Below are 71,471 nucleotides of genomic sequence, written 5' to 3' on the forward strand. Positions count from 1 at the left end.
GTAACTTTCCATTAAAAAAAAAAAAAAGGAGAAATATTAAGTGTTGAAAATGACACAATGCTAGAATCTGAACCTGATTTGCAGGTGACAGATGTTGAACCCTCACTCAGCTGTTATTCTTTTTTACTTGAATACTCTTCAAAGGCTGAAAAATAGATGCTTCAGTCCAGCAGAAATGAAACATGAACTTCTGCACTTGGAATGAGAAGTGTTGCCTTTTCCAGTCTTGGGATACACTGGATTATTCAACTGCATTTTTGATTATAAAGATGCTTAAAGCACCATATATAAGGAAGATAATTATCAAGGATCTGTGAGAGCACACAGAAAGATGCTTAGATTTAGTTTGAAAGGGACCTGAAAGACCATGTAGTTCCAACTCCCATGCCATGTTCAGGGACACCTCCTACTAAGCCAGGTGGTTCAAGGCTCCATCTTACCTACCCTTGAGCACTTCCAGGCTTGGAGTTTCTATAACTTCTCTGGGCAACCTTTCCAGCCTCTCACCACCATCACAAGGAAGAATTTCTTCCTGATGTCTCATCTGAATCAGGGTGAGCTCACAAGGCAAACACTGCAGACACCATACTGATGGTCAGGGAGACTTTGGGTTGTAATTTCCCTCTCCAAAGAAGTTAAGCACTGATGTGTTAATCCTTTTTCATTACACTGGTTCTGATGAGATTCCTAAGTGATGCCCAGAGTAGTGAAAGGTGACTCAAGAACCATAAGAAAGTCTGAATCAGAGAATTGTAGAGTCATAGAATCACAGAATCATAGAATCTTAGAATCAATGAATATCAGAATCATAGAATCATAGTCATAGAATCACAGAATCACAGAACCACAGAATCATAGAATCAGAGAATCAGAGAATCTTACAATCAATGAATATCAGAATCATAGAATCATAGAGTCATAGAATCACAGAACCACAGAATCAGAGAATCAGAGAATCTTAGAATCAATGAATATCAGAATAATAGAATCACAGAATCACAGAATCACAGAATCACAGAATCACAGAACCACAGAATCAGAGAATCAGAGAATCTTAGAATCAATGAATATCAGAATCATAGAATCATAGAGTCATAGAATCACAGAACCACAGAATCGTAGAATCAGAATCACAGAATCACAGAAACAGAATCACAGAATCATACAATCTTAGAATCTGTGACTCACAGAATCACAGAATCTTAGAATCATAGAATCACAGAATCACAGAATGGTCTGAGTTGGAAGGGATCTCCAAAGGTCATCCAGTCCAACCCCCTCTGCAGTCAGCAGGGACATCCGCAACTAGATCAGGTTGCCCAGAGCCCTGTTGAGTCTGGGCTCGAGTCTGGAAAATGTATGCTTCATCTCACAAGGACACTCAGCCTCCTCAATTCTTAACCCTCTGCTTCTCTTCTCTTCGGCCAGTGGTTGCTGCTGATGTATTAGTGAGAAGAATCTTGCTTTTATCAGTGCCTCAGAGTGTGCTAATTACCTCATTTCTAAGAAATGCTGTGTTATGCCTGGCACAGCTCTTCAGCATCCACTCTACTCAGCAGTAATTTCTTGGCCAAGCAGAGTTCTTGCTACATGTAATTAGCATTTCCTCCCATTATAAATAATTGTTCCTCATTTTCTATTAATTCTTTTCTAGGGCTCTTGATATCTTTCCAGGAACAATAGACAAACCTGAGCAAATTGTTTCAGGAGCCTTCCATTGGCCAATTTTGTTATTGTTGCAACCCAATCCTGTGCCATTGGCTCCACAGGGTATTAAGAACATTAATGCTTGTGCTTGATGGAAGTTGGGAAATTCAAGGCAAATGTTTAATGCTGAGAGTAAGGTTATCCATACTGCATTTGTTCTCTCTTCTTTGTTTAAAGGCTTCAGTTTCTGGGTGGGATTTGTATATGTAAGATATGTTGATCTATGGGAGAGGAGCCAGTTTGAGATGAAGGCACTGAAAGAAGTGTGTGCCTGGAAGCTGAGAGCTCAAGGCCCCAGGGTAGTCAGCAAAGATAGGGTCAAGACATAGGCTGGAAGAGTTGTTCAAGCAACCTGCCAAGGTGAGTGTCTGATGCAACTTGAGAGGTCCTCATCTGGTCACCTCCTGTACTTCAAAAAGGCACAGATCTCCTTAAGTTCTGTGTCATATGATAGAGTCCTAGAGGAGTGGTTTAGGCTGGAAGGGACCTTTCAAGGCCATCTAGTCCAACCCCCCTGCAGCCAGAAGGGACATCTGCAACTAGAGGAGGTTGCTCACAGCCCCAAACAACCTGATCTGGAATGGTTCCAGGGATGGGGCATCTACCACCTCTCTGGGCAACCTGGGCCAGGGCCTCACCACCTCAATGTAAACTATTTCTTCCTTCTCTCTAGTCTGAACCTCCCTCTTTTAATTCAAACCTTCATCTCTTCTCCTGTCACAACAGGCCCTGCTAAAAGAGTCTGTCCCCAGCTTTCTGATCTACCCCTTTAAGCCACCAGAAGGTCTTCCTGGAGCCTTCTCTTCTTGCAGGCTGAACAACCCCAACTCAGTCCCTCCTCACAGCAGAGGGCTTCCAGTCTTCCTATCATTGCTGTGGCCTCCTCTGGCTCCACTCCAACAGGTCCATGTCCTTCTTGTGCTGAGGTCTCCAATATTAAATCTCAAGGCTTAAATTTAGCCTTTTTTTCTTTTTCCCTCTGAAAACTGTTGTGATGCACTAGTTCTATATCTGTGAACAGACACCTCAAATGTCTGAGCATCTCAAGTGAAAGTAGAAGTCTGTGTCTGGGCAACAGAAAATCTCTTCTGGTAAGCTGAAATAATTTCTAGGCTTCACTGTTCCTCAGCTGCCATTAGAGAAGGGGCATGAGGATGGTCAGAGGGCTGGAGCTCCTCTGCTATGGAGACAGACGGAGAGTTGGGGTTGTTCAGTCTGGAGAAGGCTCCCAGGAGACCTTCTTGTGGCCTTCCAGTATCTGCAGGAGGCTCCAAGAAAGCTGGGGAGGGACTTTTGAGGGTGTCAGGGAGTGATAGGACTGGGGGAATGGAGCAAAACTAGAAGTGGGTAGATTCAGATTGGATGTTAGGAAGAAGTTCTTCCCCACGAGGGTGGTGAGACACTGGCAGAGGTTGCCCAGGGAGGCAGTGGAAGCCTCATGCCTGGAGGTTTTTGCAGCCAGGCTGGATGTGGCTGTGAGCAACCTGCTGTAGTGTGAGGTGTCCCTGCCCATGTCAGGGCTGAGCCTTAAGGTCCCTTCCAACCCTGACAATTCTGTGATTCTATGATTATTTTTCAAGAGTTAAGATAACTCCTTGCACATTCAGAATCTTACACTGAAGACTCCCACTCTAAGCCCCAGTGGCTGATTTCAGATTTCACCTATGACACTGCTGACACTTCTGTCATCATCCTGCCAGAAGGAGGTAAATATTGCCTAAGACCTCCTCAATGAAGAAGCTGTTTCTTATTCTCAATTCTCTTCCTTTTCTTTTTTTGTCCTTAAGGTACAGTTGGAAACCTGTCTTCTTTCCCAGTATGATGCAGGGGTAGAAGTTGATCCATAGTCTAGGACCTGGTACAGCTTAGATCAGGATAATGCTTGCTGCATGATTCTTGAGTAACTATAGGTATGATACTTAGCTTCTCAGTGCTTCATTGTCTCTGTATGATGGCTATCAACGTGATGAAGCATCAAAAATAAAAGGAAAAAATTGGAATGTGTGCAACTTTTTGATCTTTACCGTGTCTGGAGATATAGAACAGGAGAAAAAAAAAAAAAAAACAATAAAAGCACTTTGGGTTCTATTTTATGAATTAATTCTATGGCTTGAAGTCATAATATCAACTGTATCTGGAATCTCAGGTATTTGCTCTGCTCTGGTGAGTTCTCACCTGGAGTAGTGTGTCCAGGTCTGGAGCCTTCAATACAGGAAGGACATAGAGCTGATAGAGAGGGTCCAGAGGAGGGCCATGAAAATGATCAGGGGGTTGGAGAAGCTATGCTACAAGGACAGACTGAGGGAGCTGGGAGTGTTCAGCCGGAGAAGAGAAGGGTCTGGAGAGACCTAATAGCATCCTGCCAGGACCTGAAGGAAGCTACAAGAAGGATGGAGAGAGACTGTTTGCAAAGGCCTGCAGGGAGAGGATGAAGGGCAATGGCTTCAAACTAGAGCAAAGCAGATTTAGATTGGATATGAGGAACAGGTTCTGCACCATGAGGGTAGTGGAACACTGGAGCAGGTTGCCCAGGGAGGCGGTTGGGGCCCGTTCCCTGGAAATATTCAAGGTGAGGCTCAACAGGGCTCTGGACAACCTGATCTAGTTGAGGATGTCCCTGCTGACTGCAGAGGGGGTTGGACTGGATGACCTTTGGAGATCCCTTCCAACCCTGACCATTCTATGATTCTATGATTCTATAATTCTAGATTCTAAGATTTTAAGATTCCTTGATTCTATTTCTAAATGTTTCAAGCTTAGTTGTTAAATGTTAGCAACCAGCAAAAAAATCTGATTTGGTGTAAGTGCACTGTCCTGAAATGTTGGCAATTCAGCTCCTGCACAGTCATAATTCATTTACTGAAATAAAGGTCAGTCAAAATGATGAAGCTCCTGCTACTGTGTTGAGTAATGGATGATTAGAAGATCAGAATTGGTATTGTTAATCCAAGGAATACACTGCAGAAGAACTCTGCAGTGCTGTGAGTCACCACTTCTATTGTGCAATGAAGACAAAGTTGGTGTATCTCATAAACTGCTATCCTGTTCTCTTTCACCCATGCCTCTGTACAGCCTGTCTTCCAGATCAGATCTAGATCTTATGCTAATACATTGGCTTGCCATTTCTGCTCTTTTTTTGTCTTTTTTTGGTGGCTGTTGTTTTTCCCTCTGTTTGAACACCATTTCTGTGAAAAAGTAAGCATTTCCTGGTCAGCCTGAAAAATCCACTCCATTTCCTAGAACTCAGAGAGGCTTTCAAAAGATAAACTGAGTTATTTTTCTTTCTTAGTTTCTTCTGCATTCTTTCTCCTTCTTGACTGTATACATTTCTTCGTTGCTAACATTTGCCAAGGTTAAGTACAAGAATTATTGCTCTTTTTTTTTTTTTCTTTCCCCTCAGGCTGCTTAGTAACCATGTGGTGGCTGTCTTGGCTGGCACGTTGCATTCTTAATTGGGTTTGCAGATATTTTGCCTCACCAGCATCTATCTCTTTGTCTTTTCTGAGTGGGCTGAAAAGTCAGGCAATAGTTCTTTATGGGTAGGTTGCAGATGGCTCCATCCACTTCTCATTTTCCTCCTCACAAGACTGCAGACACCTGTGATGCTTCTCTTCTTTATTATTCTTCAGTTTATCTATTTCTCTCCTTGATATGGACCTTCCTGAGGACTTCAGTGTGGCTTCCCTGGTCTTGCTTGCTAATTTTCACTGCACTGACTCATTTCTTTCAGAAGAAAACTGAATGTACACACTCCTGTGGCTGTCTTGGGTATCTTGGTTGTCAAGCTTGAGAGTTTCTACTGCTCTTTCACTCTTTGCCACTGAACTTAGTAGTAAACAGGTTTGGGGCAAGGAACCCCCACAGCCTAAAGACTTCCATGTTCACCACAGGCTTTTTGCTACTGTGCTTGGTGCTGTCGCTCAGAACCTCTTTTTCTATGTTGAGATGAGAGGTTAATGCTGAGTGCCAGTGAGACATGGAAAGAAATAATTAGGCAATGACCACAAGCTATGGAAACAGAAGCAGTCTCACAAGCTGGCCCATTCTGAGGGAAGCACAGCTCAGTTTTGCAGCTGGGAATGTTGTATTTTACAACATTCTCTTGCACATCCTAACTGTTCTGCGTAGGGCTCTGTGTCATAACAGCCTCCAGCTCCTGCCACAGGCTGAGTATGAGGAAACAATTACAGAAATCTACCTTCTGAACTTCCTGGGGTGTTACCCTGCTGCCTTCTTCCCTGGGATAACTTATTGCCGTTCAGATGAAATCAAAGACTCTGCAGCAGCTCGAAGGAGATGAGAATCCTCCCCATTGTGTTCAGACAATGGGAGGACAGCTCTTGCCATTAACATAAACAATTATGCACTTCATTTCAGGAGAGAGAAAACTGGGGAGGATACAAATCGTCCAACACCTAGTCCAGCAAGAGCAAACGACGTGTTAAAGTTTCCTCTACCATCATGCAAAGGGATACCTGCAGCTTCATGGTGAGCAGCAGTTTGGGACAGGCTGGGCAGTACACTTCCCAACAGAGCTAAGTGATGATACTTTGTGCCTACTTACCACCTCTCATCACAACCTACACTATCAAACCCCTCGTTGTTGCAGCCCTTATAACACGTCTGCAGAAGACAATTACACCATTGTAGAGATTGCACAGGGAGATTAAACGGCTTGGGTTAGGCCACACAGCGAGTGAGCAGCAGAGCCAAAAGGAGAGCGTGAGTGTTGGCTTCCAGCCCCCTGCTCTAACTACCGGACTTAGCTGCCTTAACACTTAATTCCCATATTGCTTCTCTAATGCAGCTACTGGAAACATTGGAGAGCCCTCGATAGGTTTTGGTGTAATACCAAACCAGTTGTGCTTCTCTCTCCCAGCTCCTTTAAGATGTCACAAAACACTGCAATGACTTTTTTTCCTTTTCTTTTTTTTTTCTTTCTTTTTTTTTTTTCTCAAGGGCCTCATTTTATGGGTTGCCTCAGGTTGCCTAGCCCCGGTAGGGGATCAGCATGACATTGTGCTGCTCCCATCCCCTGGCCCCAGAACACAATTGCTGGCTGCTGCTGCCTCTCTCTGCTAAGCTTTCGTCATGGCCTCAGCCTTATGCCCTCAACTCTGCTGTCTGAGGAGCTGGACCGGTCTGTGCTCAGAGCGTTCCAGCTATATGCTGCTTAACGGGAACCAGATGTCTCCCAGTCACCGGCCAGAGCTTTCTGTCCTGTCGCTCCCTTAGCTTCTCCCGGGCAGACCTTCAGGTACCCCAGACCGGCCAGCCACAGCCTGCCCGGAGTTTCCTGCGGGGTGCTCCGGGGGTGAGCAGGCGGAGGGAGGAGGAGAAGGGGAATCGAAGCGGGCTGCGGGACGGCGAGGAGGGAGGAGCAGCAGCCCGCCCTGCTCGGCGATGGATGGATGCCACTCGCCTGCCCTCCCGCTGCCAGCAGGGCTCCGGGGGACACCTCCCGCCTCGCCGGGGCCCGCGCCCCACGGCGCAACACAGCGCGGGACGAACCGGGTCGAGGAAAGGTGGCAGGAGGGACGGCGCTGCATGGGTTCCGTTTACTGCGATTGCAAACTTTCTGCGCTTCGCGCAGCTCCTGGGCTGCTCCGAGAGCTGCCTACCTTTGCCAAGCCAGAGTAATGCTCGTGAAATGAGGTGGAGGGGAGGAGAAGGACTGTGGCGGAAAACAAAGGTCGGATGTAGCGGATAGAGTCTCGCCGGTCGCCTCTTTGTAGTAGAGAACCTGGAGGTGTGACTGAAGAGCCAAACCACCTACACCCCAGGGATGCCACCCAATCGCTGCCTGTGTGCTGTGCAGAACTCCTCCCCTCTGGCTTGGCTGAGCAGAGACCTTCAGAGAAGCTGCCTGCTCCGGCTTCTACAGACTGCAACATATAAAAGCTGTTAGCAGCTCCCGTGGCCAGAAGCTTCAAAAGCAGCAGAGATTTGTTCTTGCTGAGGGGTTGTAATAAGAGACACTCCTTCACAAAGGTCCATGCCATCACATAGGAGAGTGCTGTAGATACTGGGAGAACAATAGGCTGTGGTTTTTTTCTTATTTCTCTTGCTATTATCCAGAGGTAAGCCGTTCAGCTCACTCAGTTTGCTTTGCATGCAGCTTTAGCACTGCTCCTCACATGTGGTTGAAGCTAAGATTTGAATGCTGTCTCTCTAAGATGTCCTGCTGTCATGCTTTCTCTCTTGCCTTTTGCCTCCTGGTTTATCCGTGCCACGCTGTGTCACAAGGATCCATGCCTGGGGGGCAGGCAGAGCCTAGGATGGATTTTTTGCTTTTCAGGGGCAAAACGTGCTGGGAGGTTTCTTGCAGCCTCCCCAGTCCAGGCTCAGAGTGTGGTTTATGGAGTGATCTGGTGTGACAGCACTGTAGCTATTTCAGGAGCACCATCTCTGACCATGTAACTGATGGTGTGAGGATGCTGCTCGGTTCGGTGTGCTTGCAGCAAGGACACCTTCTCACTCCCTGGGATTACTGAAGGTTGCTCAGTAACACATGCCCTGGTTGGATTGCTTTTATGGCTGAGCTGACAGGCAGAATCCTTTTTCTGATCCCAGCCTGCCAACGAGCTGTGCCTTGCCACCCAGGTGCACAGAGTCACATGTTTGACATCTTCTCTTCTACAGATCTGGTGCCTCCTGCCCTGGCTTGGCACAGGGTACCTCTGTGGCCTGCCTTTCTCCCTTGGTCCAAAATGACAGCGATCGCTGTGGTCAGCTGTGCTTTCTTCTTTTCCCTTCTCTGTGAAACAAGTGCATTCGTGGTGCCCAATTCCACTGACCTGCCGCTGGCAGACAAGAATTTCACTGAGGTGGAGGTGGCTTTGGCAGCTCCCCTGGACTCTGCCAGTGTGCCCAAGGCCAGGCGGAAGCGCTACATCTCGCAGAGCGACATGATTGCCATCCTCGATTATCACAACCAGGTCAGAGGCAAAGTCTTCCCACCTGCGTCCAACATGGAATACATGGTAAGTGAACTTTCTTTATTCACCAGCAAGATAAGCTGTGAGCCTCTGGTTCCATTTTTCTCCAGCACTTTGGGAGGGTTTAGTTAAGCAGATAATTGGCTTCTAGCTATTGGTGCTTGCTGAAACTATTCTGCCCTTACGTTTTTTTTAAGTTGCAGTAACTTAAACAAGGAAAAGCTCAGTACTGAACTTTGAACCTTTTGCTTGCCCTGCTGAATGTTCCTTTCTGTGAGCAGACCCAGTGAAGCTTCTGGGACCCAAGTAAAGGAGGTTGTGAGTTAACTGCTTGTTGGCCTGAGGCACAGGATGTGACCACAACATGGGATCAGAGCCTTTAAAGTGCTAACCCTTAGCAGCCCCAGTGTTTTTGTGGAGTACACTGGAAGCCAGTGCCCTGATGTGTGGAAAAACATAGCCAAAGACCACTTGTCATTTCTCTCACCCACAATACTTTTGGAGGCTCCACTTCTCATTTCTCTCACCCACAATGCTTGAAAGCTCTACAGTGAGGCTGTGCATGCTGATGCACTGTGTGGGGGGTTGGAACTGGATGATCCTTGAGGTCCCTTCCAACCCATAGAATTCTATGATTCTGTGATTCCTGCCCATGTGTTTTACCTGCTGCATGTTGTTGTGTGCACCTAATTCTGTAATTTTTTTTTTTTCCATCAGACAATGCTGCTTTTGAAAGTTGCTCTAGCATGGAGGGTTTCAGTCTGCTCAAAATGTTATGTTTGTGGCTTTTCCCCTTATTGGTAGATCCTCCTGACGTGAGCTATCTGTTCCTGCAGGTATGATAGAAGCTATTAATTCCCTGTGATTTCATACTTGGCACCAGGAGCTGAAGCAGCGTGTTTGCTATTTTGTGTTCCAGCTTTTGAATGCATTCATTCTGTGGAGCTCTCATGTTAAACATAGTCTGGCCAAGTAAAAATTGTTTTGCCTTCTGAGTAAGCTATTCAGGGTTTTGGAAGCACAGACAAGTTGTGCCAGCACTGAAATTGCAGAGCTTCTCGTCTGACAACAGATGGTTAACAAGGTCTGAGAAACAGGACACCACCAGCTTGACATAAAAAAGGGGGTTTGTTATAATAATAACTCCTCCTTGTTAGCAGCTAGTGACTAACAATTTGGACATCTTTTTTTATCACAGCTGTTACCTAAAATCTGGATCTGATCATATAATCTGTTTAGCACATCCCAGCAGCACCTCAGAATGCTGAGTGTGCTCAAAATGTAGCAGGAGGACAGCCTGTGGGCATCCCATAGGCTGAGCTTGAAGCTTGGTTGATTGGAAAGGTCAGAGGCAAGAAAAAACAGAGAGGTTAGAAGTCAGGCTCAGTCATCACTTTTGTTGCTCTGCTTTCCACTGACATTTCCTTTGATTCTGCATAAATAAACTTTGTTGTAATGTCTGAGGGAATGGCAGCCTACCATGCCCTTCCTTGGCCTGTGTGCTTTAGAAACATGCTCCTGCAGCTTGCTTAAGCCAAGCCAGCACCCTGACCTATTCCCAAGAGTTCTGTGAGAGCAGTGTTCTTCAGTTCTTCTTTGAATTCCTCTTTGGATGCCCTCATGTGTATGAACCACCCGGGTTTTAACTGTGGGGGTTGGGGATTCTGCTGCAGCTTTGCTCAACAGGGAGACTGTGCAAGGTTTAACAGAAACGATGACACCAAGCTAGATGGAGTGGGTAGGGAGGCACTACAGAGGGACTTGGGTAGATTGGATCCATGGCCAATGTCAACAGGATGAGCTTCAACCAGGCCAAGTGCCAGGTCCTGACCTTGGGACACAACAACCCCAAGCAACGCTGCAGGCTTGGGGCAGTGTGGCTGGAAAGTGCCTGGCAGAAAGGGCCCTGGGGGTGCTCATGGCCAAGTGGCTGAAGAGGAGCCAGCAGTGTGCCCAGGTGGCCAAGAAAGCCAAAGGCATCCTGGCTGGGATTAGAAATGCTGTGTCCAGCAGGAGCAGGCAGGGGATTGTCCTCTGGCACTCAGCTCTGGGGAGGCCACACCTTGAGTGTTGTGTCCAGTTTGGGGCACCTGAATCCAAGAGAGATGTGGAGGTGCTGGAGGCAGGGCAGAGGAGGGCAAGGAAGCTGTGAAGGGTCTGGAGAATAAATCTGATGAAGAGCAACTGAAGGAGTGGAGAGGTTGGTGCTGGTCTCTTCTCACAGGTAATTAGTGATAGAACTGGTCTCAAGCTACAAGTGGGTAGGTTTAGACTGGAGAGTAGGAAGAAATTTTTCAGGGTCAGGGCGGTCAGGGATTGGAATGAGCTGCCCAGGGAGGTGGTGGAGTCCCCAACCCTGGATGTGTTTGAAGGTGGTTTTGATGTGGTGTTTGGGGCTATGGTTTAGAGGTGACCCTTGTAGAGTAGGGTTAATGGTTGGACTTGGTGATCCTGAGGGTCTTTTCCAACCTGAATATTTCTGAGATTCTGTGAAAATCAAGACTGAAGCTATGCTCTCTACAGCTTGAATACTTTTCTCTTCCTTGCTCTTCCTACTTTTGTTTTTACCAGTACCAACTAGCCACAGGATGTATCTGTGTCCCTGTCAGCATCAGCCCCATCACTAGTCTCAAGGGCAAGGTCTAAGGCTTTCTTTCATGCTTGGTTTCCCAGTCTTAAAGTACTTTGTGACTTTATGCTGTGCAGTTCAGGGCAGCATCTCAAGCTGTGTAGGCAATGGTAGGATGGTTTTGGTTAGAAAAGCCCTCTAAGATCATCAAGTTCAGCCATCCAAGCCTCTACCAAGTCTGGTGCCAAACCCATGTCCCTCAGCACCACACCTGTGTGCGTAGATCCAAAGTGCAACTTGCAGCTTGGACCACAAGTGGAATCCAATCCCTTTGGCACCAATTCTCTTTCAGAATTTACTCTCTGTGTGTCCTGTGTAACTTTACAGAGATAAAAGCCCAGTGAGCAACATCACACAGAGCTTGCTCTGCTGTCTGTCTTGTAGCCACAGCATCATCTACTTGTCAACTTCAACAAAGGTATCACTGTCACCTTTCCATCCCTGTCACTACAGAGAGGCTTTGGTAGGAAGGTCTTGAAGATGACATGATGGTGTGAGCCATACCAAGACTGGAGACTCCTCTGTCAACAATGCCCTTTTGAACTGGCTTCGTCCATTTGTTGGTCTCTTTATGATTTCAGCCCATCAAGTGTGTCCTATGGCAAGAGAATCTCATGACATAAGATTGCCACTGTTACATATGAAAGATGATATGCCACTGGAACAGGTTGCCAAGGGAGGTTGTGGATGCCCCTTCCTCGAAGGTGTTCAAGGCCAGGTTGGATGAGGCCTTGAGTAACCTGGGCCGGTGGGAGGTGTCCCTGCCTCCCTGCAGGGGAGTTGAAACTAAATGATAGCAGTAGAGTCATAGAGAATTGTCAGGGTTGGAAGGGACCTCAAGGATCATCCAGTTCCAACCCCCCTGCCATGGGCAGGGACACCTCACACTACAGCAGGTTGCTCACATCCACATCCAGCCTGGCTGCAAAAACCTCCAGGCATGAGGCTTCCACCACCTCCCTGGGCAACCTGTGCCAGTGTCTCACCACCCTCATGGAGAAGAACTTCTTCCTAACATCCAATCTGAATCTCCCCATTTCTAGTTTTGCTCCATCCCCCCCACTCCTATACCCATCTGTCCCTCACCAATAGTGATAGGACTGGGGGGAATGGATCCAAGCTAGAGAAGGGCAGATTTAGATTAGACATTAGGAAGAAATTCTTCCCCATGAGGGTGGTGAGACACTGGCACAAGTTGCCCAGGGAGGTGGTGGAAGCCTCATCCAGGCCAGGCTGGATGTGACTCTGAGAAACCTGATCTAGTGTGAGGTGTCCCTGCCTATGGCAGGGGATTTGGAACTGCATGATCCTTGAGGTCCCTTCCAACCCTGACAATTCTATGATTCTGTGATCTTCAAGGTCCTCTCCAACCTAAACCATTCTATGACTCTCTGGTGGCCAACACATTGTCATTACCAGCAGACAAGGTACCCTGTGCTGAAAGACCATTAAAGAGTGTGTGCTCCTGTGCTGAGCACAGGAAGAGAGTGGTAGTGATGCAAGTAGCCTTTCTATTACTCCTAATGATGGCTGAAAAAGATGTCCCATGTCTGAGAGCTGGAATTATTTACAGATGTGGCAGCTTGTGGAAATCTCTTGTAAGCATGTGGAGGTAGAGAAGCCCTAAGCAGTTTGGAAGCCCAAGAGAAAAGAAGTTTTCTCCTCTTTTCTCTGTCCACAGTCATATTAAATTGTGGTTTGTTCTTTTTTTCCTAATTCAGTTAGGAGCTCTGCTCTTCTCATGAACTGCTGTATCTCATTTCTGCACAGTTCCCCTTGCTTTTTCTTCTCTACTGGTAAGAGCTCAGGGTTTAGCTGGACAGGTTGGTTCTTGTGATTCCAGTTCTTCACACTCAACCATTGTGGGGGGCTTTTCCCCTTGACACATGCTGTTCTTTACCTGATGCAGTCTGTTTCTCACATGTTCAGTGTATTCATGGATACTTTGACCTCCTTGTACACTATTCTGCCTGCCCCTGCTGTCTGGAGAATTGGTGTGCTGTAGGGCTTTGGAGGAGAGGGCTTGAGGAGTGGCTTTGAGTGCACATGTGGTAGGCAGGAGAAGTTCAGGTGAACACTGCAGTAACTGAGCTGGAGTGTTTCAATTCTCTTTGGGAGATGCTGCTCTGAGTACTGCTCCAGCTTGTTGCTGTATGCAGTCCTTAATTAAAGCAGGCAGCTGGGAAGTCAAAAGCAACAGTGGGAGACATTGATGATAGAACCACAGAATCATTAAGGCTGGAAAAAAACCTTTCAAGATCATTGAGCCTAACCATACCTCAACTACCATGGCCACTAAACTATATCCTGAAGCACTGCATCTACAGCTCCTTGAACACCTCCAGGGATGTTGACTCCACCACCTCCCTGGGCAGCCTGTTCCAATGCATCACCTGGTGCAGCTTCAGCCCATTTCCTCCCTCCCTATCTCTAGTTGAGAGAAGAGCCCAGCACTAGCCTGACTCCAACCTCCTTTCAGGGAGCTGTAGAGAGCAATAAGATCTCTTCTCTAGGCTAAACACCACCAGCTCACTCAGCCACTCCTGGTATGATACCTTCCAGACCCCTCCCCAGCCTCACTGCTCTTCTTTGGACATGCTCCAGCACTTCAATGTCTTTCTTATCCTGTGGTACCCAGAACTGAACACAGTACTCAAGCTGTGGCCTTGCCCATGCCCTGTACAGGAGCACAATCACTTCCCTACCCATGCTGGACACTGGTTTTGACCAGGTTGCCATTGTCCTTCTTGGCCACCTGGGCACACTGATAGGGAAAGCAACTGAATCACAGAATCCCAGAATGTCAGGGGATGGAAGGGAGCTTGAGAGATCATCCAGTTCAATCCTCCTGCCAGACCAGGGTCACCTGTACCAAGCCACACTGGAACTCATCCAGGTGGGTCTTGAATATCTCCAGAGAGAAGACTTCACAACCCTCCTGGGCAGCCTGTTCCAGTCTTCTGTCACCCTCACAATTCCTCCTCCTGTTTCCATGGAACTTCCTATGCCTCAGTGCCCCTTGTGCTGGCATTGGGCATCACCCAGCAGAGCCTGGCTCCAGCCTCTTGACACTCCCCCTGCACATCTTTATCAACAGCAATGAGGGCACCTCTCAGGCTCCTCCTCTCCAAGCTACAGAGCCCTCAGCTCCCTCAGGCTCTCCTCATATTGAAGATGTTTCACTCCCCTAATCATCTTTGTGGCTCTGTGCTGGACTCTTTCCAGCAGTTCCCTGAGGTCCTTCTTGAAGTAAGGGGCCCAGAACTGGACACAATATTCCAGATGTGGCCTCAGCACGGCAGAGTAGAGGAGGAGAAGAACCTCTGTGGACCTACTGACCACAGCCCTTCTAATCCACCCCAAGATGCCCTTGGCCTTCTTGGTCACAAGAGCACATTGCTGGCTTATGGACAACCTCCCATCCACCAGGACCCCCAGGTCCTTTTCCCCTTCACTGCTCTCCAACAGCTCAGTCCCCAAACTCTTCTGCTCTATGAGGTTGTTCTTTCCCAGGTACAAGACTCTCCCCTTGTCCTTGGTGAATTTCATTCCATTTCTCCCTGCCCAGCTCTCAGCCTGTCCAGGTCTGGCTGAATGGCAGCACAACCCTCCTGTGTCAGCCACTGCTCCCAGTTTGGTGCCAGCAGCAAACTTGCTGCCAGTGTCATTGATGAATATACTGAACAACACTGGTCCCAGTGCTGACCCCTGAGGGGCTCCACTAGTTACAGGCCTAATCACAGCCTGGGAAATCTCTTATTGGGACATCAACAACCTGTGCATCACACTTTAAAGATGTCCTCCTTATGGTCATGTTCTGGTACTGCTGATGCCTTCAAGTGGAAGTTTTTCTGCAAGTACAAATCTAGAGTCAGTGTGTATGTGAATGAAAGTGAAAGAGAAAGGAAACAAGAACTTTCAGGCTGCTGATGTAGAGTTATGACCTCTCTTTTTAATTTGGGACTTCTTAAGACATCCTTTAGTCTTGGCTCATCCCAAGACTGTCATTCATCAGTCTTTGCTTGTGCCATAAAAGTTGATGCTATACCTGCAGAAAGAGAAATGACACCACACTTCTGACCTGGCAAAGGGGCACAGAATCACAGGGTCCCTTCCAACCCTGACGATTCTGTGATTCTATGATTCTGAGGTAACAGAAGGGGCAGGACTGCACACTCTAAACTGCAGTGCTGAATGTGGAATGCTGGCTGAAGATCATAGAGTCATAGAATTGGTCAGGGTTGGAAGGGACCACAAGGATCATCTAGCTCCAACCCCCCTGCCGTGGGCAGGGACACCTCACACTACAGCAGGTTGCTCACAGCCACATTCAGCCTGGCTGCAAAAACCTCCAGGCATGAGGCTTCCACCACCTCCCTGGGCAACCTGTGCCAGTGTCTCACCACCCTCATGGGGAACAACTTCTTCCTAACATCCAATCTGAATCTCCCCATTTCTAGTTTTACTCCATTCCCCCCAGTCCTATCACTACCTGATATCCTAAAAAGTCCCTCCCCAGCTTTCTTGTAGCCCCCTTCAGATACTGGAAGGCCACAAGAAGGTCACCTCAGAGCCTTCTCTTCTCCAGACTGAACAGCCCCAACTCTTTCAGTCTCTCCTCATAGGAGAGGTGCTCCAGCCCTCTGCTCATCCTCATGGCCCTTCTCTGGACATCTTCCAGCATGTCCATATCCCTCTTGTAACAGGGGCTGCAGAACTGGATGCAGTACTCCAGGTGGGGTCTCACCAGGGTGGAGCAGAGGGGGAGGATCACCTCCCTTGACTGATGTTAAGAGCTCTACACAAACTCCAGGCTGCTTACACACAGAAGCTGTTCTGCTGTAGTTTCAGTCCCATTGCTGTTCAGTGATTGCACAAGTGCACTTTGGGCTTTGGGAAAATCTGCCCTTTGTGAAACACGTCACTTTGTAGGCCTCACAAGAGCAGAAGATTCCCTGGGGAGCCTGGCAAGAGTTAGTCTGGATGCAGAAAGGTATTTTCTCATGAGCCAATGGCAGAGGATCTGGAGGGTAGTGGAGAATCTGAGTCTGTTCATTCCCAGCAAACCCACTTAAAAGACCTTAGTAAAATGGGCAAAGGGAATAAACTGTTGTTCTAAAAGGAGAGAAACTGTGTTCCAAGAGAAGATCCTGCACACTTGTGAGAGAGTATTAGAATCAGAATCACAGAATTAACCAGGTTGGAAAAGGCCTTCGAGATCATCAAGTCCAACATTCATCACCCATCACCCAACATCACCCAACACCATCTAATCAACTAACCCATGGCATTCCTGTGCAGACTACCCTAAGTGATGCTACTCTGGCAGGGGGGTTGGACCTGATGATCTCTTGAGGTCCCTTCCGACCTCTGATATACTGTGAGACTGTGAGACTGTGATGGCACTGAGTGCCTCATCCAGTCTTGTTTTAAACACTTCCAGGGAGGGTGACTCCACCACTTCCCTGGGCAGCACATCCCAATGGCCAATCTCTCTTTATGGGAACAATTTCTTCCTCACATCCAGCCCAAGCCTCCCCTGACATAGCCTGAGACTGTGTCCTCTCCTTCTACCACTGGCTGCCTGGGAGAAGAGCCCAACCCCCTCCTGGCTACAACCTCCCTTCAGGCAGCTGTAGAGAGCAATGAGGTCTGCCCTGAGCCTCCTCTTCTCCAGGCTAAACACCCCCAGCTCCCTCAGCCTCTCCTCACAGGGCTGTGCTCCAGACCCCTCCCCAGCTTTGTTGCCCTTCTCTGGACACATTCAAGTATCTCAATGTCCTTCTTAACCTGAGGAGCCCAGAACTGGACACAGTACTCAAGGTGTGGTCTAACCAGTGCTGAGCACAGGGCAGGATGACTTCCCTGCTCCTGCTGGCCACACTATTCCTGATGCAGGCCAGGATGCCATTGGCCTTCTTGGCCCCCTGGGCACACTGCTGGCTCCTGTTCATCTTATGTAATCCAGCACCCCCAGGTCCCTTTCTGCCTGGCTGCTCTCCAGCCACTCTGTCCCCAGCCTGTAGCACTGCATGGAGGTGTTGTGGCCAATGTGTAGAGCATGGCACTCAGACCTGTTAAATCTCATGCCCTTGGACTCTGCCCATCTGTCCAGCCTGTCAAGGTCCCTCTGCAGAGCCCTTCTACCCTCTGACAGATCCACACCTGCCCCTAGCTTGGTGTCATCTGCAAACTTACTGATGATGGACTCAATCCCCTCATCCACATCATCAATAAAGATATTGAACAGGATTGGGCACACCACAGGGTTGGGGGACACCACTAGTGACAGGCTGCCAGCTGGATGTGGCACCATTCACCACCACTCTCTGGGCACAGCCCTCCAGCCAGTTCCTAACCCAGCACAGGGTGCTCCTGTCCAGGCCACAGGCTGCCAGCTTGGCCAGCAGTTTGTTATGGGGGATGGTGTCAAAGGCCTTGCTGAAGTCCAGGTAGACTACATCCACATCCACCAGAAGGAGATGAGGTTGGTCAGGCAGGACCTGCCCCTCCTAAATTCACGCTGGCTGGGCCTGATCCCTTGGCCATCCTGGAGATGCTGTGTGAATGCACTCTAGAGGACCTGTTCCATAACCTTGCCTGGCACTGAGGTCAGGCTGACAGTCCTGCAATTGCCTGGTTCATCCTTGCAGCCCTTCTTGGATGAAGTCACAGGAGAAATCTGTGCACTCTGCATTGACTTTCTTTGCTGAGGCCACGAACTTTGCTTTCTGCCTGTGAAGATCTGCAGAGGACTCACAAAGGTAGGCCAGAGAAGCAAGCAAATAGCTGCTGTAGTGGTCAGAAATGTCAATAACTGCATTGTTATTATTTCACTCCCACACTTGAAAGTCTTGGGCAATGTTTTCTTGCTGTCAAGTTGATCTTCAAAGTGCTCTGTGAATATTCAATAGGTGATGGGTGAGGCAGAAGGGAAAAAAACCCTAACCCCTCTTCAGGTTTGCCGCATTGAATACCTCAAGGCTTTTATCTGGACATGGTAAAAAAAAAAAAAAAAGGTTAATTTGGGGTTTTCTCTCCAATTCAAAAGCATTTCTGACAAATAAGCTTCTCAGCTTCTTTACCTATTTTTTTGCTGTTGTCAGTGTGGTTTCTTACAGACCCTTCTAAATCCTAGAGGACATTTTGTTCTCGAGTTATTTGCCCTGGCTCATCTACGTGGTCCCACTGAAATCATCCATGCCTGTGAGTAAGGGACTGCAGGGCTAGTTCCTTCAGGATTTATGTCTAAGGAGTTGGATAGGATCTCTCGATTCACATAGTTTATCCCTGCTTTGTTGCAGGACTTCCTTCTGCATTAAATACATATGGTTTTCATCTTGCCTCCTCCTGAACACAGAGAGTGATGCTGTCTCAGTCACATCTCCTGGCAAAAAAAAAAGTCTTTGACATTAGGAACAGGAATGATTTCCAAATGCCTAACCTAAATATTTCACTCTAAACCTCAGATAATTAATCTTTATATGCACTTTTTAGCTGCCCAATAGAATTCCTTTTCTTTCTAATTTTTTTTCCACTTCCAATATTACCCTTTCCATATTTACTGACAGTTTTCTTGGCATCAATCAAGAGAATGATTCCTTAATTTCCATCTGTGTGTCTTAACGATGCTTCTGCATAAGGCAGCAAATTGCAGTTGCTCTCCATTTGCAGCTCTTTGCTTGACTCAGTGAACAGCACTCTTGAAAGCCTCAGCAGATGGGGCCCATTGTTTGAACTTTGCATGTCTGAAGGCACCAGTGCCATGATCTGGTGGAGGATCTCCTCCAGGAGTTTACTGGCAGCCTGCTTTTTCCCTTAAGTATCACAGAACATAGAATGTTAGGGGTTGGAAGGGACCTTGAAAGATCCTCAAGCCCAACACCTGTAGCCCTGTTCCCTTAAATCCTATCCACATGGTGAAGGTTGAAAGAAAGGCATCAGATGATGGGGCAGGATTCAAAGATTTCAATCTGTTTCTTATCATGCCAGAGCACAAAGTGACTCTTAGTTTAGTCTACCCCAAGAGGCAATGGATATAAATCCCAGCACAGGAGGTTCCACCTCAACATGAGGAGGAACTTCTTCACTGTGAGGGTCCCAGAGCACTGGAACAGGCTGCCCAGAGAGGTTATGGAGTTTCCTTCTCTGGAGCCTTTCCAGCCCTGTCTGGATGTGTTCCTGTGTGACCTGTGCTGGATTCTATGGTCCTGCTCTGGCTGGGGGGGGGGTTGGACTGGATGATCTCCATAGGTTGCTTTCAACCCTTAACATCCTGGGAGCCTGTGATTCTGGGAGGAGAGCTATCAAGTAGCTCAGAGTTTCCATCTATCCCAGCTTGCCATAACTGTTAGCTTGCTCTGTGCTGGGAAGCCACGAGTGAAGTGATATACAGGTGAATAGGGGCATAAAAGATCTTGGAGTCCTAGTTGACAGTAAGTTCTGCATGGGACAGCAATGTACCCTTGTGGCCAAGAGAGCCAATGGAATCCTGGGGTGCAGCAAGAAAAGTGTGGCCAGCAGGGCTAGGGAGGTTCTGCTCCCCCTCTGCTCTGCCCTACTGAGACCACAGCTGCAATCCTGTGTCCAGTTTGGGGCTTCCCAGTTCAAGAGAGAGAGGGGAGGATGGCTGGGGAACATCTCTCCTATGAAGAGAGACTGAGAGCCCTGGGGCTGTTTAGTCTGGAGAAGAGAAGGCTGAGAGGGGATCTGATCAATGTCTATCAATAGCTGAGGGGTGGGTGTCAAGATGAAGGTGCCAGGCTCTGTTTGGTGGTTCCCAGTGATAGGACAAGGAACAGCAGGTACCAGATGGGGCAGAGGAGGCTCCACCTCAACCGGAGGAGAAATTTCTTTGTTCTGAGGGAACTGGAGCCCTGAAGCCTTCTTGAAAAATCTGAAGAACTTCCATTAAAAATGCTGTTGTTGATAAATATTGTGATAAAGGATGACTGTGTTAAACACCCTGATGGTATTTCAGAGGAGAATATTTACATTATTAAAATTTAGTATTAGCAGAAAGTCTTCTAGGGGTTTAAGCAAACAAAAACAACCTAGTGAAGTCTCAGCTAGAAAAGCAGCCTGCCCAGAGCCCTCACAATTAGACATTCCTCTATTACTAAATGCAGCACCTCTTGAACTTCTTGGCTGAAAACAGAGACAGGGCATTTTTCACAAGAGTCTTGACCCCCCAAAGCACACAGTGCTGCTTTTCATCCATGGATGGAGCTGATAGTAACCTTAAACATCTCAACAGTTTTGTTCTCTTTCTCCACTTGAAGAGAAAATTTGAAAAGAACAGTCAGACAAACACAGAATCACAGAATGTTAGGGGTTGGGAGGGACCTCTGAAGGTCACCCAATCCAACCTTCCTCCCAGAGCAGGACCACCCAGGGCAGGTCACACAGGAACACATCCAGTGCCCGTGTCTCACCACCCTCATGGGGAAGAATTTCTTCCTAACATCCAATCTGAATCTCCCCATTTCTAGTTTTGTTCCATTCCCCCCAGTCCTATCCCTACCTGACACCCTCCAAAGTCCCTCCCCAGCTTTCTTGGAGCCCCCTTCATATACTGGAAGGCCACAAGAAGGTCTCCTGGGAGCCTTCTCTTCACCAGACTGAACAACCCCAACTCTCTGTCTGTCTTCATAGCAGAGGAGCTCCAGCCCTCTGCTCATCCCCGTGGCCCTTCTCTGTCTGTACAGAGTTAGCTGTTAGCAGGTGTCAGGACAGACTCTTGAGTTCAGCTTTCTCCCTCTGAGAATAAAGAACTTTTGTTCTCATTCTTTACCCTGCAGAAAGAAGAAGCTGCTCTGTGTTTTCTTTCGTGTCATGCTGCTGTATCTTTCAGTCAGAGCTACTTAGCACATAACCAGGGTTTTCTTGGGGAGCTTGTAAAGAAATTCAGAACCCTCTTGTATGTGTGTTTTAAAGAAAAAGGTTGGTGGTTAGTAACATAAAAATGAAGAAAAAAAAGAGAAAAAATGGAATATTTTTTGGTAAATATGGAATAGAAACATAAACACCACAAAAAAAAAATCTCTTTCTTTTTTTCCCTACTCACTTTATGTGGGCTTGAGAAAAGGCAGTTTGCTCCCATCATGTTTAAAATGATAGAGGTGAGACACCTTCCCCTTCAGACTTAGGACCAATTGTCAGTGGGACATGGAGCTAGACAAATATTGGTCCATTTCCTTACCACTGCTAAGGTTAGCTCTTGCCAACTAAAATATGCCTAGCAGTAGGTTAGGCAAGCACTGAGTATTTTAAGATATGGAGCTCTGATATTTAACTCTTCCCAAAGCTAAATAAATAATAGCATATCAGGGATGCTTATTGTTATTAACCCTGGCAGCCTTCCAGTAACTGAAGGGGGCTCCAAGAAAGCTGGGGAGGGACTTTGGAGGGTGTCAGGGAGTGAGAGGACTGAGGGGAATGGAACAAAACTAGAAATGGGGAGATTCAGATTGGATGTTAGGAAGAAATTCTTCCCCATGAGGGTGGTGAGAGACTGGCAGAGGTTGCCCAGGGAGGTGGTGGCAGCCTCATCCCTGGAGGTTTTTGCAGCCAGGCTGGATGTGGCTGTGAGCAACCTGCTGTAGTGTGAGGTGTCCCTGCCCATGGCAGGGGGGTTGGAACTGGATGATCCTTGAGGTGCCTTCCAATCCTAACAATTCTATGATTCCATAATTCCATGATTCTATGGTTTTCCTTGTTTCTCATTGATGAAAAGTCTGGTACCAATCACAAAAAGAAATGCAGACAACCTTCAGAAGACTCAAATTCACTGTTAGCAGTGGTCAAGCTTCGAGCCATGGCACTTTGAAGTTGGGTCAGATAGACACCCAGGGGTATCTACTCCTGTATGAAGTACAGACTGGAGTTTTCATTAGAAAAGAAGGTTTCTTGGACATCTGTCTGATGATGCCCTAATTCCTTCTAAGGCAGCCCTTCTAATAGTGACCCCTTCACAAGCGTGAATCAGGAGTTTGAAGGTTTAGTTCCAGCAGAGTAAATCGACTCTGAAACATTGCACAGCTTTGAGCTGCAGCGAAGCACTGGCCAAACAGCTTGATGCATTCACTCTCTATTTATTTGCAGAAGGATGAGATACAGAACTGTGATTCCCATGGAGATTTTTCTCTGTGGATGTCAGCGATTTTCTGTGTAAACTTTCTAATGATTACCTAAAGCAGCTGGGGAAAGGACTTTGCACATGTGGTAGGCACCCGGCGCAGCCCGGGCAGTAAAACAGTGAGCAGGTGGCAGCTGAGAGCAAAAAGGATTCATGTTCTTAGAGAGAGGGAGAGAGCTTGGAGTTCAGATGACCTCAGAGCCCAAATAAATACATCAAGTTGGCCAGATCTGTCTGTAAATTCCAATGAGCTCATCTGTTTTCATCACACACTATGGACTGAGAAAAAGGGAAGGCAAAGAGAGGAGGCTCTTGCAGTCGCACTGCTGCAAAAAGCCTTCAAGGAGAAGGGCTGGGAGTTGTTTTACACAATCACAGGAACATTCAGGTTGGAAAAGACCCTCAGGATCAACAAGTCCAACCATTAACTCCACTCTGCAAGAGTCACCCCTATCTATAGCCCCAAGCACCACATCCAAACCACCTTTAAACACATGCAGGGTTGATGACTCCACCACCTCCCTGGGCAGCTCATTCCAATGCCTGAGCACTCTTTCCCTGGAAAAATGTTTCCTACTTTCCAGTCTAAACTTACCCAGTGGCAGCTTGAGGCTGTGCACTCTTGTTCTGTCACTAATTACCTGGGAGAAGAGACCAGCACCAACCTCCCCACAAGGTCCTTTCAGGGAGTTGTAGGCAGCAATGAGGTCTCTCCTCAGCCTCCTCTTTTTCACACTAACCATCCCCAGCTCCTTCAGTTGCTCCTCATCAGATTTATTCTCCAGGCCCTCCCCAGCTTCCTTGCCCTCTTCTGCCCTCGCTTTTAAGCTTTGTGCCAGATATGGGGTAGTGGATGTGGTGGTGGGTACTACAAAAAGCCTCTGAACCTGAAAATACTTGGCTAGAGAAGAAAAGAAGGGGAAAAGCTGTGCAAGGGGCTCTCACCTGCCCTGCAGGCTGCTGTGGGGTTTCTGAGAACAGCCAGCAGATGTGTGAGCAGCAAGGCTGGTGCAAGGCTGCACAGCTGAATGACTCGTGAGGACAAGACCTGCATGGTGGAGGGCAGAAGCCTATATCTGCTAATCCACTCCAGGACTTGCTCTAGCAGCTGTGGCTGCAGCTGCACAGATGGGCTGGGCATGTCAGATTTCATCCCTCAGCTTCTCAATGTTTTTCCAAGAGGAAGAAATCCCTTGAACTGCAGTTTTATTCTTTCCCACTTGCTGCCATTCTGGAAGTGAGAGCTTCTGATCTTCATCTGGAAAAACAAGCAGAAGCACAGGGCTAGTGGAGAATAAAATCAGAAGGCAGAGGTAGACAGGTTCATTTTTTTTGACTGATCACTACTAAAAGAAGGTGTTGCTGGCCACCCCTTTGAGGTCCACAGGAACCACTGTGGCTTTGTGCCAAATAATCTGAAGACACTAAAGTGAGCCCACAGCAAACTCATGTAGGTGACAAAAAGGATGCCCCAAATGGCAAACAAATTGCCAGCTTCTATAACTGCAATGCAACAGGGTTGTGGAACACTGGAACAGGTGGCTCAGGGAGGTGGTTGAGCTCCCACCACTGGAGATATTCAAAGTGAGGCTGATAGGACTCTGGGCAGCCTGATCTAGTTGAGGATGCCCCTGCTGACTGCACAGGGGGTTGGACTGGATGAGCTTTGGAGGTCCCTTCCAACCCAGACCATTCTATGATTGAATGAAGAATCCCCAAATCACACATCCCAACATTGCATTTGCAATCTCATCACATAACTTCAGTCATGTAAAGGAGCTGTTGAGAGGGGGAGTGATTAAGACAGGGTAATTCATCTATTTGCTCTTAATTTGTGCTCAAACATCTGTTTGGTGCTTGTCCTTCCAGCAGCCAGCTTGAGGAGCTCATCACACCACTGCTGTTGGGGGGAATCCCCATGCTGCCTAGGAATTCCCAGAGCTCAGGGGATTCCTAGGAGGGCAGCCAGTGCTTTGCTTAAAATCCCTGGTTCCCCACTGAGAAATCTGCAGAACAGCATCAAAGCTGCTGTGTCATGCTAAAGAAATCCCAACAAAAGCAACCAGCAAAGCACTGAGGATTGCTGCTGGCATTTCATGGTCAGGGCAATGATCTGCTGAGCTTCTCGTGTGCAGAGCTTCCATGTTGCTGCCAATAAAACTGAACCAGGAAAGAGGAAGGATTGTGATGGCAAAGGAAGAATGCAAGCATGGCTCTGTATTGCTGGAATGAATTATCAGATCTCCTTGACTAGCAGCTTAGAAACATATCTTCATGGATTCCCCAGTTAGCCCACACCTCCTATCTGCTCTGCTGGCAAGCTCAGGGAAGCAGCAGCCCTACTTCCTGTATTTGTTGCATATTTTCTTTGAAACAAGGAGGGCTGTAAAGTTAAATGCTTCTAAAGCCATCTGCTTTCCACACAGCAGAGGTGTTAACACAGCATGTCCCTTCCTCTCTCTTCATATTCACATCACAAGTTCTTGCCATTAATTACCACTTCTGAGGACGTGCAGAGAAGAGTTCATTGCCCTTTGCTTTGGTAATCACAGAATTGCTTTGGTTGGAAAAAGCCTCTAAGATCATCCAGTCCAACCATCAACCCAACACCACCATGGCCATTATTAAACCATGCCCCAAAGTGTCATGGCCACACTTCTCTTGAACACCTCCAGGGATGGGGACTCCATCACCTCCCTGGGCATCCTCTTCCAATGCCTGACCACTCTTGCAGGAAAGACGTTCTTCCTGATGTCCAAACCAGGGATGAATTCATGCCACAGGCTCTTACTGTTTAGAAGATCTTAGGTCATGATGAGACAATTTTTCTGCTTCAGCCTAAATTGATTTGCCTTTTCTCATGGAGATGATCTAAAGCTAGTGCTAGAAGGACTGAAACCATGGCCACTGAACCATGTCCCATGTCCTATGATTTTAATGCTCAAGAGGATGGTTGTGACCAAGATATCCTGTTCCAACAATGCACAAAAGGGCAGCTCCATCCCTTCTGCATAGAAGTTATCTAAGAATAACTGAGATACAGCTATAAGGAGGGTATGAGGCAACTCTGGCCCACAGCAGAGAATCACAGAATTGTTTCAGTTGGAAAAGACCTTTAAGAGCATTGAGTCCAACCATTCTCCAACTCTGCCAAGGCTGGGGTTAAACCTTGGCCCTCAGCACCGCATCTCTGCCTCTCTGAAACACCTGTAGAGATGGGGATTCAGCCACCTCCCTGGGCAGCCTGTGCCAGTGGTTGAGAGCCCTTTCAGTCAAGGAATATCTTCTCATGTCCAAACTAAACCTCTCCTGCTGCAACCTGAGGCCATTTCCTCTTGTTCTGCCACTTGTTCCAAGCTGAATTTTTGGGCTTCAGGGCATTTCATTGAACATTACGAAGATTTCATTTTACAATATGTTGTTATTATACATTATAGGAATAAAAAACTAATGTTATTATTTGTTTACAGAGTGAAATAAAGAAAAATGTGGAGGTGTTCCTGTTTCAATTACTGAGGGTGTTGCTGCTCCAACAGGGGGGGTACACAGAATCACAGAATGTTAGGAGTTGGAAGGGACCACCAGAGATCATCCAGTCCAACTCCGCTGCCAGAGCAGGATCACTTAGAGCAGGTCACACAGGAACACATCCAGGTGGGTTCTGAAAGTCTCCAGAGGAGACCACAAGCTCTCTGGGCAGCTTGTTCCAAGTGCTCCATTCAAACAGATTGTCAGGGTAGGAAGGTACCTCAAGGATCATCCAGTTCCAACCCCCCTGCCATGGGCAGGGACACCTCACACTACAGCAGGTTGCTCACAGCCACATCCAGCCTGGCTGCAAAAACCTCCAGGTATGAGGCTTCCACCATCTCCCTGGGCAACCTGTGCCAGTGTCTCACCACCCTCATGGGGAACAACTTCTTCCTAACATCCAATCTGAATCTCCCCATTTCTAGTTTTGCTCCATTGCCCCCACTCCTATCACTCCCTCCAAAGTCCCTCCCCAGCTTTCTTGTAGCCCCCTTCAGATACTGGAAGGCCACAAGAAGGTCTCCTCAGAGGAGAGGTGTTCCAGTCCTCTTGATCATCCTCCTGGGCCTTCTCTGGACACCTTCCAGCACCTCCAGACCTTTCCTGTACTAGGGGCTCCAGAACTGGACACAGAGCTCCAGGTGTGGTCTCCCCAGAGTGGAGCAGAGGGGGAGAATCCCCTCCCTGGCCCTGCTGGCCACACTTCTCTTGCTGCAGCCCAGGCTCTGCTTGGCTCCCTGGGCTGCAAGTGCTCACTGCTGGCTCCTGTTGAGCTTCTCATCCACCAGCACACCCAAGGCCTTTTCTTCAGGGCTTCTCTCCAGCCAGTCTCTGATCAGCCTATATTGGTGTTTGGGATTGCGCTGACCCAGATGCAGGACTTTGCACTTGGCCTTGTTGAACCTCATGAGGTTGGCTTGGGCTCAGCTCTGCAGCCTGTCCAGGTTCCTCCGGATGGATCCCTTCCCTCCAGCCTGTCTGCTGCCCCACACAGCTTGGTGTCATTGGCAAACTTGCTGAAGGTGTACTCACTGCCACTGTCTGTGTTACCAACAAAGATGTTGATGATCTTTTCCTATTCCTTTATATGCTATCTATATGCAACAATGAAGCCTCATGGGTTCAAAAATCTAAATGTCCTCCATCCCGGGAGGTTTTTGCAGCCAGGCTGGATGTGGCTGTGAGCAACCTGCTCTAGTGTGAGGTGTCCCTGCCCATGGCAGGGGGCTTGGAACTGGATTACCCTTGAAGTCCCTTCCAGCCCTGACAATTCTATGATTCTATGTCTGTGCCCTGTTCTCTTACATATCCAGACCAGGGGACTGAAGAGAGCTCCAAATGAACACATGTGGGCTGAGGATCAGACTTCTTTTCAATCATAGAATCATTGAAGCATTAAGGTTGGAAAAGATCTTTAAGATCATCCAGTCCAACCATCAACCCAACACCACTATGGCTGTTAAAACATGCCCCAAAGTGCCCTGGCCACACATTTCCTGAACACCTCCAGGGATGGGGACTCTACCACCTCCCTGGGCATCCTCTTCCAATGCCTGACCACTCTTGCAGGAAAGACGTTCTTCCTGATGTCCAAACCAGGGATGAATTCATGCCACAGGCTCTTACAGTTTAGAAGATCTTAGGTCATGATGAGACAATTTTTCTGCTTCATCCTAAATTATTATGATTTGCCTTTTCTCATGTAGATGATCTCAAGCTAGTGCTAGAGGGACTGAGACCAATTTTTTTTTTTTTTAAAGAAATAAAATAAGAAAGGTGAAGCACTTCTTCTCCCATGAAATACAATGAAGCCCCATCCAGGGATAGGGCTTCTACCACCTCCCTGGAACAGGTTGCTCAGGGAGGTGGTGCAGGCCTCATCCCTAGAGATTTTTAAGGTCAGGCTGGATGTGGCTCTGAGCAACCTGATGTAGTGTGAGGTGTCCCTGCCCATGGCAGGGGGGTTGGAATTGGATGATCCTTGAGGTCACTTCCAACCCTGACAATTCTATGATTTACATAGCTGAAGAAGGCTCTGTCCAAGTGCTTTTCACCAGCCAAGTAATGATGGAATGGAGGAGATTGAAAAGATGTTGCATACAATCCCCTCCCCCAGTCCAGCTGGTCTCACCTCTGTGCCTGGCAAGGTCATGGAGCAGATCCTCCTGAATGCCTTGCTAAGGCATACAGAAAATGAAGAGGAGGTGATTGGTGGTAACCACCACGGCTTCAGCAAGAGCAAATCATGCTGATGAACTTGGTGACCTTCTCTGATGGAGCTACAGCATCAGTGGACAAGGGAAGAGTAACTGATGGCCTCTACCTGGGCTTGTTTATGCCTTTGACACTGTCCTGCATGACATCCTGATGCTTAGGGGACTTGAGCATCCTCCCTATGAAGAGAGACTGAGAGCCCTGGGGCAGTTTAGTCCTCAGAAGAGAAGGCTGAGTGGAGATCTGATCAATGTCTATAAATAGCTGAGGGGTGGGTGTCAAGCGGAGGGGGCCAGGCTCTTTTCAGTGGTTCACAGTGATAAGCCAAGGAGCAATGGGCTCAAACTTGAACACAGAAGATTTCAGCTCAACATGAGGAGAAACTTCTTCAATGTGAGGGTGACAGAGCCCTGGAGCAGGCTGCCCAGAGAGGTTGTGGAGTCTCCTTCTCTGGAGACTTTCTAAACCCACCTGGATGCATTCCTGTGCAGACTGCCCTAAGTGATCCTGCTCTGGCAGGGTTGGACCTGATGATCTCTGGAGGTCCCTTCCAACCTCTGATATGCTGTGAGACTGTGTGATACTGTGATCCTGGTCACCAAATGGGAACAGCATGGACTTGAGGGGTGGAGCACTAGCTGGATAAGGAACTGGCTGGATGGTTGCACTCACAGAGTTGTGGTCAATGGCTCAGTCTCCAAATGGAGACCAGTGACAAGTGGTGTTCTTCAGGGGTCGATGCTGAATTCAGTGCTGTTTAATATCTCTGTCAGTGACATGGGTACTGAGGTGGAGGCACCTTCAGTAAGTCTATGGTTGGCACCAAGCTGTGTGGCTCAGTTGACTTTTTGGAGGGAAGGGATCCATCAAGAGGGACCTGGACAGGCTTTAGAGCTGGGCCCAAGCCACCCTCATGAAGTTCCGCAAGGCCAAGTGCAAGGTCAGGGCAGTCCCAGGCACAAATCCAGGCTGGGTGAGGAGTGGCTCAAGAGCAGCCTGGAGGAGAAGGCCTTGGGGGTGTCAGGTGGTGACAAACTCCCCAGGAGCCAGCAATGGTCTCTGGCAGCCCAGCAGGCAGCTGTGTGCTGAGCTGCATCCAAAGCAGGGAGGGCAGCAGCACAGGGAGGGGATTCTGCCCTCTGCTCTGCTCTGCTGAGACCCCACCTGCAGCACTGCCTCCAGTTCTGGTGCTCCCAGCACAAGAGGGACATGGAGCTGCTGGAGTGGGTCCAGAGGAGGCCATGAAGATGATCAGAGGTCTGGAGAACCTCCATTATGGGGACAAGCTGAGAGAGTTGGGATTGTTCAGCCTGGAGAAGAGAAGGCTCCAGGGAGACCTAATAGCAGCCTGCCAGTACCTGAAGGGGGCTACAGGAAAGCTGCAGAGAGACTGTTTGCAGAGACCTGCAGGGACAGGATAAGGGGGAATGGATTCAAGACAGAGCAGAGCAGATTTAGATTGTATGTTAGGAGCAAGTTCTGCATCATGTGGGTGGTAGAACACTGGAACAAGTTGCCCATGGGAGTGGTTGAGGCTCCATCTCTGGAGATATTCAAGGTGAGGCTCAACTGGGCTCTGGGCAACCTGATGTAGTTGGGGATGTCCCTGCTGACTGTAGGGGTGGTTGGACTGGATGACCTTTGGAGGTCTTTTCTGGCCTGGACCATTCTATGATTCTATGATTCCTGCCTTTCTGTCTGCAGTTCACTAAAACTCCCCAGCACTAAAAAACTCCACCTGGGGTATTCAAATTATACATCGAATTCCAGGACCTACAGCCTACCTGAGTGTCACTGCAGCACTTAGACAGACAAGGAATTGTGCATGCTTGTAATGGAGCAAGGAGATGCTCTTCACCTGGAGCTCCAGCAGTGCAGTAGGTTCTGTTGCTGCTGTTGAGGCCTCTTTGCTGTGGTGAAATCAGCAGAGCTAGAAACCAAACACATAAATGAGCAGGCAGAGCAGCCAGATGAGCCAGTGTTTAAGTTCACTTGCTGTGTTCCTATCATTGGAGAACTTCAGAAGTCAAATTGTCTCTTCTTATGGAGCTATCTTTTTATTCCAGTCATCTTCCATGCAGAATAAAATGGTCAAACTCATATTGCACCTGGAAACCATCCATAGCCTTTGCCTGTGGAATCCTTCTGCTTGACCTCAGATATGAAAAGCTGATACACACACTGTGTCTGGCTTTAGAATCATAGAATTGTCAGGGTTGGAAGGGACCTCAAGGATCATCCAGTTCCAACCCCCCTGCCATGGGCAGGGACACCTCACACTACAGCAGGTTGCTCACAGCCACATCCAGCCTGGCTGCATAAATCTCCAGGGATGAGGCTTCCACCACCTTCCTGGGCAACCTGTGCCAGTGTCTCACCACCCTCATGGGGAGCAACTTCTTCCTAACATCCAATCTGAACCTCCCCACTTATGGCTTTGTTCCATTTCCCCCAGTCCTATCACTACCTGACCCCTTAAAAACTCTCTCCCCAGCTTTCTTGTAGCCCCCTTCAGATACTGGAAGGCCACAAGAAAGTCTCAGAGCCTTCTCTTCTCCAGACTGAAGAGCCCCAACTCTCAGTCTGTCTCCATAGCAGAGCAGCTCCAGCCCTTTGATCATCCTCATGGCCCTTCTCTGGACACCTTCCAGCACCTCCAGATCCTTCTTGTAATAGAGGCTCCAGAACTGGACAGAGTGCTCCAGGGGATCCTGAGATCCTTTTTCAGATGTCTTAGGATTTTGTGGGGTGTGTAATACCTGTGTGGAATTTTCTTCTCTGTGTGCCTCTCCTTCGCTTTAACCTTCTCTCTGTGTCCCATCCAACATTTCCCTCCTCTCCACACAAGGATATCAACATGGAAGAGGCAATGCTAGGAGAATGCCTGTTCAGTGCATGGCTTCTCCAGGAAAAAAAACCAGAGGTCTGAGTACTGGGCTTGCTCTGAGGATGTGGGCAGGAATTCTCTCCAGGGATAGGGTGAAATCCTGCTGGATTCTCTATGTGCTGATCCATGCACAGTTTGCTGGACTCAAGAACTCCTTGTCTAGTGACAGATCTGGTGTCTTATGGTAGCATATTTGTGATTTCAGATGCTTGCTGCTTCTCTTCTTGCACTGTCATCATTATGTTTTGTTTTGGTTTGGTTTGGTTTGAGCTCTATTGAGGCCAAAATACCCTCCTGAGGATACTTTCTTTTGTCAGGTTTGGGATGAAACTCTGGCTAAATCTGCAGAGGCTTGGGCTGCTACGTGCATTTGGGACCATGGACCTTCCTACTTACTGAGATTCTTGGGGCAGAACCTGTCTGTAAGAACTGGAAGGTAGGCAGATGATCGATAAAAGAGCCTTCAAACAGTCTTTGAGATCCAGATCTTAGACTGATGCAAGTCTCATCCTGTACTCCAGCAATAAGTGATATTATTGATAGACATAAAGGAAAACCTCTTCAATTTGAGGATGCTGAAGCACTGGAAGAGGCTGCCCAGAGTGGTTGTGAAGTCTCCTTCTCTGGAGACACTCAAAACCCACCTGGGTGTGATCCTGTGTGATCTGATTACCATGAAGCTGCATCAACCGGGGGATTATACTGGATGATCTCTGGAGGCCCCTTCCAAACCCCACCATGCTGTGACTCTGTGATATCTGATATCCATCCATCTATGTTCATGTGCCTTGAATCACAAAATATTAGGGGTCAGAAGGGACCTTGAGAGATCACCCAGTCCAACCTCCCTGCCAGAGCAGGGTCACCTAGAGTAGGTCACACAGAGACACATCCAGCTGTGTTCTGAAAGTCTCCAGAGAAGGAGACTCCACAACCTCTCTGGGCAGCCTGCTCCAGGGCTCTGGCAACCTCACAGGCAAAAATTTTTCCCTTCTGTTCCTGTGGCACCTCCTCTGCTCCAGCTTGCCCCCAGTGCCCCTTGGCCTGTCCTTGGACATCCCTGAGCAGAGCCTGGCTCCATCCTCCCCACACTGCCCTGCACATCTTTATCACCAGCAATGAGGGCAGCCCTCAGGCTCCTCTGCTCCAAGCTCCAAGCCCCAGAGCTCCCTCAGCCTGCGCTCACAGGGAGATGTTCCACTGCCTGCAGCAGCTTTGTGGCTCTGTGCTGGACTCTTTCAAGAAGTTCCCTGAGGTCCTTCTTGATCTGAGGGACCCAGAACTGGACACAATATTCCAGATGTGCCCCTCAGCAGGGCAGGGCAGAGGGGAAGCAGAACTTCTTGATCTACTCACCACAGCCCTTGTAATCCACCCCGGGATGCCCTTGGCCTTCTTGCCACAAGGCCACATTGCAGACTCATGGGCATCCTTCTGGCCACCAGGACCCCCAGAGCCTTTTCCCCAGAGATGCTCTCCAACAGATCACCCTCAACCTCTACTGGTCCGTGGGGTTATTCTTCCCCAGATGCAAGACTTTACCCTTGTCCTTGGTGAAGCCCATCAAATTTCTTCCCACCCAACTCTCCAGCCTATGCAGGAGAACACTGCTGCTTAATCCTCTGCCCCTAGCAACATGTGGGGAAATGTGTGCTTTAGGTGACCTCCATCAGAGGGAGTAGCAGCAGCAGGAAGTTCCACACTACCTAAATCTAACCTGCCACGTTTTCCTTTCTGCCTTTGAAACCCACCCAGGTATCGATCTATTCTCCAGCTGGTGAAGCCCTGGTATGATGAGGTAAAGGATTATGCTTTCCCCTACCCTCAGGACTGCAACCCCAGGTGCCCCATGCGCTGTTACGGACCCATGTGCACCCACTACACACAGGTGACAGAAATTACCTTCTTCTGTTCAAAGCTGCACTCTCTATTTGGAGCTCTCTCTCAAACAGATCTATAGAGTCATCGATCTATCTATTCATCTATGTATGTATCTATCTGTCTATCTATCTACCTACCTACCTATCTCTCTATCTACCTATTTATCTATTTATCTATCTACTTATCTATTTACCTATTTATCTATCTGTTTATTTATCTATTTATCTATCTATCTATTTATCTCTATCTGTTTATCAATGTATCTATTTACCTATCTGTCTATCTATCTATTAATCTATTTACGTATCTGTCTGTCTCTCTATCTATCTATCTGTCTATCTATCTATCTATCTATCTATCTATCTATCTATCTATCTATCTATTTATCTATCTACCTACCTATCTCTCTATTTATCTATTTACCTGTCTATCTATTTATCTATCTATCAGTTTATCTATTTATCTATTTACCTGTCTGTCAATCTATCTATTAATCTATTTACCTATTTGTCTGTCTGTCTATCTACCTATGTATGTATGTATGTATCTGCCTACCTACCTACCCACCTACCTACTTACCTACCGACCTGCCTACGTACCTACCTACCTACGTACCTACCTATCTATCTACCTACCTACCTACCTACTTACTTACCTATCTACCTACCTGCCTACATACCTACCTACCTACCTACCTGCCTACATACCTACCTACCTATCTCTCTATATATCTCTCTATTTAGCTATCTATCTGTTTAACTATCTGTCTGTCTATCTATCTATCTATCTATCTATCTATCTATCTATCTATCTATCTATCTATCTATCTGTCTGTCCGTCTATCTATCTAAAATACTCTTTCTTTTCAATGTGGCCTTGACAAATCATCAATATTTATTCAGATGGTTTGGGCCACTTCCAATCGTATAGGCTGTGCCATCCACACCTGCCACAACATGAACGTCTGGGGAGCTGTTTGGAGACAAGCTGTCTACTTGGTATGCAACTATGCCCCCAAGTGAGTTGCTTGCTTTTCATATTGGTGATTTTTGTACCTCGTGCGTTCTTTAGTCCTGCCTCTCATAGCAGTGGTTCCTCCTTTCTCTGCAGCTCAACCTCTCTGCTTTCACTGTGGGCTGCTCCTTCCTCCTGAGCTCATATCTGATCATAGATGAATGCATGGCTTGGGTATGCAAGGAAGGGAATCACAGGATCACAGAACTCTCAGGGTTGAAAGGGACCTGAAGGATCATTCAGTTCTAACACTCTGCCATGGGCAGGGACACCTCACACTACAGCAGGTTGCTCACAGCCACATCCAGACTGGCTGCAAAAACCTCCAGGGATGAGGTTTCCACCACCTCCCTGGGCAACCTGTTCCAGTGTCTCACCACCCTCATGGGGAAAAACTTCTTCCTAACATCCAATCTGCATCTACCCATTTCTATTTTTATTCCATTCCCCCCAGTCCTATCACTACCCCACACCCTCAAAAGTCCCTCCCCAGCTTTCTTGTAGCCCCCTTCAGATACTGGAAGGCCACAAGAAGGTCTCCTCAGAGCCTTCTCCTCTCCAAACTGAAGAATCTCAACTCTCTCAGTCTGTCTCCACAGCAGAGCAGCTCCAGCCCTCTGCTCCTCCTTATGGCCCTTCTCTGGACATCTTCCAGCACCTCCAGATCTTTCCTGTAACAGGGGCTCCAGAACTGGACACAGGGCTCCAGAACTGGACACAGAGCTCCAGGTGGGGTCTCCCCAGAGTGGAGCAGAGGGGGAGAATCACCTCCCTGGCCCTGCTGGCCACACTTGCCTTGCTGCAGCCCAGGCTCTGCTTGGCTTTCTGGGCTATAAGGCCACACTGCTGGCTCATGTTGAGACATTGATCAGATTCCCTTCTCCAGTCTAAACAGCCCCAGGTCTCTCAGTCTTTCTTCATAAGAGAGATGTCCAAGTCCCTTCATCATCCTCATAGATCTTTGTTGGACTCTCTCCAGCAGATCCCTGTCTTTCTTTAATTGAGGAGCACAAAACTGGACGCAGCACTCCAGGTGTGATCTCACCAGGGCAGGTTTGAGTTAAGGACATTGAGCTTTGTGTCCTTGTGCACACATGCAGAAATCTCTTTGCCAGTGAGCAAAGGCTGTGTACTGCTGAAAAATACATCCAAATGCATCCAAAATCAGGAGAGTAACAAAAGTGAAGGAAGGTAATGACAGAGTTTATAGAGTTCCTGCACTTGGCTGTTGAATGGCCTCACACACATCAGCCACGCGTTGCACAGACAATGAAGCAGAAAGCAGCTTTCAGCAGACTTTTTCTGGTTTTTTCTTATCTGCTATCAACCCAAATATATATGCTAACCTAAACTAAATATACCTCCTAAGCACTCAGCTTGCTCTACCCATCTTGGAAGAGAAGCAGAAATGAGAAAATTTTTTGAGAGATTCCTATTTTCTTCCAAGGCACAACCCAGAGATTTTGATTACAATGTTCTTGTTCAGGAGGTGGGGGATGAGAAAATGTTTCCTAAATAATGGCATTACTCACTGTTAGACCATGTCACATGCAGACCAGGGGAAGTTCTCTTCTTGGTGAGGCATAATAGCTGAAGAAAAAAATTCTAATTTTAACTTTTTGTGTTTTTTTTTTTTTATTTATTATTTTCCTGCCTACATTACATGAATCTCTAAAAGCATGTGTGTTGAATAGGCACCTCAAAGCCTGGGTGTTACATAGGCACCTCAAAGCCTGGGTGTTAAATAGGCACCTCAAAGCCTAGGTGTTAAATTGGCACCTCAAAGCTTGGGTGTTAAAGAGGTAGCTCAAGGCCTGGGAGTTAAATAGGCACCTCAAAACACGGGTGTTAAATAGGCAGCTCCAATTCTGGGTGTTAAATAGGCATCTCAAAGCCTGGGTGTTAAATAAGCACCTCAAAGCATGGGTGTTAAATAGGCACCTGAAAGACTGGGTGTTAAATAAGCGCCTCAAAGTCTGGGTGTTAAATAGGCATCTCAAAGCATTGGTGTTAAATAGGCACCTCAAAGCCTGGGTGTTAAATAGGCACCTCAAAGCATGGGTGCCAAATAAGCACCTCAAAGCCTGGGTGTTAAATAGGCAGCTCCAATTCTGGGTGTTAAATAGGCATCTCAAAGCCTGGGTGTTAAATAAGCACCTCAAAGTCTGGGTGTTAAATAGGCACCTCAAAGACTGGGTGTTAAATAGGCACCTCAAAGCCTGGGTGTTAAATAAGCACCTCAAAGCCTGGGTGTTAAATAGAGTCCTCAAAGCATGGGTGCTAAATAAGCACCTCAAAGCCTGGGTGTTAAATAGGCACCTCACACCCTGGGTGTTAAATTGGCACTGCAAAGCTTGGGTGTTAAATAATCACCTCAAAGCCTGTGTGTTCAATAGGCAGCTCAAAGCCTGGGTGTTAAATAGGCACCTCAAAGCCTGGATATTAAATAGGCACCTCAAAGCCTGGGTGTTAAATAGGCACCTGAAAGCCTGGGTGTTAAATAAGCACCTCAAAGCCTGGGTGTTAAATAGGCAGTACAAAATCTGGGTGTTAAATAAGCACCTCAAAGCCTGGATGTTAAACAGGCACCTCAAAGCCTGGGTGTTAAATTGGCACCTCAAAGCCTGGGAGTTAAATAAGTACCTCAAAACCTGGGTGTTAAATAGGCAGCTCAAAGCCTGGGGGTTAAATACGCACCTCAAAGCCTGGGTGTTAAATAGGCATCTCAAAGCCTGGGTGTTAAATAGGCACCTCAAAGCCTGGGTGTTAAATAAGCACCTCAAAGCCTGGGTGTTAAATAAGCACCTAAAAGCATGGATGTTAAATAAGCACCTCGAAGTCTGGGTGTTAAATAGGCAGCTCAAAGCCTAGGTGTTAAATAAGCACCTCAAAACACGGGTGTTAAATAAGCATCTCAAAGCCTGGGTATTAAATAGGCACCTCAAAGCCTGGGTGTTGAATAGGCACCTCAAAGACTGGGTGTTAAATAGGCACCTCAAAGCCTGGGTGTTAAATAAGCATCTCAAAGCCTGGGTGTTAAATAGCATCTCAAAGCCTGGGTATTAAATAGGCACCTCAAAGCCTGGGTGTTGAATAGGCACCTCAAAGACTGGGTGTTAAATAAGCATCTCAAAGCCTGGGTGTTAAATAGGCACCTCAAAGCACTGGTGTTAAATAAGCACCTCAAAGCTTGGGTGTTAAATAGGCGCCTCAAAGCCTGGGTGTTAAATAGGCACCTCAAAGCATGGATGTTAAATAAGCACCTGAAAGTCTGGGTGTTAAATAGGCACCTCAAAGCCTGGGTGTTAAATAGCACCTCAAAGACTGGGTGTTAAATAGGCACCTCAAAGCATGGGTGTTGAATAGGCACCTCAAAGCCTGGGTGTTAAATAGGCACCTCAAAGCCTGGGTGTTAATTAAGCACCTCAAAGCCTGCATGTTAAATAGGCACCTCAAAGCCTGGGTGTTAAATAAGCACCTCAAAGTCTGCCTGTTAAATTGGCACCTCAAACTCTGGATGTTAATTAAGCACCTCAAAGCCTGGGTGTTATATAAGCACCTCAAAGCACGGATGTTAAATAAGCACATCAAAGTCTGGGTGTTAAACAGGCAGCTCAATGTCTGGGTGTTAAATAAGCACCTCAAAGCCTGGGTGTTAAATAGGCACCTCAAAGCCTGGGTGTTAAATAGGCACCTCAAAGCATTGGTGTTAAATAAGCACCTCAAAGCCTGGGTGTTAAATAAGCACCTCAAAGCATGGGTGTTAAATAGCACCTCAAAGCATGGGTGTTAAATAGGCAGCTCAAAGCCTGGGTGTTAAATAAGCACCTCAAAATCTGGGTTTTAAATAGGCACCTCAAAGCCTGGGTGTTAAATAGGCACCTCAAAGCATGGGTGTTGAATAGCACCTCAAAGCCTGGGTGTTAAATAGGCACCTCAAAGCATGATTGTTAAATAAGCACCTCAAAGCATGGGTGTTAAATAAGCACCTCAAAGCCTGGGTGTTAAATAGGCACCTCAAAGCCTGGGTGTTAAATAGGCAGCTCAAAGCATGGGTGTTAAATAGCCACCTCAAAGCATGGGTGTTAAATAGGCACCTCAAAGCATGGATGCACTTTTCACATGGTCAGTCTGTAGACTTTGTGCCCCTTTGCCCCTGGGCTCTATGACACAGCTCCATTCACCTGGTGGGAGCCCTACTTCTCGTCCTTTTAACACCTATGAGCTGTCTACACATACTTAAATACCCTGGGTTTTGGTACATTACTGGTGTGAACCTGATCTAGTGTGAGGTGTCCCTGCCCATGGCAGGGGGGTTGGATCTGGATGATCCTTGAGGTTCCTTCCAACCCTGACAATTCTGTGATTCTGTGAATAATTTTCACCTTCCCTTCCTGTCCTTGGAGACATTGAAGATTAGACTGGATGTGGCTCTGAGGAGCCTTATCTAGTTGGAAGTGTCCATGCTGACTGCAGGGGGACAAGATGCCCTTCGAGGGTCCCTTCCAACCCAATGCAATCTGTCAATCTGTGGAACCACCGATTCAGCCTCAGAGCTTCACAAGGGGAAGCTAGGGTAGTGCAAGCCAAGAAGGAGTTTGCACTGTTTCTTTTGCCACCTTCTACAAACAACCTTGTGAGAGAACAAAAAAGAAAACTTTGCCCCGATGATAGAAGGAAGTGATAGAAAACACCCCTGTAGAAAAGGACTTGGGGATGCTGATGGATGAGAAGCTGGACAGGAGCAGGTAGTGTGAGCTTGCAGTACAGAAGGCCAATGGCAGCCTGGGCTGCACCCAAAGCAGCATTGCCAGCAGAGCCAGAGAGGTGATTCTGACACTTTGCTCTGGGGAGACCTCACCTGGAATACTACATGCAGGTGTGGAGCCCTCAATATAAGAAGGACATGGACCTGATGGAGAGAGTCCAGAGGAGGGCCATGAAAATGATCAGGGGGTTGGAGCACCTCTGCTATGAAGACAGGCTGAGGGAGCTGGGAGTGTTCAGCCTGGAGAAGAGAAGGCTCCAGGGAGACCTAATAGCATCCTGCCAGTACCTGAAGGGGGCTACAAGAAGGATGGAGAGAGACTGTTTGCAAAGGCCTGCAGGGAGAGGATAAGGGGCAATGGATTCAAGACAGAGCAGATTTAGATTGGATGTGAGGAATAAGTTCTGCATCATGTGGGCAGTAGAACGCTGGAACAAGTTGCCCGTGGGAGTGGTTGAGCTTCCATCTCTGGAGATATTCACTGTGAGGCTCAACTGGGCTCTGATTAACCTGATCTAATTGAGGATGTCCCTGCTGACTGCAGGGGTGGTTGGACTAGATGACGTTTGGAGGTTCCTTCCAACCTAGACCATTCTGTGATTCTGTGATGCTTATGTTGCTAAATCCTCATAAATTTAGCCCTCCAGTAAAAAATATTCTGTCCTGGAATGGAAATTCACTGAGCTGCATCAGAAGCAAGAAGTCTGGGGCTTAAGCACAGAGAGTAAAGGATATGGAAGACACCACTGGGCTGGGGTGGCGTGGTCATTCCCCTGCTGCTTGTGGGGAGCTGTTAGGTCAGTGTTTGTCAAGAAGCTACAGAAATGCATGGATGTGTGCTTATAGCAGCCGAACACTTACAGGACATTGCTGAAGACATTCAATCTGATCACTCAGTATTGTTAATGAATTTTTTTTTTGTCCTCTCTGAAACCACTAAGCAATTCTTTGTTTATTTTTATTTGTATTTAATTCTTATTCTTATTTTTATTCTTATTCTTGGTTTTATTTTTAATTTTATTTTTATGTTTATGTTTTTTATTTTTATTTTATTTTTACTTTTATTTTTCTTTTCATTTATATTCTTATTTTTATTTTTATTTTTAATTCTTAATTCTATTCTTATTTTATTTTTATTTTTAATTCTTATTTTTATTCTTATTTTTATTTTTAACTTATTTTTATTTTTATTCTTATTTTTACTTTTATTTTTAATTTTATTGTTATTCTTATTCTTATTCTTGTTTTTATTTTTATTTTTATTTTTATTTTGTTTTTGTTTTTGTTTTTGTTTTTATTTTTGTTTTTATTTGTATTTTATTTTTGTTTTTGTTTTTTATTTGTATTTTCATTTTATTTTTATTCTATTTCAATTTTATTCTATTTTTTATTCTAGTTTTATTTTATTTTCATTTTTTTTCTATTGTATTTTCAGGGGGAATTGGATTGGAGAAGCACCATATAAAGTCGGAGTGCCATGCTCAGCTTGTCCTCCAAGCTATGGAGGTTCTTGTACTGACAATCTTTGCTTCCCAGGAGTGACATCAAACTACTTGTACTGGTTTAAATAAGTTAAGGTTTACATTGTTTTGGAAAAGAACAACAACAAAAAAGAGTAACAAGAAGCTTGTATATTGAATTTTGCACATAGTATATATAGAGAGATACTGTAAGAATACTCTGATGTTTTCTTTTTTTTTTTTTTTTTTTGTATGCTTTTGTATAATTAGCTTTCAAACCATAGGATAATTTGGTTCTAACACTTTGGGATTTTTAAGGCTTACATTAACCCTTTTAAGGTTAAAATTTTGTTCCAAGAGAACAATACTCCTTCCCACCTTAGGATTAGTTTCTATTGAATGCAGGTTAAACGGTAGAACGTAACTTCCTTTTGGAAAACACTAGCTCCAGAAAGAGAAGGGTGATGGTTTAATCCTGGGCTTTACCAGTGGAGCATGACATGCAAAGCAACAAACTGTCCCCACACTCCTGAGGATTCCACTCATTGCCACCTGAGCTTCCACCTGCAATGTCAAGCAGAGAACAACCTTGCAGGATGTTACCTACCTCACACACACTACCAATGGCTTTTATGGCTTTCCAGAGTCCAGCAGGCAGCTGCTGCTACCATCAATGATGATGCCTGTGGGCAGACAGGAAAATCAGGGGGAATGAGAAACCACATCAGCCAAGGTGCCACAGCTGTTAACCTACATTGTCTACCTGGAAAGCTTTCATCACTTTCCATATGCTGGTTTAATGGCAAAGCCTAATTGTACCTCCTTGTGCTGGTGAACACAGTCAGAATGGTGTAATGGTGCTTTGCTTCCTCCTGTACAGGAAGACTTTGAGGTGCTGGAGTGTGTCCAGATAAGGGCCACAAAGCTGGGGAAGGGTCTGGAGAACAAGTCTGGGGAGCAGCAGCTGAGGGACCTGGGGCTATGTAGTCTGGAGAAGAGGAGGCTGAGGAGAGACCTTATTGCCCTCTACAGCTCCATGAAAGGGGATAGCAGTGAGGTGGGAATTGGGCTCTTCTCCCTAGGATCAGGTGGTAGAACAAGAGGAAATGGCCTGAAATTGTTCCAGGAGAGGTTTAGGTTGGAGATAAGGAAAAAATTCTTTGCTTCAAGAGTGGTCAGGGATTGGAACAGGCTGCCGAGGGGGGAGGTGGAGTTCCTGGAGGTGTTCAAGAAATGTGTGGCCATGGCACTTTGGGACATGGTTTAGTGGCCATGGTGGTGTTAGGTTGAAAGTTGGGCTGGATGATCTTGGAGGGCTTTTCCAACCACAACAATTCTATGATTCCCTGATTTCACTCGTGCTACAGCGGCATGTGTCTTTAAGTCACTGACTCAGTCCTTGTGAGGGTGCTTGAGACAGTTTGTCACCAGAAGATGGTAATATAAAAAGCAAGATCAGAGGCTGAATTCTCCAGCTTAGTTTGTCTGTTTCTCCAGCAAGACAGCTGCCTGGGGAGAATGGGCTCTGCAGAGTACCAAAATGCAGCAGTCCCTCTCCTTCTGTCTGTAATCTGATCCTTCAGAGAATGTCAGGAGCTGATCCATGGCTCTTCTGTGTCTGACAAGACAATGACCAGAGAGATGTATTTCTTAAAGCATGTCTCTGCTTTAAAAGAACAGCACTGGGAATATTCTACTTTTATCCTACTACTTTAGGAGGTTTTTCTTCTGCTTTCAGAAGGGTTTGGGCGTGGACAGTGCTCAATCAATCCAACGCTTTGGCTGAGCAAAATCCAGTCCTGTGCTAGGAGGGAAAGGCAACCTCTTTGCATCCTCTGTGTACACATTGAAAGCTTTCAGTGAGGCAAAACTAGTAGGTGGGTCCCTGTCCCTCAGCCAGCCCAGTTCTTGACAAAGATTTATAGATGCATAGAATGGTTTGACTTGGAAGACACCTTCAAGGTCATCCAGTTCCAACTCCCCTGCTGCCATGGGCAGGGACACTTTCCACTAGTCCACATTACCCAAGGCCTCATCCAACCCAGCCTTGAACACCTCCAGGGAGGGGACATCCAGAATGCATGGGACAAACATATTTTTGATCTGCATAAGATGTCTCTAGAGGTAAAGACAGCACAGTGCAGCCAGGCAGAAAGTGACCTGGGGGTACTGGGTGACAGCAGCTGAACAGGAGCCAGCAGTGTGCCCAGGGGGCCAAGAAGGCCAATGGCATCCTGGCCTGCATCAGGAATAGTGTGGCCAGCAGGAGCAGGGAAGTCATCCTGCCCTGTGCTCAGTTCTGGTTAGACCACACCTTGAGTACTGTGTCCAGTTCTGGGCTCCTCAATTTAAGAAATACATTGAGATACTTGAATGTGTCCAGAGAAGGGCAACGAGGCTGGGGAGGGGTCTGGAGCACAGCCCTGTGAGGAGAGGCTGAGGGAGCTGGGGGTGTTTAGCCTGGAGAAGAGGAGGCTCAGGGGAGACCTCATTGCTCTCTGCAACTACCTGAAAGGAGGTTGTAGCCAGGTGGGGGTTGGGCTCTTCTCCCAGGCAACCAGTGACAGAACAAGAGGACACAGTCTCAAGCTGCACCAGGGGAAGTTTAGGCTTGAGGTGAGGAGAAAGTTCTTCACAGAAAGAGAGATTGGCCATTGGAATAGGCTGCTCAGGGAGGTGGTGGAGTCACCATCCCTGGAGGTGTTCAAAAAAAGCTTGGATGTGGCACTTGGAGCCATGGTTTAGTTGTCAGGAGGTGTTAGGTATTAGGTGATAGGTTGGACTTGATGATCTCTTAGGTCTTTTCCAACCTTGTTGATTCTGTGATTCTGCACTTTGAAGTGCATCCAGCAATTTTCACTATTTTTAATTGAAACAAATCGGAAAAAAAAAAAAAAGAAAAAAAAAGGTAGGAAGCAGAGCATGAGCACAAGTTCAGGTTAAGCCCTGGAGCCCCCAGCAGTAGGTGTAACACGAAATGCCTATGCACTTTGGAGCTTGCATGGTGCACTTTCCAAAGAGGCCCAGAGATGGGAAGCTAATTTATGACTGTGCAGCTCAGCTGCAATGCTGCTAACGGGTATCTGTCTTATCCTGCCTGGTGCTTTCTACCAGCACCTTGACTCTGCGTGGAACCTTTTGTTTTCTGTTGAGTATAGCAAAACTTTGCTGTTGTAGCAAGCAGGTAGGCAGGTGGTGCTTTTATGGGTCACAGCTGTGCTGTGGTGGTGCTAGGGATTTACTGCTGTAATCACACTGTAACTGGCAGCAGCAAGAAGTGATCTGGGTATATAAGCTTCTTCCCCATGAGGGTGGTGAGACACTGGCACAGGTTGCCCAGGGAGGTGGTGGAAGCCTCATCCCTGGAGGTTTCTGCAGCCAGGCTGGATGTGGCTGTGAGCAAACTGCTGTAGTGTGAGGTGTCCCTGCCCATGGCAGGGGGGTTGGAATTGGATGATCCTTGAGGTCCTTTCCAACCCCAACAACTGATTCTATGATTCTAAGCTATTTCACACGAGCAGCTCCTGCGACAACCAGCCACAAGCACTCAAGAATAGTTTGGATTGAGGATTGCAGATTCTCAGACATTGGATCACGACATGAAATTTGCCCTTCCACTGTATTTAATAAGTAGATTACTCTGTTGCCTCTTTGAACCACCTCGGTTTCTACCACCTGTTTTGTTGCTCTTGGGTTCAGCAGTGACAATGCCAGCAAAGCTCTACTCTGGCAGTCCCACTGCTGCCCAGTCCACTACCTGGCACCAAGTGCTGTGAGAACAAAAGCATTGAGCTGCATGGAAGACTTACTTCAGGTGTCTTTGGCACTGTATCTGCTCTGGGGAAGACTTCTGATGTCTCTGGCACTGCATCTGCTGTGTGGAAGACTTCAGATGTCTTTGGCACTCTGTCTGCTCTGATACACTTCAAGGCTGTCCAAGGCTGTGCTGTGGCGAACTATCCCCAGCTGAGATTCTGAGAACCTTGGAGATTTGTGCTAATTCCTTCTGAGCAGAGAGCTGTGCCTCTAGAGACAGAGAAATTAGCTCAGACTTCTCTTCCAAATATAAAATTATGAAAGTACACACAGGCTAAAATAAAGCTTAAAAAATGTTTTCCCTCAAAACACTGAGAGGCATAAGAGTTAAAATGAAGTCTTTGAAACTGTTAATTATGGAGTGCAGTTGCTTCTAATATCTGCTTGTGATTTTTTTTTTTTGCCTCATTTAAAGATCTGGCATGATGGGTAGCAACTGATACCTTTTGGTGCTAACCTCTGTGTTCTGGTGCTGAAGTTCTACCTTAGGTTTTGGTGGAGGAGGAGGTTTATTTCTGATATTACCATATACGCTCCAGCCCTGGTGAGATCTTTTTTAGCTCATCACAGAATCTACCACCAGGCCAGATGTGCTTTCAAAGTTCCATTTGTGGTTGTTTCAGGCTCTAAGGAGAGGTTTTGTTGTGCATCAGAGATGGAAAATGTATTCCAGCTCAAAACCAAAACAAACAGCACCCTCCCCTCATCACAACAATGAAGTGCCTGTGGAACAAATGATGGGGTGGAGGAAGAAGACCTCATGACTGCAGATGGATGCTGAGCAGGTTCTAGGCAACCCTCTGGGATAATAAATGACTTCAGAAAATCTGAGCTTGTCCTTGCACACTTACCCTTTGGGAACCTCTGTGTTCCTCTTTTGTGAGATCAGTTTGTTCTCCTCTGGATTTGAGATAAGTTGGGTCAGGCCTCAGTAAAAACCATGGAACAAAACTTTTGCAGGAAGGAGAAAGATGGATTCCAGGAGGGCTTTACGGACAGCAAAACCAGACTTCATGTGCCATCCCCTAGTCAACAATGGGAAACATCTTGGGCGGGCTGAAAAAGGAAATCTCCCAGAGCAAAAGTTCTTTATGCCACAGCTGGGATCTAGCAGAGCGAGATACAGGAGTATCTCTATCCATGTCAATGTCTGTAGGTGGGTGGGTAGACAGCTGGGTGCAGCTAGAAAGCTGGGGAGGGACTTTTTAGGGTCTCAGGGAGTGATAGGACTGGGGGAAATGCAACAAGACTACAAGTGGGTAGGTACAGATTGGATGTTAGGAAGAAATTCTTCCCCATGAGGGTGGTGAGACACTGGCAGAGGTTGCCCAGGGAGGTGGTGGAAGCCTCATCCCTGGAGGTTTTTGCAGCCAGGCTGGATGTGGCTGTGAGCAACCTGCTGTAGTGTGAGGTGTCCCTGCCCATGGCAGGGTCTTGTAACTAGATGATCCTTGAGGTCCTTGACAGTTCTGTGATTCTATGATCTGTCGGTTTTGATGATCTTGGAGCATCGGGCTGCCCTCTTGTGGTGGAGGAAGCCAACACCTTAGCTTGATTGGAAAGGTCTCATGGTTTCAGGGTCGCTTTAAACTAAACCTATGCAAATTCAGCTCGTTCTGGCACAGATTTGAAAAACAAATGGCTTGGTGTGGCTGTTTCCTTTGAGCAATGAGGTCTGCTGGGAAACTCCTCCATTTCTTAGTTTTTTGTTGGTACACAACTAGTCACTCTTGTGCTGGTTGCTGGTTACCAAAGCTGAGTAAAACAGAGACATGAATTGCCATCAGAAGAATTTTTAGAGGTGTTAAATCAGTTGTGCTTCTTAAAAGCAAGTGGTGGGGAACCTCACTGCTTGGATGCCAAAGTCTAATGATCACTAATAAAAAGAGTTTTAAAGCCCTGAATTACTCTTGAAACTTGCCCATTGTTGCTAAGTTCTCAAGACAAAACTGCCACTTTTCTCCTCTAGAATAAAATGGTCTCACAGAATCCAAGCATGCAGCATCTTTATGCTGCTGTTGTAAGCTGTGCAAGACAGAAAGTTCTGACTGCTAGCTCGTGGTCACTCTGATGGCCTACAAGTGCACCATCTTTCCCTTTTGGAGTCATGAGGAGAACACTGAATTTCTCTCAAGAGTTACTGAAATAACCACAACCTTCTCCAACTGCTTTCTTTTGACAGAAAATAAATTGAAACTCAAGGAGAAAAAAAAAGAAATGCAGTGACCTATCTTGTTGATTCAACAGATGGGCAACAGCCTACTGGAACGTCATGAGGATGGTCAGAGGGCTGGAGCTGCTCTGCTCTGGAGACAGACTGAGAGAGTTGGGGTTGTTCAGTCTGGAGAAGAGAAGGCTCCCAGGAGACCTTCTTGTGGCCTTCCAGGATCTGAAGGGGGCTGCAAGAAAGCTGGGGAGGGACTTTTGAGGGTGTCAGGGAGTGATAGGACTGGGGGGGATGGAGCAAAACTAGAAATGGGGAGATTCAGATTGGATGTTAGGAAGAAGTTGTTCCCCATGAGGGTGGTGAGACACTGGCACAGGTTGCCCAGGGAGGTGGTGGAAGCCTCATGCCTGGAGGTTTTTGCAGCCAGGCTGGATGTGGCTGTGAGCAACCTGCTGTAGTGTGAGGTGTCCCTGGCCATGGCAGGGGACTTGGAACTGGATGATCCTTGAGGTCCCTTCCAACCCTGACAATTCTGTGATTCTACATGGACAATTCAAGAGAACAGAGCAAAACAAATCATTAGTATTGGCTATTGCATGAGGGTTTTGCTGTTTAAGCAACAGGAATTGCCCTTCAGAGCTGTTCTTCAAGCTGCAAACTCTCCAGCTTCAGCAGGCCACCACATAAGTCAGGAAGTCTCTTAGATGCAATATTTAAAGTCATCATAGATGCAATATTTGAAGTCATCAATAGATTTGTCCTTTGGGAGTGAACGGTAATATTGGATTCAAAGAGCTCTGAGGAGATAAACAGCTTTGTTTTGTTACGTATTATTTCACACAGGGTGCTCTTACACAATGACAATGGTGCTTAAAGGCAGGCTTCATTTGAGAAGCAAACCCTCTCCAGGTGCTTTTTTGTTTTGTTTTGTTTTGTTTTCCTCTATGCAATAAAGAAAAGGTTTTTTTGAAGGGTGAAGATGTTGAGGGTTGGCAAATGAGGCCACTGCTACACTTTCTACTTGAACCCAAGCCGATTCAAAAGGTTCAGTGCTCATACAGCAAAATGTCCTCTTCTCATCATTTCTTTTAACCATTTCCTTTTGGTTTTCAGCTGTTTGATAACTGTGTGGGTGGGGTTGTATCTGTTTGTTGTTTTCCAGAGAAGAAAGCTTGCTGTCCAACAGGTCTTGCAGCAACCTCACCAATATCACATTGCCTTTGTATTGTCTTATGAAGCTACCAATGACTTGTACCTGAGATACAAACTCCTACTCCTGTTTGAACTTTTAATGCTATGAAACTATCCAAAGAAATGTAAATCATTCTGATCTCCTTTGTAACGTCTATGTATTTCAATAAAGAAGTAAATGAATCACTCCTTACACCTGCTGCTCTTTTGAGGTAACTTTTGGTTTTCTTCTGCTGCTTAGTTTCCAGAAGGGGACAAGAAGTTGTCAGGCAGATGTTGAAGGTTGTAGCCAAATGGAATTTCAGTTCAGTTGCTTTGCACTTGAACTCCATTATCTTCTTCAAAGCTCTTTCTGTATCCACCTACATGGACAGGAGCCTTTCTTTATCCAGCTACATGGACAGAGCCTTTCTTTTGGTACTGAGAGCCTGAACTCTCTATCAGAGCTGGCTCAGAAAACCCAGATGGGCCAGAAACCCAGCATGTGCTGGGCTGCATTGAAAGCAGTGTGGGCAGCAGTCAAGGGAGGGGATTCTGTCCTCTGCTCCACTCTGGTGAGGCCCCACCTGTCCTCTGCCCAGTTCTGAAACCCCCAAGAGAAGAAGGATGTGAAATTGTTAGAATCACGGGATCATTCAGCTTGGAAAAGATCCTTGGGATTACCAAGTCCAACTATTAATCCTACTCTGCAAGGGTCACCCCTAAACCATAGCTCCAAGCACCACATCCAAACCACCTTTAAATACATTCAGGGCTGGGGACTCCACCACCTCCCTGGGCAGCTCATTCCAGTGCCTGACCACTCTTGCTGGCAAAATCTTTTTCCTACTGTTCAGTGTAAACCCACCCTGGTGCAGCTTGATGCCATTCCCTCTTGTTCTGTCACTAATTACCTGGGAGAAGAGACCAGCACCAACCTCTCCACAACCTCCATTCAGGGACTTGCAGAGAGCCATGAGGTCTCTTCTCAGCCTCCTCTTTTTCACACTAACCATCCCCAACTCCTTCAGTTGCTCTTCATCAGATTTATTCTCCAGACCCTTCACAGCTTCCTTGCCCTCCTCTGCCCTGCCTCCAGCACCTCCACATCTCTCTTGGATTCAGGTGCCCCAAACTGGACACAACACTCAAGGTGTGGCCTCCCCAGAGCTGAGTGCCAGAGGACAATCCCCTGCCTGCTCCTGCTGGACACAGCATTTCTAATCCCAGCCAGGATGCCTTTGGCTTTCTTGGCCACCTGGGCACACTGCTGGCTCCTCTTCAGCCACTTGGCCATCAGCACCCCCAGGGCCCTTTCTGCCAGGCACTTTCCAGCCACACTGCCCCAAGCCTGCAGCATTGCTTGGGGTTGTTGTGCCCCAAGGTCAGGATCTGGTACTTGGCCTTGTTGAAGCTTATCCTGTTAACACTGGCCATGGATCCAATCTACCCAAGTCCCTCTGTAGAGCCTCCCTCCCCTGGTGCAGATCAACACTCCACCTAATTTGATGTCATGTGTGAGCTTACTGCTGACACACCCTGTATCCTTATCAAGCTCATCCATAAAGATGGTCACTCCTCCTTGGGCATGTGTGGAAGCCTTGCTTGTGAGGGGCATGAGGGGCAGAGAGAGATGGAGTTTGGACACAGGCAGGTGTGAAACTGATTATAAAAGATGTCTCCCTAGCAGTAAGGCTTGAAGAGCTCTCCCCACCAGGATCAAGAAAGGATCAGATGGACTAGCAGGACCGGACCCAGGACCAGTAAGATGTCTTTGGATCCCCACATTGGTGGTAGCTATAAAGCTCCTTCTCGTTTCTCTCTTCATTTTATTTTACCTTTCCCCTTTCTCCTCTCACTTTTCCCTGCCTATCACATGACAGCTTATGAGCAAACAATAAAGTTCTGCTGTTGATTGGAGTGAACCTCCTGGCCTGGCTGCCCTCAGTTTTTTGCATCTTGAGATCACAGTAATGAACTATCAGGAGTGCACTGCAGGGAGCCTGACACAAGTCATGTGCAAGGCTTCTTGTCCCCTTATGGCACAGATGAGCTCCATCTGTCACCAGCAGAACCTCCAACCTCAGTCTCCTCAGATTTGTCATGCTGACTGTGATCTACTTGCAGATCCTATCTTTGCTCCCTGTGTTTGCAATTTTCATCACATAGAATTGGTGATGTTCTCACAGTCTCCAGCTCTTCCCAGTGCTGAAGGAGCCCAGGAGGGGTTGTGGAGTCTCCCTCTCTGGAGATATTGAAAACCCACCTGGATGTCTTCCTGTGTGACCTGCCCTGGGTGATCCTGCTCTGTCAGGGGGGTTGGACTGGATGAGCTTCTGAGGTCCCTTCCAGCCTCTAACATTCTGTGATTCTGTGATTGATTCTGTGATTGATTCTGTGATTCTGTTATTGATTCTGTGGTTCTGTAATTTATTCTGTAATTGATTTTGTGGTTGATTCTGTGATTGATTCTGAGATTTATTCTGTGATTCTGTGGTTCTGTGATTGATTCTGTGGTTGATTCTGTGATTGATTCTGTGGTTGATTCTGATTCTGTGATTTATTCTGTGATTGATTCTGTAATTCTGTGGTTGATTCTATGATTGACTCTGTGATCCCGTAATTGATTCTGTGATTGATTCTGAGATTCTGTGATTGATTCTGAGATTCCATGATTGATTCTGTGATTCTATGATTCTAGTCATTCTCTTCTTCACCCCTCCCTGGCAGAGAGTGCACTTTCTGTTTAGTGTGCTGTATACCACCAACAGTTCCTATTTTCCATTGAAAAACTGATGTGCCAAACACAACTGAGCAAAAAGAAAACAAAAACCCCCAGTGTCTCCCTCTGGGTGTGTGGAACATGCACAGACATGTGGGCTTTTTTCCTATGGGCACTGCCAGGTTCCTGCTGAGATGTCAGACATGGAAAAGTATTTGGCATTAGCCATCTCCTGAAGGATTTTTTCCCCTCACAGGTAGTGGAAAATATTCCTCTTTTACATATCTGTTTGACTATTTGGGGTATGGCCACAAGCAAACCTGAGCACGCTGGGGTTTTATACGATCAGAGAATCGTTTTGGTTGGGAAAGTCCTTTCAGATCATCCAGTCCAACCAACCATTCTCTAACTCCACCAAGGCTGAGGCTAACCCATGTCCTTCAGCACCACATATCTGCCTCTTTGAAACCTCTAGGGATGGGGATTCAACCACCACAGATGCATAGAAGCAAAGAGATTGGAAGGGACCTCCAAAGGTCATCCAGTCCAACCCCTCTGCAGTCAGGAGGGACATCCTCCACTAGATCAGGTTGCTCAGAGCCTTATCCAGCCTGGTCTTGAATATCTTCAGAGATGGGGCCTCAACCACCTCCCTGGGCAACCTGTTCCAGTGTTCCAGCACCCTCATGGTGCAGAACTGGTTGCCAACATCCAATTTAACTCTGCTCTTCTCTCATTTCAAACCGTTGTCCCTCATCCTGTCACTGCAGGACTTTGCAAACAGTCCCTCTGCAGCCTTCTTGTAGCCCCCTTCAGGTGCTGGAAGGCTGCTCTTAGCTCTTCCTGGAGCCTTCTTTTCTCCAGGCTGAACACCCCCAGCTCCCTCAGCCTGGCCTTGCAACAGAGCTGATCATTTTTGTGGCCCTCCTCTAGACCTGTTCCATCAGGTCCATGTCCTTCCTGTGTTGAGGTCTCCTGAGCTGGACACAGCACTGCAGGTGAGGTCTCACCAGAGCACAGCAAAGTTGCAGGATCACCTCTCCATCAGCTGGCCACACTAGTTTTGATGCAGCCCAAGCTGCCATTGGCCTTCTGGGCTGCAAGCTCACACTGTTGGCTGTACACTGCTGGCTATAAATGCTGCTCTGGGTTGCAAGGAGTTGCAAGGTCTGCTTGTCCTTTAACACCAGGAAGAGGAGCTTGGCATGGCTGGCCACTACTCATAGAGTCATAGAAACACAGAATCACAGAATCATAGAATCATGGAATCATAAAACCATGAATCACAGAAGCACAGAACCACCAAATCATAGAACCAGAGAATCACAGAATCATAAAAGCACAGAACCACAGAATCATAAAATCACAGAATCATAGAATCACAGAATCACAGAATCATAGAATCACAGAATCATAGAATCACAGAATCACAGAATCATAGAATCATAGAATCACAGAATCACAGAATCATAGAATCACAGAATCATAGAATCATAGAATCACAGAATCACAGAATCATAGAATCACAGAATCATAGAATCACAGAATCATAGAATCATAGAATCACAGAATCATAGAATCACAGAATCACAGAATCATAGAATCATAGAATCACAGAATCATAGAATCACAGAATCATAGAATCATAGAATCACAGAATCACAGAATCATAGAATCACAGAATCATAGAATCATAGAATCACAGAATCATAGAATCACAGAATCATAGAATCACAGAATCACAGAATCATAGAATCATAGAATCACAGAATCATAGAATCACAGAATCATAGAATCATAGAATCACAGAATCATAGAATCATAGAATCACAGAATCATAGAATCACAGAATCATAGAATCATAGAATCATAGAATCACAGAATCACAGAATCATAGAATCACAGAATCATAGAATCATAGAATCACAGAATCATAGAATCACAGAATCATAGAATCATAGAATCATAGAATCACAGAATCACAGAATCATAGAATCACAGAATCATAGAATCATAGAATCACAGAATCATAGAATCACAGAATCATAGAATCACAGAATCACAGAATCATAGAATCACAGAATCATAGAATCACAGAATCACAGAATCATAGAATCATAGAATCACAGAATCATAGAATCACAGAATCATAGAATCATAGAATCATAGAGTCACAGAATCAGAATAATAGAATCCAGAATCATAGAGTCACAGTGTCATAGAATCAGAGAATCATAGAATTACAGAATGGTTTTGGTTGAAAGGGACCTCTGAATGTCATGTAGAAGGTCAGATGTGGTTGCTTTCATTCCAGCTGTGTAGCTGAAAGGGTTACAGCCTGCATTTCATGGAAGTAAGGAAGACAAAGCAGCGGTGAGGTGGCAGTGGCAAAGCAAAGGCTGTGCCGTGTCTGTGTGTGTAAAAGCACAAGCAGAGCTGCAGATATCCCTCAGCTTTCACATTCCTCACCCATGACAAGCCTGGCAAATCTAACCATTGCTGCACAGAAGGTATCCATCCATAGTATTTACTCCATAACTTTCTCCCCGCTGTGCTCCAGCCAAGCCTCACCACGTGTGTGTGTGTGTTAGAAACCCCTTGACAAAAGCCAGCTGAGGGCTGCAATGTTGGGAATTTGCCCTCTTCACCCTTCTGAAAAAAATCTTACTTTAAAACAAGGGGAAAAAAAAAAAAAAAGGGAAAAAAGAAAAGTCCTTTTGGCTTGGAATACCTCAGCATGCTGAGTGTGCACAAACCATGGTTGGAAGACTCCTGCACTGCTGTGATTTGCTTTTGCATTGCTTCCTTGTATCACAATTTCTGTGCTGGCCAGAGAGCTGGGGAGGGCCAGCTGTTAGCTTTCAGGAGATGCCAAGGGAAGGACCAATTTTTAAGCAGCGTGTTCAGAAACTTAGAACACTCCTGCAAGCAGTACAGCATTTGCTTGCCTGGTGAAGGGGTGCTTGGAAAGGCCTGAGTGCAGTGTTTGCTGTGTTTTTAGGGCCCTGTATGGTGAGCTCATTGTTCATGGACCTCCAGGGAGTGCTCTGCAAGCCACACTTTGAGAATTGTTTATGCAAACGATGCCAAGTGAAAGCATGGTCTGATAAACCCAGAGAAAATGGTTCTGTCTCTCTCCATCTGCCCCTAAGCTGTGCAACAAAAGCACTGCTGCTTGTTTCACTGCTCCTCCTGGCACCCAGGGTTATGGAAGCTGCAGGTCCATGCAGGCAACCAGCACCAGAACAAGAGGACACAGTCTCAAGCTGCGCCAGGGGAGGTTTAGGCTGGAGGTGAGGAGAAAGTTCTTCACAGAGAGAGTGGTTGGCCATTGGAATGGGCTGCCCAGGGAGGTGGTGGAGTCACCATCTGTGGAGGTGTTCAAGAGGGGATTGGACGTGGCACTTGGTGCCATGGTTTAGATAGTCATGAGGTTTAGGGTGACAGGTTGGACTCGATGATCTTTGAGGTCTCTTCCAGCCTTCTTGATTCTATGATTCTATGAAGAGAATTTAGAGCAAAAAAACCCTGCCATCAGACAAGCTAAGGGCAAGAGCTGTGAGTGGTGTTAAAGCTGCTGCTGCAACAGGAGGCTTCTTGTTTTCCTGCAGTTGCAACATTAATTCTCATCATTTGGCACTTGATTTATGGAATCACAGAATGGTTTTGGTTGGAAAAGCCTTTTCAGATCATCCACTCCAACCATTCTCTAACTCTACCAAGGCTGAGACTAAACCATGGCCCTCAGCACCACATCTCTGCCTCTTGGAAACACCTTCAGGAGCGAGAATTCAACCACCTCCCTCAGCACCTTGTTCCAGTGGTTGAAGAGCCCTTTTAGTCAAGAATTTTCTTTTAATGTCCAACCTAAACCTCCCCTGGTGCAAACTGAGGCCATTTCCTCTTGTCCAAACCCTTGGTGCTATGGAAAAGAGATCAAAACTCATCTGATTCCAACCTCCTTTCAGGGAGCTGTAGAGAGCAATGAGGTCTCCCCTAAGTCTCCTCTTCTCCAAGCTAAACACCCCCAGGTCCCTCAGCTGCTCCTCACCAGCCCTGTCCTCCAGACCCTACCCCAGCTTTGTTGCCCTTTACTGGACCTGCTCCAGCACCTCAATGACTTTCTTGGAGTGAGGGCTCCAAAACTGAACCCAGCACATGAGGTATGGCCTCCTCAGTGCTCAGTCCAGGGAGACAATAATTTTTGTGGTCCTGCTGGCCACACCATTGCTGATTCAGGCCAGGATGCTGGTGGCCTTCTTAGCCACCTGCGCACATGCTGGCTAATGTTCAGGCAGCTGTTGATCAACACCCGTCTGGATGCATTCCTGTGTGACCTGTGCTGGATTCTATGGTCCTGCTCTGGTAGGGGGATTGGAGTTGATGATCTTCAGAGGTCCCTTCCAACCCCTAACATCCTGGGATCCTGTGACCCCCAGCTCCTTTTCTGTTGGGCAGTTTCCAGCCACTCTGTCCCAAACCTGGAGCTGTTGGGGTTGCTGCCTGTGGTCGTGATCCAAGTGCAGGATCCAGACTTGGCCTTGTTGAACCTCAGCCCTTTGGCTTCAGCCCATTGATCCAGCCTTTTCAGACCCCTGTGCAGAGCTTTCCTACCCTTCCCACCTATTCATTTCAGCACAGTCTCCTGGCTTCCACACCCTTAGGAGAAGAAAACTCCAGGATCTCTATGTTTTGCCTGCCTCTCTGCTTATTCTTCCTTTTGCTGTCCTGCTGCAGAATCCAGAGCCTGCACCCAGAACAGAGGGGCAGAATCACCTCCCTCGTCCTGCTGGTCACACTTCTTTGGATGCAGCCCCTGACATGAGTTAAAAATCTCAAGAGCAAATCCCAAAGAGCCCAAACTAAGGATTCCCCGCATAATGAGCCTCCTTGTTCTCTGCTTAACGAGGTGTGGGTATCTTGAACGTGCTGTGAACATCAACGTGACTAAACCAAGGTGATTTCACCACCTCCTCCTTTTCCTTGAAGCAAAGTGTTCCAGACAGCTATCTGTAACTCCCTGGGCTGCTGCAGCTGGCATCACATCAGATCAGGCAACAGAGGCCTCATCCTTCCAGCAGCCTCTGTCTGCCAAGGTGGGTGCTGTGTGGGTTTTATTGCTGCTTAATTGTGCAGTGTTTGTGTTGGGCTGACAGTACAAAGGGTTGAGATGAAGCAATGTGTCTTCCTTTCTGCTACTCCTGGACTGCTGATGATTGAAGTTTCTTTCAATTATGCCATTTCTGGTTGTGTAAGCTTCAGATTTCACCAGTTTACACTTCCCCTCATTATTTATTAGCATACCTCATTGCAAAATCCTATGAAGCAGCAGGCTGTACAACACCTCATACTTCTTCTCTAAGCAGAATGTCATTCTTCACCAGATCATAGAATCAAAGAATGCACTGGGGTGGAAGCACCTTCTAAGGTCATCTAGTTCAACCCCCCCCTGCAGTAAGCAGGGACACAGAGTCATGGAGTTATAGAACTCTTTCAGCTGGAAAAGACCTCTAACATCATCTAGTCCAACCTTCAGCCTAAGACCACCATGGCCATTGAACCATATCCCCAAGTGCCATGGCCACAGGTTTCTTGAACACCTCCAGGGGTGCTGACTCCAGCACCTTCCTGGGCAGCCTGTTCTAGTGTTCTACCACCCTCACAGTAAAGAACTGCGAGGTGATAGAAAGCATCCCTGAGAGAAAGGACTTGGGATGAGAAGCTGGACAGGAGCAGGCAGTGTGAGCTTGCAGCACAGAAGGCCAATGGCAGCCTGGGCTGCATCTAAAGTAGTGTTGCCAGCAGAGCCAGAGAGGTGATTCTGACACTTTGCTCTGGGGAGACCTCACCTGGAGTGCTGTGTGCAGGTCTGGAGCTCTCAATATAAGAAGGTCATGGACCTGATGGAGAGGGTCCAGAGGAGGGCCATGAAAATGATCAGGGGGTTGGAGCAGCTCTGCTATGAGGACAGACTGAGGGAGCTGGGGGTGTTCAGCCTGGAGAAGGGGAGGCTCTGGGGAGACCTAATAGCAGCCTGCCAGTACCTGAAGGGGGCTACAAGAAGGCTGCAGACAGACTGTTTGCAAAGGCCTGCAGGGACAGGATGAGGGACAATGGCTTCAAAGTAGAGCAGAGCAGATTCAGATTGGATGTTAGGAACAGTTTCTTTACCATGAAGGTGGTGGAACACTGAAACACGTTGCCCAGGGAGGTGGTTGAGACTCCTTCCCTGAAGATATTCAAGGTGAGGCTGGACAGGGCTCTGGGCAACCTGATCTAGTTGGGGATGTCCCTGCTGAATGCAGAGGGGTTGGACTGGATGAGCGTTGGAGGTCCCTTCCAACCCAAAACATTCTATGATTGTTTGATTCTAATATGGCAGAAGATTAAAGAGCTATGACAGGAGCTTTAGCACACCAGCTTAAGTTTCCCTACCAGTGCCTTGTAACAACAATCTGTCTGACGGCCCTCTCTGACAGCCCAGGTGACCCTTCTGACAGATGCAGTGAGCATATTAGATTTTACAAGGTAGAGAAGAAACGCCTTGAGAGCGTTATTCTGTCAAATTGCCCTCCCTGTGTTTGGTACTGCTGAAAACAGTGGTGGCAGCTGACATGCTGGAGGGGAGGGATTGCTGTCCAGATGGACCTCAACAGGCTTGAGAGGTGGACTACCCTGGAATATCCAGGATCCCAGGTCACACAGGAACACATCCAGACAGTGCTGGAAAGACTACCGAGAAGGAGACTCCACAACCTCTCTGGGCAGCTTGGTCCAGAGCTCTGGGACCCTCACAGTAAAGAAGTTCCTCCTCATGTTGAGGTGGAACCTCCAGTGGTGTAGTTTCCATCCAGGAAGGGAAGTGCTTATTCCAGGTACATATTCCCTCCAGAAAGCAGAGTAAATGCAAGCCTTCCTGATCACATTCCAGCTGGCAATTGTGGGACAAAACTAAAGCAAGTATATTCCTATGACATCAGTGCTGTGTGCTTAACCTTATGCTGGAGGGTTGCTCTCAGAGACTGGTGCACATTGGGTGAGTGTCTTGATTAAGCCCTTCACAAGAGACAGAAATAGGAAATTACAGAGCGTCACAGGGACCCCTGAGCATCTGCTCAGCTACAGTAAGAGCATCACAGGGACCCTTGAGCATCTGCTGTGCTACAATAAGAGCACCATAAGGATTCTTGAGCATCTGCTCAGCTACAGTAAGCACTATAGGGACTCTTGAGCATCTGCTGTGCTACAATAAGAGCACCATAGGGACCCTTGAGCATCTGCTCAGCTACAGTCAGAGCACCATAGGGACTCTCGAGCATCTGCTCAGCTACAGTAAGAACATCACAGGGACCCTTGAGCATCTTGCTCAGCTACAGTAAGAGCACCATAGGGACTCTCGAGCATCTGCTCAGCTACAATAAGAACATCACAGGGACTCTTGAGCATCTGCTCAAGCACAGTAAGAGCATCACAGGGACCCTTGAGCATCTGCTCAGCTACAGTAAGAACATCACAGGGACTCTTGAGCATCTGCTCAGCTACAGTAAGAGCATCACAGGGACCCCTTGGAATCTGCTCAGCACAATAAGAGCATCACAGGAACACTTGAGCAGCTGCTCAGCTATAGTAAGATCACCAAGAGGTGACTGCATTGGATCACACCTGGATTTACTGGGAAAAAATGCTGTGCTGATGTGGTAGATGTCTGAAGCTCCATGGTTTTGGTGTTGCTCTTAAAAGGTTCCAGGCTCCATTTTTTTTTTTTTTTTTGTAGATGAGCTACAGGCAGTTGGGAATAGTTTGAAATCCTTAAGTAAGCTACAAGTAAATCCCCTACTGAGAAACACGAAGAGATGTTTATTTTCAAAGGCGAGTAAGTGCTGGGTTCAAACCAATCTTGTATTTCCAACAGCTTTCTTTGCGGGGGGGGGAAGAAAGCATGAAAATGCTGGCATGAAGTGCAATGAGAAGAATGTAGGGTGAAGTTTACAAGGGTAAGGCTGTCATTATGAAAAACTCTAGAATTCAGTCTCCCTGGCCAAAACATACATCCTTATTGTGAATGCTGCTCCTGGGATGGCTGAGGATGATGATTAAGCTAAATGACTTTTAATTGAACATTTCCCCCCCACACCCCCACGACCTCTAACTTTTTTTTTTTTTTTTTTCCATTTGATGGTCTCTCCCCTTATCTCCAAGGTCATTAATTCCCTGACAACTGCCTTGTTCCCTGACAGGATCACACAGGATCAGAGGATCCCAGGATGTTAGGGATTGGAAGGGACTTACGGAGATCTTCGAGTCCAACCCCCCAGCCAGAGCAGGACCATAGAATCCAGTGCAGGTCACACAGGAACACATTCTGACAGGGATGGAAAGGTTCCAGAGAAGGAGGATCCACAACCTCTCTGGGCAGCCTGTTCCAGTGCTCTGGTACCCTCACAGTCAAGAAGTTCCTCCTCATGTTGAGGTGGAACCTCCTGGGCTGTAGTTTGGATTCATTGCCCCTTGACCTATCCCAGGGCACAAGTGAGCAGAGCCTGTCCCTGTCCCTTCCTTCCTGACCCCCAGCCCTCAGATATTGATAGACATTGATCAGATCCCCTCTCAGTCTTCTCCTCTCCACACTAAACAGCCCCAGGGCTCTCAGCTTCTCCTCCCCAGGCAGTGCTCCAGTCCCTTCAGCATCCTTGGAGCCCTCCCTTGGACTCTCTCCAGCAGATCCTTGTCCCTCCTGAACTGGGGAGCCCAGAACTGGATGCAATATTCCAGGTGAGGTCTCAGCAGGGCAGAGGAGAGGGGGAGGAGAACCTCCCTGGATCTGCTGGACACACTCCTCTCAATGCCCCTCAGGCTCCCATTGGCCTTCTTGGCCACCAGGGCACATTGCTGTCCCATGCAGAACTTGTTGTCCACCAGCACTCCCAGGTCCTTCTCCACAGGGCTGCTCTCCAGCAGATCCCCTCCCAGTCTGTCCTGCTGCAGTTTGTTCTTCTTTCCCAGGTGCAAAAGATTTCACTACAAGACTGGAGGGAACTCCACGTGGTCAAGAGATGGAAAAGGCCAAGCAGTTCCACTATGTGACTCCATCCATAGTGCTGAGTAGAAGACAGCCTCTTTTAACAGTACTCCAGCACCTCTGGAGGGTGCTGGAACACTGTAACAGGTTGCTCAGGGAGATAATTGAGGCCCCATCCCTGAAGACATTCAAGGTGAGGCTCAACAGGGCTCTGGGCAACCTGATCCAATTAAGGATGTCCCTACTGACTGCAGAGGGTGTTGGACTAGGTGACTTTTGGAGGTCCCTTCTAACCCAGACCTTTCTGTGATTCCCTGCCTGAGATCCTGCCTTTAACCTGTAGCTGTTACACTCCTGGAGCTGGCAGGAAGAAATCATTAACACCCTGTGGATTAAGGGGAGTGAAAAACTCCATCCTTTGTGTAGGGACAGGAACCTATCAATGGAATCAAAACTCCCATGGTTCTGAGCTGACCCTCTTGTTCCTGAAGAGCTGGAGAATCACTTTTTCTTAGGCTTACCATGCAGAAAAGCAGAATTCAGTACAATTAAGTGCTCCTTGGGAGCAGAGAGTGACAAACACTTTTGATCTCTGACTTATGTTACTAACTTCTTGCAGAAGATCCTGAATGTGCTTGATAGCCCAACTCTTGGAACTTCTCAGCTGTCCATTCCAAGCAGCCACAGGAATGGTTTTCTTGTTATATCCTCTGCTGTAAACCAGAAAGAAGCAAAGTATGACCTCAATTATTTCACTAGGAAAAACTTTTGTTTGTCCATAAAAATAATTCTACTCTTGTTCCTGTATCAAGCATCTTGGGAGGTTGTTTTATTGCAGCACAAACAGATTAATCCTTCAAACTTCTTCACCACAAGGGTGGTGAGGCACTGAAACAGGTTACCCAGAGATACTGTGGAGTTTTCCAAGCCTGAAAATATTCCAAGCCAGGTTGGATGAAGCCTTGAGCAGCCTCATCTAGTAGGAGGTGTCCCTGCCCATGGCTGGGGTTGGAGCTAGATGATCTTTAAGGTCCCTTTCAACCATTTTATGATTCTCTGACCATTTCTACCAGTGTACAATTTGACTGTTCCTCAAAGAGTCCATTTGTTGCCAACCTGGCTGCCAGCACTACAAGAACCTCAGTCCCTCTTCCAGGCTTAGTCTTTGTGTATCCAGAGCTCTTACATCTGCCAAGTTTGCATTGATCAGAATGAAGACTTTAGCAAAACCAGATACTACTCTTTAATTAAATAGGAATTGTTTTCAACAATAAGGATCCCATAGCAGGGATGATCTTTAAGGTCCTTTCCAACACAAACCCTTGGATGATTCCATGAAGAAGTAGATGACCTTATGTATAGCAAACATATTTTCCTGCCATTTGTTTCAAAGACTTTTACTCAAAACCAAAATAAATTAATTTGTTGACTGTTTTCATAAAGGTACAGATCAGCATAAGCCAGTGGAAAGAAAAAGGCAACAAAAACAAAACCCCAACCAAAACCATATTATTTTTGGAATAAATCACTTTGACTGCTAAATATAAACTGGAGGCAAAATTAGAAACTCTTAAGAATTTTCTGGTTGATATTCAATCCAAGCAGACAGTAGGAACAGATCAGAGCTTTCCAGGACACCAGATCTGGCTTCAGGAAGAGGGATCTGTGTCACTTCTCAGTGTCCTTGTTCTGTGTCTGGCCAGTGTCTTCATAGCATTGCTGAATCACACAATGATTTTGGTTGGTAGGAACCTTAAAGATCATCCATTTCCAGCCCCCTACAGGGACATCTCCCACCAGCCCAGGCTGCTCAAGGCCTGATCCATCTTGGCCTTGAACACCTCCAGGGATGGGGCATCCACAGTCTCCCTGGGCAGCCTGTTCCAGTGTCTCACCACCTTCACTGTGAAGAATTTCTTCCTAAGTCTTCAAAGCCTTGTCTCCTTCCTTGCCTGAAGGAAGCTTCAAATCTGAGCTGCAGGATGTTGCAGCAGTGCAGTGACTCAGCACAAGGTTCGACCATGAGCCTTGGTGAATCTGCTCCACTGTGCAGCAAGAATTTATCTGTGCAAGTGAAAGGTCCAAGTCTGCCCTTTCCCAGAGAGTGTTCTGACTCACTGGACAATCCTTCTCACTTTGTCATGCCTTTTCTCCTTCAACACAAATCTCAGTATTCAGTGGTCTGTGTGGTGGATTGCAAACTGGCTCCACAAGAGAGTTCAGAGGGTTCTCAGCAGTGGCACAGAGCCAGCTTGGAGGCCTGTGGCCAGTGGTGTCCCCCAGGGAGCAGTACTGGGTCCAGTTTGGTTCAATATCTTTATCAATGACCTGGCTGAGGGCATTGAGAGTACCCTCAGCAAGTTCTGATGATACTAAACTGCGGGGTGGCTGACACCTGCCAGGCTGTGCTGCCATCCAACCAGAGCTGGACAGGCTGAGAGCTGGGGGCAGGCATCAAGTTCAATAAGGACAAGTGCAGGGTCCAACATTTGGGGAGGAACAATAGCAGGCACGAGGACAGGTTAGGAGCTGCCCTGCTGGAGAGCAGCTCCATGGAGAAAGACCTTGGAGTGCTGGTGGGCAGCAAGTTCTGCATGGGACAGCAATGTGCCCTTGTGGCCAAGAGAGCCAATGGCATCCTGGGGTGCAGCAAGAAAAGTGTGGCCAGCAGGGCTAGGGAGGTTCTGCTCCCCCTCTGCTCTGCCCTGCTGAGACCACAGCTGCAATCCTGTGTCCAGTTTGGGGCTCCCCAGTTCAAGAGAGACAGAGACCTGCTGGAGAGAGTCCAAGGGAGAGCCAGGAGGATGCTTAGGGGACTTGAGCATCTCCCTGGGAAGAGAGACTGAGAGCCCTGGGGGTGTTTAGTCTGGAGAAGAGAAGGCTGAGAGGGGATCTGATCAATGTCTATCAATAGCTGAGGGGTGGGTGTCAAGTGGAGGGGACCAGGCTCTTTTCAGTGCTATTCTAGCACAGGAATAAGCCAAGGAACAATGGATACAAACTTAAAAACACAGAAGGTTTCAGCACAAAATGAGGAGAAACTTCTTTAGAGTGAGGGTGGCAGAGCCTGGAGCAGGCTGCCCGGAGAGGTTGTGGAGTCTCCTTCTCTGGAGACTTTCAAGCCCCACCTGGGTACATTCCTGTGGGGACTACCCCGGGTGATGCTGCTGTGGCAGGGGGGTTGGACTGGATGATCTCTGGAGGTCCCTTCCAACTTCTAATGTACTCTGATACTGTGACAAGAACTACAAGAGAAAGTGACCACCCTGCAACATGCCACAGCCTAGCAGTTTGTCTCCTGGGAGTGGCAAAGAACTTCTGGTGAAGGAAGATGGCCAAAAATGTGAAAAGCACCCAGAGGTGGCCGGTGGAGTAAAGCAGGAGTTAGTCTTTCAGCTAGCTTGGGAATGTGTAGGAAGTGGGGGATGTATGGAGGTGTTGATGGGAGCTATCATCTCCCAGATCAAAGTGCATTTTGAAAGAAGTGGAGGAATGCAGGTTTTATGAGCCCTGAAGGAGCTGAGCTGTGAGAAAGGAACTCTGCAGTTTGCTGCTGTCAGATTCCAGCCAGATATGTGCATACCTAGCAAACAGAGGCTGCTGCCATAGCAACACCAGCAGTGGGTTCTGAAGAAGCTATGTTCTGATAGTCCTTCCTCGTGTTCCTCTGTGACCTGTGCTAGATTCCATGGTCCTGCTCAGGCAGGGTGGTTGGACTGGATGTCTTGCAGGTCCCTTCCAACCCCTAATATCCTGGGATCCTGTCAACCCCCTGCAATGGACAGGGACACCTCACACTACAGCAGGTTGCTCACAGCCACATCCAGCCTGGCTGCACAAACCTCCAGGGATGAGGCTTCTACCACCTCCCTGGGCAACCTGTGCCAGTGTCTCACCACCCTCATGGGGAACAACTTCTTCCTAACATCCAATCTGAATCTACCCATTTCTAGTTTTGTTCCATTCCCCCCACTCCTATCACTCCCTGACACCCTCAAAAGTCCCTCCCCAGCTTTCTTGTAGGCCCCTTCAGATACTGGAAGGCCATAAGAAGGTCTCCTGGGAGCCTTCTCTTCTCCAGACTGAACAACCCCAACTCTCTGTCTGTCTCCAGAGCAGAGGAGCTCCAGCCCTTTGATCATCCTCGTGGCCCTTCTCTGGACACCTTCCAGCACCTCTGTATCAATGATTCTGTGATTTTATGATTCATTGCTCTGCTGCCTGTAAATTGAAGGAAATCCTAAATCTAAAACAAGTTTCATCAGGTGAAGCACTGAAGCACTTGAAGAGCAGTTTGCAGAACTGTGTTTAGCTGTTGTGAGTCTTGATGAGGGGACAGAGTCTGCTCAACAGGTTTGCTGACAATACCACACAGGGAGGCTTGGCTGAGACACCTGTAGGCTGTGAGGCCATTCAGAGACTTGGACAGACTGAGAGCTGGGCAGAGAGGAACCTAATGAGGTTCAACAAGGAGAAGTGCAGAGTCCTGCACTGGGGAAGAAACAACAAACTGCAGCAGGACAGGTTGGGAGGGGATCTGCTGGAGAGCAGCCCTGTGGAGAAGGACCTGGGAGTGCTGGTGGACAACAAGTTCTGCATGGGACAGCAATGTGTCCTGGTGGCCAAGAAGGCCAATGGGAGCCTGGGGTGCTTTCAGAGGAGTGTGTCCAGCAGATCCAGGGAGGTTCTTCTCCCCCTCTACTCCACCCTAGTGAGGACACACTTGGAATATTGCAACGAGTTCTGGGCTCCCCAGTTCAGGAGGGACAGGGATCTGCTGAAGAGAGTCCAAGGGAGGGCTCCAAGGATGCTGAAGGGATTGGAGCACTGCCTGGGGAGGAGAGGCTGAGAGCCCTGGGGGTGTTTAGTGTGGAGAGGAGAAGACTGAGAGGGGATCTGATCAATGTCTATCAATAGCTGAGGGCTGGGGGTCAGGAAGGAAGGGACAGGGACAGCCTCTGCTCAGTTGTACCCTGGGATAGGACAAAGAGCAGCGGATGTAAACTCCAGCACAGGAGGTTCCACCTCAACATGCGGAAGAACTTCTTGACTGTGAGGGTCCCAGAGCACTGGAGCAGGCTGCCCAGAGAGGTTGTGGAGTCTCCTTCTCTGGAGACTTTCTGGATGAGTTCCTGCACTAGACTCTAGTGACCTGCACTAGATTCTATGGTCCTGCTCTGGCAGGAGGGCTGCACTCTGTGATCTCCCGAAGTCCCTTCTGACCCCTAACATCCTGGGATCCTGTGATTTGGATTTCCAGCAAAGGTGACTTGTTGTCATCTTCCTCCTCACTTCATTTGGAACCTTGAAGGTGAAGGTTTGCAAATATTGCCTCTGGGTGAGCTTATTAGAATAGCCACACCGTGGGTGGAGAGGTGTGACAAAAGCTCCTGGTGAAAGCCAGCCAGATGAAGCATTTTATTTTCTCCAGTTCCAATATGCTCTTATGGAAAGCTGGCAAGGAAGGAGTCCATTGCTGGAGCTGATCTCTCTTGGTTTATTGGGAGTTATACCCTTTAGGGGGTCCATTGGTGGGGCTGATAATGCTGAAGGACATCTCTTGGTTTATTGGGAATTATACCCTTGAGGGGTTTCATTGATGGAGCTGATGATGCTGAAGGACACGTCCTGGTTTGTTGGGAATTATACCCTTTAGGGGGTCCATTTCTGGAGCTGATGATGCTGAAGGACCTCTCTTGGTTTCTTGGGAATTATGCCTTTTTCTCCCTTTTTAGGTTTGGTTCTCCTTTGTTTCCCTCAAGGCTCTGCTGCTTTGCCTTTTGCACCTTTCCTTTTCTGCAGTGCATCCAGGACCTTGCTGTTTATTTGGCTCTATCACATCACTCCACCTTGAGTTGTGAAGACAGAAAACACTGACTCATTATGCAGTAGGCAGGGCTGAGAGGAGGCTGCAAAGGTGACAGCAGCCAGGGAGAATGCTTCTCTATTTAAAAAGGCACCAAGCACATCCCAGAGCTGCTGTCAAATATAGATCTCCTTCTGAACAGCCTCTGTCTGTATGTGAGGAGCTTTTCTTTTGCCCAGCCTTCTGGTACCTGCTAATGATGTGATGGCTGAAGTACACATGTGGTGCAATGAAAAACACCATGCACCTCCTCATCTGTTTGTTGATCAGTCCTCCCTATTAGCTGACCTGGTGGAGTGGCTGTTTTAGTTCAGTGGATGGAGGTTTGTGGCTTTGGAAGCCACATTTAAATCCCAGTGCTGTGTTTGTGGTTGGTTGGTGATCCTGGGGTCAGTGATCCTGTGGTCACAGATCATTAGGCCCTGTAGCCAGCAGCTCTCCTAGCACATCACCAAAAATTACACCCTCTGAAGACAGCCATGTCTTCTGAACAATCTGAATATTTTAAACTGCTCCTCTTTTGTGGATTGTGCCTGCTAAATTGGCTTGGCAAAGACACTTTTAATGGATTTCATCATTTGGACACGTTTTCAGAATTGTGTTTCTACATGCAGCCATTTTGTCAGGCTTGCTGATGAGCAGAAAGTATTTTAGATCAATGCATCACAATAAATGTCTATCCATATCTGAGGGCTGGGGGTCAGGAAGGAAGGGACAGGGAAAGGCTCTGCTCAGTTGCACCCTGGGATAGGTCAAGGGGCAATGGATGGAAACTGCAGCACAGGAGGTTCCACCTCAACATGAGGAAGAACTTCATTACTGTAAGGGTCCCAGAGCACTGGAACAGGCTGCCCAGAAAGGTTGTGGAGTCTCCTTCTCTGGAGACTTTTCAGCCCTGTCTGGATGTGTTCCTGTGTGGCCTGCACTGGATTCTATGGTCCTGCTCTGGCAGGAGACTCCACAATCTCTCTGGGCAGCCTGTTCCAGTGCTCTGGGATCCTCACAGTCAAGAAGTTCCTCTTCATGTGGAGGTGGAACCTCCTGTGCTGTAGTTTATATCCATTACCCCTTGTCCTATCCCAGGGCACAACTGAGCAGAGCCTGTCCCCTCCCTCTTGAACCCCAGCCCTCAGATATTGATAGACATTGATCAGATCCCCTCTCAGTCTTCTCTCCAGCCCCAGGGCTCTCAGCCTCTCCTCATCCAGCAGTGCTCCAGTCTCCTCAGCATCCTTGTAGCTCTCCATTGGAATCTCTCCAGCAGATCCCTGTCCCTCTTGACCTGGGGAGCCCAGAACTGGATGCCCTGCCCTTCATGAACCCCTGCTGACTGGGTCTGCTCACCTGGTTGCCCTGTCCATGATGGATAATGATAGACAATTTAAACAGAGTAGGCTAAGACACATGTTGGACCTCAAGGCACTTCACCAGGGTTTGATTTTGCTAATCTTCTGCTTTATCTGAGCTCCTCAAAAAGCAGAAAAAATGCGATGCAAACTCAAAAACCTTTCATTTATTTGCTGATCTCTCAGGAGTCTCAAGAGTGTCACCCTTTAAACTTATTTTTCTGGAAAGCAAATCAATGAGAGCACTCAAAACTAATTTGATAAGTCAATGCCACTCTCTCTGGGGCTGTTCAGTCTGGAGAAGAGAAGGCTGAGAGGGGATCTGATCAATGTCTATCAATAGCTGAGGGGGTGGGTGTCAGGTGGAGGGGGCCAAGCTATTTTTGGTGGTACACAGGAATAAATCAAGGAACAATGGAGACAAACTTAAAAACATAGAAGGTCTCAACATGAGGAGAATTTTGTTTATAGTGAGGGTGACAGAGCCCTGCAACAGGCTGCCCAGAGAGGTTGTGGAGTCTCCTTCTCTGGAGACATTCAAGCCCTGTCTGGATGTTCTCCTGTGTGACCTGTGATGGATTCTATGGTCCTGCTGTGGCAGGGGGGGTTGGACTCGATGATCTCCACAAGTCCCTTCCCATCCCTAACATGTGGTCCTCTGATCCTAATGAACCAAAGAAGCAGATAAAGCCTTGAGCCCTGTCTGGAACAGGAGAAACTTGGTTTTGCGTTAAGGTTATTAATTTTAAAGATTAAGAAGTTGTGTAAAGGAGTGGTGTTTGTAGCTCTTCTGTTTACAAGCTGGGCTTGCAGGAACCACCAGTTCAGTAGCACTGAGTCCCAAGATAAAAAGAACCTTGTTAGAATTTGTATCTTTTTATGTTTGGATGTCGGTTATGAGCTCAGTGGTTTCACTGCTGCCTGCTGTGCTGATCATTTCCTACCTGACCCAATGTACACAATTCCCTGGCAAGTCTCAGAAGGAAATAAATTCCTCCTCAGTATCAGAAGTCCCTGTGTCTCTCCATCTGGTTCTGGCTAAATCCACTTGCTTCTGAATGCTCTTAGAATCATAGAATCACAGAATTGTCAGGGTTGGGAGGGACCTCCAGGATCATCCAGTTCCAACCCCCTTGCCATGGCCAGGGACACCTCACACTACAGCAGGTTGCTCACAGCCACATCCAGCCTGGCTGCAAAAACCTTCAAGGATGAGGCTTCCACCACCTCCCTTGGCAACCTGTGCCAGTGTCTCACCACCCTCATGGGGAAGAATTTCTTCCTAACATCCAATCTGAATCTCCCCATTTCTAGTTTTGTTCCATTCCCCCCAGTCCTATCACTCCCAGACAGCCTAAAAAGTCCCTCCCCAGCTTTCTTGGAGCCCCCTTCAGATACTGGAAGGCCACAAGAAGGTCTCCTGGGAGCCTTCTCCAGACTGAACAACCCCAACTCTCTCAGGCTGTCTCCAGAGCAGAGCAGCTCCAGCCCTCTGATCATCCTCATGGCCCTTCTCTGGACACCTTCCAGCACCTCCAGATCCTTCCTGTACTAGGGGCTCCAGAACTGGACACAGTGCTCCAGCTGAGGTCTCCCCAGGGTGGAGCAGAGGGGGAGAATCCCCTCCCTGGCCCTGCTGGCCACACTTCTCTTGCTGCAGCCCAGGCTCTGCTTGGCTCTCTGGGCTGCAAGTGCTCACTGCTGGCTCCTGTTGAGCTTCTCATCCACCAGCACCCCCAAGTCCCTTTCTTCAGGGCTGCTCTCAGGCTAGTCACTGGCTCATCTCTGGATGAAAAGAGGGAAGGAACTTCCTCCTCTGCTCTCCTTTCCCCGTGCTGCTCTCAGCTCACAGCGAGCCGTTTGTCGAGACAGCATCAGATTTTTTTCCCTGCAGCACTCTAAACTCAGAGCTGCTCCTCAGCGAGGAGCCCTCGTTATTTTCACCTTCTAATTAATGTCCCTACAGAAGGTGCTTATTATGATTGGCTCTGCCTCCTCTGCAATTCTGACAAATTAACAGATTGAGGGGCACTGTGCTGCTGCTGCCGCTGCTGCTGCCGCCACTGCCGCTGCCTGCAGCCGTTTGTGGCTTTCCCCATCTGAAAGAGCACATTAAAGCTGGATCCAGATTACAAATGTTTAATCTGGCAGAGCCCTTTGGTGGTTTCTAAAACAAATATTGTGTCATTAATATAGCAGTAGCCATAAATGGCACTGGCGACACAGAATGCTGTGTCTGGGGATATTTTCAAACTCTCTTTAGGGTCCTTAGCTAACCCCAGGATCTCTGTAGGTAGCACAGCTCCACCTCTTCACTACTACTGGAACAAAGCTGGAAGTGGGGAGATTCAGGCTGGACACGAGGAAGAAGTTCTTGCCCATGAGAGTGGTGAGAGCCTGGAATGGGTTGTCCAGGGAGGTGGTTGAGGCCCCATCCCTGGAGGTGTTTAAGGCCAGGCTGGATAAGGCTCTGGCCAGCCTGCTGTAGTGTGAGGTGTCCCTGCCCATGGCAGGGGAGTTGGAACTGGATGAGCCTTGAGGTCCCTTCCAACCCTGACTGATTCTATGATTCTATGATACCTAAATGCAACCAAGTAAGTTGAGGCTGTATTTTTAGCCTTAACTCTAAACTCTCAGGAGTTTGTGGGTTTGGGGTTTTTGGTGGTTGTTGTTTCTTTTTTTTTTTTTTTTTTATCAAGAGCTTTACTGTTATCTGCACCTAAGAGTCCTTTTGTGGTTCACTAGGAAAGAGACAGCATTCAGTTGTTCACTTTGGGGCACGTTTTCACAATGGAGTCAAAAATAGTGCAGCCTTTCAAGGTTATTCAAGGGGAGGTGATGAGCCATAATGACATTTTTTAGCACAGCTGATTGTACAAATGCAGGTTTAGGCTGGGTCTGCTTGCAGCTGAATTTGGATCCAATGCCCTAGCAGATTTTTGATGTTGAACTATTCCTGCTGGTCTTTGACATGGTGCTCAAAGATGTATCATCTCCATCCAAACCACTGAGCCCTGAGAATGTTGTTGCAGGAAAGAGGTGTGCGCCAAAAAGATATGAATATTGAACTTAGGAAAAAATGACTGCAGGCTAACTGACCTTCAGGGGGGAAAAAAACCATAAAGCAAGGGGGAAAAAAAAAAAAAAAGAAGCATTACTGTTTTACCACCAAAGCAAAAAATGCTGAATCGCTGTTACAGACTGCACTGGAATGGCTGCTGCACTGCAGGGACCACAAAGCAACAGGCCTGGATCCTGGGATTCTCCTGCTAGATAGAGTCATAGAATGGTCTGGGTTGAAAGGGACCCCTAAGATCACAGAATCTTAGGGGCTGGAAGGGACCTTCAAAGCTCTTCCAGTCCAACCCCCCTGCCAGAGAGGATCACCTACAGCAGATCACACAGGAACATATCCAGGAAGGTTTTGAATATCTCCAGAAGGGGAGACTCCACAACCCCCCTGGGCAGCCTGTTCCACTGTTCTGGCACCCTCACAGGGAAAAAAAATTTTCCTCCTGTTTCCATGGAACTTCCTATGCCTCAACTTCCACCAGTGCCCCTTGTGCTGGCATTGGGCATCACCCAGCAGAGCCTGGCTCCAGCCTCTGGGCACTCCCCCTGCACATCTTTATCAACACTATAGAGATCATCCACTCCCAATCCTCCTGCCCTGGGCAGGGACACCTCTCACCAGCCCAAGTTGCTCAAGTCCTCATCTAACCTGGCCTTGACCACACCTCCAGGGAGGGGATATCCACAATCTCCATGGGCAACCTGTTCCAGTGTCCCACCACCCTGTCAGCATGGTTAGAAAGTGTGTGTGTAATTTCTCTGGCTGCCAGACATGATCATGTGCACCCTTTTGGAAGTATTTCACACCTTCTGTCCTTTCAGGTAGCTCCCAAATAGCAAACACTGCACTGGTGACACTTCTCTTGGAAGGTCTTGCTAGACTGAAAGCACTATCATGAAAAGAAGACAGTAGTGGTTTTTGTAGCTCACATTTCTTTCTGAAGTGCAAATAAATCACCAGATTTAGCATAAAGCCTCGTGGCTACGAGATCCTTGGGAGACAATCAGCCAACAACATGCAACCTTTGCTTGAAGCTTTGCTGGGAAACCCTTGAAACTTGGAAAATGAAACTTAGAAGATTGCATACCATGGAAAACAACCTTCCTCTAAGTCTAAATTCAACTCCCTCCCTTGATGATTGCAAAACCTGCCTTGATTATTGAAGCTGCCACAAAGCCATCAAGTGTAGAAGCATGAGCTTCTATATTTCTCAGAAGAGCAAGCACAGAAAGATATTCTGCATATACTTCATAGGTCAATCACTCTCCACCTTGGAGACACTAAGAGATGATGCCCTTATGATGAAGAGAGAACCTCTGGAAGCAATATCTCATCACCTTCTCAGCATCTGCAAGAGTGGGTCAGGAGGAGGGCAACAAAGATGATCAGAGGGCTGGAGCACTTCCCCTAGGGGGACAGGCTGAGGGAGCTGGGACTGTTCAGCTTGGAGAAGAGAACGTTCCAGGGATGCCTTAGAGCAGCCTTCCAGTACTAGAAGGGAGCTACAGGAGAGCTGGGGAGGGACTTTTTGACAAGGGATGGGAGTGACAGGATGAGAGGCAACAGCTTTGAGATGGAAGAGGGGAGACTGAGGCTGGAGATGAGAAAGAAATTCTTTCCAGTGAGGGTGGTGAGACACTGGAACAGGTTGCTCAGGGAGGTTGTGGATGTCTCTTCCCTGGAGGTGTTCAAGGCCAGGATGGATGAAGCCTTGAGCAACCTGGGCTGGTGGAAGATGTCCCTGCCCATGGAACTGGATGATCTTTAAGGTTGCTTCCAATCCAACCATTCTGTGGATCTATGAATCTAATCATAAGAGAGGTAAAGACTTCTGTGAAAGAGGGGTGAAGAAAGGGGAAGAGATGCAGAGACAGCACTCACCCAGAAATGTCTGAGTAAAGACTAGAAGATGATGCAGGGGGAAATGTTAGATTCCCATGAAGCAGCAGCTCACAAGCGTAAGTTCAGCTACTGCTAAGGAGCAGCATGGGGCAGTTGCTGGTCACTGTCACTGCAAAAGAGGTTGAAAACTAAAACCCGTCCCCAAAGTTGTGAGATTTTCGGTGCTTCACTGCCATCTATTGAGCAGGAAGTGTATTGAGCGCTTCAGGGTTAAGGGTAGGCTG

General features: G+C 47.4%; 1 protein-coding gene across 1 annotated transcript; it reads left to right on the forward strand.

Moving 5' to 3' along the window:
- The first annotated feature begins 8,417 nt into the window (after positions 1-8,417).
- PI15 (peptidase inhibitor 15) lies at positions 8,418-40,277 on the forward strand. The gene is made up of 5 exons (XM_054385536.1): positions 8,418-8,690; positions 31,361-31,479; positions 32,799-32,931; positions 33,827-33,942; positions 40,142-40,277. The coding sequence occupies exons 1-5, from the start codon at positions 8,418-8,420 to the stop codon at positions 40,275-40,277; spliced, it is 777 nt and encodes a 258-aa protein (XP_054241511.1).
- The last annotated feature ends 31,194 nt before the right edge of the window (positions 40,278-71,471 follow it).

This window comes from Indicator indicator, chromosome 12 (assembly GCF_027791375.1).
Source record: "Indicator indicator isolate 239-I01 chromosome 12, UM_Iind_1.1, whole genome shotgun sequence".
Taxonomy (NCBI): domain Eukaryota; kingdom Metazoa; phylum Chordata; class Aves; order Piciformes; family Indicatoridae; genus Indicator; species Indicator indicator.

Coding starts and splice junctions, on each gene's coding strand:
- PI15 (XM_054385536.1), top strand. CDS start 8,418: ATGACAGCGATCGCTGTGGTCAGCTGTGCTTTCTTCTTTTCCCTTCTC. Junction 8,691..31,360: donor CGTCCAACATGGAATACATG/GTAAGTGAACTT, acceptor TTCTTTTGTCAG/GTTTGGGATGAAACTCTGGC. Junction 31,480..32,798: donor CTGTCTGTAAGAACTGGAAG/GTAGGCAGATGA, acceptor AAACCCACCCAG/GTATCGATCTATTCTCCAGC.